The sequence below is a fragment of the Mercenaria mercenaria genome, chromosome 16 (assembly GCF_021730395.1).
Source record: "Mercenaria mercenaria strain notata chromosome 16, MADL_Memer_1, whole genome shotgun sequence".
Classification (NCBI taxonomy): Eukaryota; Metazoa; Mollusca; class Bivalvia; order Venerida; family Veneridae; genus Mercenaria; species Mercenaria mercenaria.
In genome coordinates, this window is record NC_069376.1 from 55,448,030 (window position 1) to 55,510,626 (window position 62,597).

Here is a 62,597-nt window from a genome sequence, read left to right on the forward strand (position 1 = left end):
TGTTATGGCGCTTAGCCGAACATCGTGTCACCAAACGTCGCCCCTCTGGACGTCGTCTTTTCCTACTCCGGAATGACATGAGTACACCAGTTCTATATCCGCAGTCCCTCAATCTGTCAGTCAGTCCGCCAGTCACATAATGTGTAACTTTAAGAGTACAAAAATACGCACGCCCTTTAGGCTATAATACCGAATTAGAGCGATGCACCTACACGAAGACAGACGCTTCTGTCACATACGGATGTCAATGACGGATTGAGTGGTGACAACATCAGTGCAATCAAGATTTGATGATGGCGGAAAGAAGACCTTCGGCGGGGCGTCACAAGATAACCCAGATTTCAAGGTCATGGGGAAGAGATACTGTGATAATGATTGTTCCAGTTTTATGTCAAGGTTCTTAATTTCGCTTCATCCTTTTAGGTCCTTACCTTTGAACACTCGAGGGGATTTTTGGTTTGCCGCTTCCACAGTCAGTGTATATGACTTTTTCCATTAGACTTGGTACATGCAAAGATAGAGATATGGAGAATATACACGCCCGATTGATTTCTCGATGTAGCTAACAGTGTGGTCGTATGTCAACAAATAGTCAAAGAAGAAGACAAAAAGTGGATTTTGCAATAACTTACAAAGTACAAGATATTTATACCCCACATATCTATATCGGAGGCATACAGCGTTGCTGCAGTCCGTACTTCAGTATCGTCCGTTCGTACGTCCCGAAACTCCAACTCCTCCTACACTATTAGCCTGATTTGCTTCAAACCTTCGCAGATGAACAAGCTAGATGTGCAGATTACCATTAAGGAGGGAATATTTTTACTGCAGTTATGGCTTTTTGATAGTTATTTCTATATAGAGGATGGCACAGTATGTGGGGGCATCAGTGTCCTATGGACACATTCTAATGTTTCATGAAATTTGGCAGTGGATGAAAGACAATGAAGAACGTGTGCATTATAATATTTTGACCAAATGATCGCCCGTTCATCCCTAATTATGTCTGCTCTTCAGTCAGTCATATATATCTTGGATATTGTGATGACTTCAAAAGTACAAGAGATTTTTTCATGAAACCTGTGACATAGATAAAGGACAATGTGTATGATATTCAAGTCATTTTATTAGTCCCCTACTAGTTGAAAACCAGTTAGGATTGTTGGGTTTAGCGTCACACCAACACAATTATAAGTCGTATGGCGCCTTTCCGGGCTTTTCCTAGTGGAAGAAGATCCCGAGCTCAAAGGTCAATGTCAAACTCGGAGGTCAAAGTTCAGTTGCGTCTTTTTTCCTGTCCGGTCCAAAACTGTCATCCACCAAGGGATTTTAATATTTACTAGCACACATGTTTACCATAATGAAGGAACATGTCATGCACAACATCCAGACCCCTAGCACAAGTTCAAGGTCATACCCATAATTCAGATAGCAATAGATAGTTTTTTCTGTCCGATCAATATTTCTGTCATCCATCAAAGGACTTTTATATTACTTGGCAAACGTGTTCCCCATAATGAGATGATGTCTTATGTACAACTTCAAAAGTACAAGAGATTTTTTCATGAAACCTGTGACATAGATAAAGGGCAATGTGTATGATATTCAAGTCATTTTATTAGTCCCCTACTAGTTGAAAACCAGTTAGGATTGTTGGGTTTAGCGTCACACCAACACAATTATAAGTCGTATGGCGCCTTTCCAGGCTTTTCCTAGTGGAAGAAGATCCCGAGCTCAAAGGTCAATGCCAAACTTGGAGGTCAAAGTTCAGTTGTGTCTTTTTTCCTGTCCGGTCCAAAACTGTCATCCACCAAGGGATTTTAATATTTACTAGCACACATGTTTACCATAATGAAGGAACATGTCATGCACAACATCCAGACCCCTAGCACAAGTTCAAGGTCATACCCATAATTCAGATAGCAATAGTTTTTTCTGTCCGATCAATATTTCTGTCATCCATCAAAGGACTTTTATATTACTTGGCAAACGTATTCCCCATAATGAGATGATGTCTTATGTACAACATCAAGATCCCTAGCTCAAGGATCAAGGTCACACTTGGAGCTGAATAGTTAATATTTGAGGCACCTTTCCTCTCCTGTCTGTAGCTTTTCTGTCCATGCACGGATATTTAAATTACTTTGCATAAATATTCACTATAACAAGCTAATGTATCAGATGGGCCCAAAATATAATTTCCTAAATTTTTAAGAAAAACTTTCCTTTAATATGGTTAAGTACTTTATTCTTTCTCTTATTTTCTAACCATTTCACGCTTTGGGATGTCGGTCGCATCGGATGGATTTGTAAGCAAAACGACACAGATTCTAGGAAGATTTCTATGAAATTTGCCCTCATTATTTGTCGTTACCAAGGCTCGTCCTGAACTATTTCTTCGTGTGACCAACATCCCTTAGCGTGAACTTTAAAAATGAAATGTTATTGAAAATACTTGTTAATATTTATAGATGCTATAAGCAATCAAAAACTATAGATTTTACATATGCATATTTTCAACCAGACACTGTGCTTTATAACATATTTATATGTCTCTATATATATGTGTGTGTGTATATATAGCACAATACTTCATATACATCAAACCATTATACCCCCGCCAAACATGTTGGGGGCGGGGGTGTGTGGGGGTGGCAAATAGGAGTCAGTTTTGTCGAGTCATGTCACGTCACGTCGCCTCCCGAAATCTATATCTCAATCATTACTAAATGGATTTGATTCAAACTTAAAATATATGTTCCACCTTACCACCCACGTCATGTGACACAAGGTGCATAACTCTGATACCAATTTATCATGAGTTAAGCCCCCTTTTACTTAGAATTTAAGGTTAATTTTGATGCATTTTCACTATATCTCAGTTATTACTAAATGGATTTGATTCAAACTTAAAATAGATGTTCAACCTTATCACCAACATCATGTGACACAAGGTGCATAACTCTGACACCCTTTTTTCTTGAATGAATAGGAATTATGCCCCTTTTACTTAGAATTTAAGGTAAATTTTGATGCTTTTTCACTATATCTCAGTTATTACGAAATGCATTTGTTTCAAACTTGAAGTAGTTGTTCCACATCATCACCCCCATCATATGACACAAGGTGCATGACTCTTGCACCAATATTTCCTGAATTATGCCCCTTTTGGCTTAGAATTATACTTGTATAGTGTTTTGATACACTTTATCTGTACCTCTCTTATTAATTGATATTTTTTAACACAGACTCAAGCTATTGTGCAATATTCATCCTCCATTGGAGTCATTAAACACTCCAGTGACAGTTCTTGACAGATTTAAATGTTTTAGTACACAGGTGTGACATCATAAAATACAGGCAAAGTTGCACTTTGTCTACAAACCACCAATTGTATATGTAGTTATGGCCCCTTTCCAACTTGAAATTTGTCAAACTCATGGTTGCCGGACATTAACTCACGAAAGGCTTGACAGATTTAGATAAATTTTGTTACACAGGTGTAACATCATAAAATACAGGTCAAGTTCGATTTAAATTGCACGTTCATGTGACCATGTCTTTCCTATGTGTGCCATTCTTCTGTGACAAGACCGTATTGTGGGGGTATTCGTCACACCTGTGACAGTTCTAGTTAGGTTATACTGCAGTAGAGATAGTAAGTCACCTTCTAATAGGTAACTTTGTATAACATTGCTATACTTCATTCACTTGTTTTGTTTATCTCTCTCTGCATTCATCAGTCATAAAGATTGATTCTTTCTGAATATCTAATGTACAAGAATTGTTTATATTTTTTATACAACCTAACATAGATGGCGGGTTATTTGGAGAATATGTAGCTTCTTAGCTCAGTTCAGTTTCCATGTAAAGAAATGTGATTCCTGTGGCAGCAAATATGACACATGTCCCTTCTGGTAGGGAAAATTTATTGTTTGACAATAGTTTCATTTACTATTGTCTCTATTGTTGTCAACCCCCCTCCCCTCCCCCACCCCTAAAAACAGGATTTTCTGTCAATGGGTTGACATCTCTACGTCAGGGGACGGGTACCCCAATGATCAAGGTCAGTTGGGTTAGACATTTTAACTTGAGAGTACAAAAAGAAATTCCTTTAATCATTTCTGATGTTTCTTCATGTGCTTTTTTTATCATGTATCATTTCCATTGACCCAGTTAAAGCAAAGTTAGTAATATGTAAAACTAGATATTTTTCACTGTATGTAAGTAATATCTCTAAGTGGATCTTCATGAAACTTGACACAAATGTAGATTGCCATAGGGCGGTGGTGCAAGTGTAAGTCTCGTCAGGACCACTTCAGTAAACAGAATTATTGATGTATATTTGGTATCTTCTTCACCTTCTTAAAGAATGTGTTATGTACCAAATACCCATCAATTAATGTATCCATAAATTCGCACACAACAAAGTACTCCATGGATGGATCTTCATGAAATTTAACACAAATATTGATCATCTTTTATCTGTTATTTTCACATTGATTTTTAGTATCCCTATGCTATAACCATTTCTAATCTTGCTTGTCAACTACCCTCCTCGCTCCTTCCACGAAATTACCTTATGCTTGTTCAAGTTTCAGTTTATGCTGTTTGAAATCCTTGTTTAATTGAGCCTGTTCACGAACGGGAGTATATACTACCGTAAGTGCCGTCTAGGCCCACAAATTAACCATACCAGTTTATGTTTATCATCCCCTGTCAAAGGAGATAAATTAACCATGCCAGTTTGTGTTTATCATCCGCTGTCAAAGGAGATATGAAAATGCTGTCTGTTCCTGACCATCCATAACACATTCTGTAAGAAGGTGAAGAAGATACCAGATTTGATAAAGTGCGGATGCGAATGCCAAATCTTTACATGTATATCAGCGTGAAGTTGGACTTTCCTATATTACCGTTTGTCCGTCTAATTGTGTGAGTGTTCCTCTACAATCTGTGTTTTCTTCAGCGGGGGATGGGGTGGTACATAGTATAGCTGTATCATTCCTGCTAGCAGTAGATATTGAGCATCCATTATAGCTCTGCTTCCAAACACAACCAGTTTATAAAACAGTCCCAAGATGGAGACTGGTGGATTATACAGCTTAAGTGAAGTACATGTCTGTCTGAATTAACAGTTTTATAATGCATGTTAGACTGATTTGCCTGTCTCCGTTAAGCTACAGTCACACATACGGATATGTCCGTGTGTTGAGGTACGGTGTGAATGGAATTGGTCTTTAGGAGCCGAACACGGAGAGGAACGGAGCAGTAGGTCTCAGTACGGGAAAAATGATGAGAAACGGGGAACAAAAAAAAACAGAACGCGAATAAGTACTACGTTGAACTACGTTTTACTGCGCCTGGCAACTTGCCCAGCGCGTGGACGGGTCTGCGGTGAACTACGTTGAACTATGCTTACGTGTGGACAGCCTCGGATAACTACGTTCAGCTACGGATCAATACAGCAAGGTAAGTTGTAATACGGATAACTACGTTTTAGTACGTTTAACTACGGATGAATAAGTTTCAACTAAGTTGGATTAAAGTTACGCTCAAATGGCTACAGATCGCTCAAACTTTTGTGCATGTTCAAAAGTTGGACAAACTTGCAAGTTTGGGATAAGTCTTGAATACGTTTTGACCAAGTGTGGGTACGGATTGATACGGATTACTACTTTGAGGTACGGCTCAGGTACGGATCGATACGGATTACTACGTTTCTATCCGCGGCCAGACGTAGCTATCCGCGCCGTATGTGTGACTGGGGTGCAAAGCGTTGGGTGTACTAAATCCTTACTATAAAATCAAAGAAAGCTAGCAAGTTAACCGACGGTTTACAAAAATAACTTAAAAGATTAAGTGAATATCCTTTCTTTTGTAATTACAGATTTAAATTTGTTAGAGGATTTAAGGAGAAGATATTGCCAAACCTTATTTTTTTGAAGACGAAACCATTTCCAAAACAGTAGAACATAAGATCTCTACAGGCAGACTTGATTTAATTCTTGAATTAAGATACTTGTTAGGCCTTACATTGTTCTCTTTTTGCCAGTTGCGTTAAATAGTCCACAAAAGCTAGCTGTTAAAATTTAAAAAAAAAACCTTGCAAAGGTACCAATAGATGTGTTAAATATGAAAATGAATGTCCTCATTCGTTTTCTGTAATTTCTAAGAGGTGCATACTTATTTCTAATAAACCAGTACACATACTGCTTAAATAGAACTATAACATTAAACTTAAGGACAAACGAACTTTTTTCTACCATTAAGAATGTGTTTCATACTCTGTGAGCTTGAAGAACATTAGTTTTAGCAGGAGGATGGTGCAACAAAAGATTCTCATATTCCAGAAGCTTTTCTGGCTCGAACTCACGACCCCTGGTTTCGAAGTCAAACAATGTAGCCATTGGACCACTCCAACTGCTGCAAGAGGAATTGGTTTACTTTAAAAGAGCTTTTCATGAGCCAGTTTTGTACAACTCACGTTACCATTCTCTTTTATTTTGTGTATGAAACTTTAGCTTAGAAATTGAATTGGATACTTCCGTTTAACATCCTTTTTACTCGGATATATACTGCATACCTGAAATATATTTTGTTCTACAATTTTTTTCAAAGTTGTCTGTATTTCAGGATGCCTATAATTATGAACAAATATAACGGTACATGATAAGTATAGGTACTAAACTTAAGCTTTCAGACTACGATCAGAGATGCAATGTTCTGGTGGTATAAATGTCAATTGAGCAGTTTCATACATGTACCTCAATACATAATAATTATATTATGCGAGTATTTTACAAGCAACTAAATAGCAATAATGTTGATATATTTTATTTACGCTAGTCTAGACTAGGTTTTTAGATACTAAACCTCTCCAGTAATCAATGTACTCTATTCATTCCACCTGACAGAGCTCTCCTGCACTGGTTACATTGTACTTATATCTATCATAGATTTTTGCAGTAATTTTGTTATCATTTGAGACAGAATTCAATACAGAAAAAAAACAGTGCCGCGTCAGGAAACTCCATTGAATCAGTTCCGTTGTGATTTAGTTTCGGTGACATTTTTAAAGTGGTTTTCATTCATTGTTATTACATTATAAATGGTATTGAAAAGCAATTAACGAACGCTTTTTGGAGTTTTCAAAATATAACAATAAATAATAAAACAGTGACATGAAAATGAAGTTTTTTATTTAAATCAACTCCTGTCACTAGTTTCTCGATATGCCAATAAGATGCTTTTATTAACATATTGATTTCTTGACATTTTAAATCGTTTTTATCACAATGCAATAATATCTAGAGTATTTCAGGGGGTATTTTCATTTCCGAAGTTAATGGCAACATTTTATCATGCAGACAGAGTAATCAACAAAACTGATATGTACCAAGATGCCAAGCTATGTGTATACATGCGCTTATTCATATATAGGCACATGATGTCTGCTCTTATATAATGCTGACCAAGATGTTTAATTGCTTAAATTGTAACTGATATGATACATTTATATGTACTATATCCAATAACTTAAATCTTACATTGTTTATTGTTCATCAAATTGCACCATGACCGTATTCTCCATTTTTTCGGCGTAGCCGTATTAAGTTTACATTTGCCCGGAACTCGACAAGTTCTCGACAGCCAAGAAAAACGTTGTTTGAATGACAAGTTATTTTAAGACTAGGAAACTGACTGCACACGGCAGTACTGTATTTGTAGGATTGTTACTTTCTTCGTATATAAATTAAAATAAAATAAAATAAAATAATAATAATAATAATAATAATAATAATAATAACAATAATAATAATAAAATAATAATAATAATGATAATAAATATGTTTTCGGAAAGTAAAGTTTATTGTATATGGACATTTAATTCTGCATTTAAAACTAGTTTCTTTGGAACTACATTACTACGGTATCTATTGTGTCAGTTAAATAATACACATGATTAAAAAGTACCTATTAAATATGCAATTTTACTATAAGGTACTTGGTTTATTATTATAAGCTCCATATAAAGTAACAGTTTAGCTCGAGAAGGACAATCAGAGGTTGATATACACTGAGTTTTGAAAACGTGTTCCTTTATGAACAGCTATTTTTGTTCAGATTTATAGGCAAATGAAGTTGTTTGCTCAATACGATATTTTTTTATAATCATCATCATCATCATCATCATCAGTAATCACCTCACTCTAAAAGAGTATACTTGCGATTTGAATGAAAGAATACACAAAACTTGGTGTTCTAACCAGTTCTAAGAGTTCGCAGTAGGTTCTTAATTTTAGTTCGTTTATTACGTTTGTTCTCAGTTCCTACAGTGTCGATCCCGTCTGTAGTACAATTACACAAGGAAGGGTATAAATACAGGACGTTGCCGTACACGTTCAACATTTGGGCAAACGTGTTTGCTTTTTTCTTCTTAGGTTTCTGACTCTGTCCTCGTCCTCTCGACTTTCCCGTTCAGGGGCTGGTTCAGGAGGCTCTGTACCGGCTTCTGTTGTGCAGGAGCTATGAGACGTTGGGTCTTTTACACCCCGTCTGTGTTTGGTTCCACTTTTCTTTGGATGCATATTGATACTTGCCAACTTGTGGATTTTTTATCTTGAGGGGTTGAGGAGACAAACGAGAATGAGAACTGGGCAGTCAGTCAGTATTTAATTTTAGGAGGGGCCATCCGCCCATTTGTGCACAGTACAGCATCTAGCTATATTGAGTATAGACCCCCAGCATGTCACCAGGCATGCCGCTTAAGATAATTTTTGAAGCCAAAGTGGTGAAGAAAATTTACCTCTACGCAATATCCGAAGGGTATAAGCCAAAAAGTCCACAACAAAATTGAAGCCAAAAGTGGGTCACTGTGACGGCCAATGAGACCATAAGCGACAGAGACCCGAGACGTGGTTGCAGACAATACGGAAGTAAGGTGGCAAGTTCGCCCTTATAAGGGCTGTTGGTCTCCGCGTGGTGCAGGATGGCCCCTCGTCGCTGGGGTCGACGCCCCTCCTCTCTCACCCCTCACGTTGAGCGTAGGATTTGAGAAGCTTGGGGTCTTCTCTGCATGCCGTCAGTGAACCGTACTAGTAGCTCTTCTGTCTGGTCTAAACATTCGTGTCACTTGGAGTGTCCCTCGAAGTTGCTTACCTCAGCGTTCGTCGAGCTTGTGTTGCCGTCTGGCGCCATACAGGAGTCCAACTAGTATCACACGAGTTGTAGAGCCGGGTGGCCGAAGCCTATTTGTGTGATAAAGTATCGAAGAACAGTGATGGCTCCCCCGTATAGAATCGTTGAGAGTCTGTATGGCCCATATTCGTCGTCCAAAGTCTTTTCAGGGCCACTCCCTCCGGTCTTAGTCGGGACATCGACGGCTGCACCCAAATGTAATTATGGTCTACATCCAACGATGCCCCGTGCCTTCTCCGCGATGAACACGCTCCAGAGAGATGGAAAAGATGAGAACTGGACGAAACGTGATGGCTTTTTATAACCGTCGGGCTGGAACGTGAAACAATTTACGTTCTGAACGTACCAGGGACGAGATGAGGACGTAATCAGAACTAGTTAAACTGTCTGTGAACGAGTTGATCGAGTTACAAACTAGTTAAAACTTGGAACAAAGTATGACTAGTTACGAATGCCTTAATCTGACTACAGACGGACTTGGACTTCTTACAAACGGTGTCTACATGAGGGGAACGGGCAATTTTTCCCAAACTGAACTTATTATAAACTGACTTTAGACGGGATAAGGACATGTTGGACATATCGAGAACTTTATTTATGAACTGACTACGATCGCATTACGAGTATTAGCCGGCCAAAGTACAATCGTTCTAGCCAGATCGCAGCTTGTTTCACGACATTTTAGGACGGGTCGGGACGTTTTGAGAACTAGTTTGGTGTGATTGGGGCTAGTCGAAGACTGACAAAATAAGAAACAAACATTTTAGATACAGATACGTTAAAACGATTTATAAATGAAATCTAGACGACAAACAAGTTAAAAGAGGTACCTTGGTAATGGGAAAATGTTTACAGAGAGCGCACGCTACATAATACTGATCAGATTCAGTTAGATCCACTATAATCTCTTTTTATACTTACCAGCACGTAGCTGAATTCCAAGTGTTTTCTGCTTTTTATCCGTTCCTCCTATGTACCCTATGCATGGAGCGGCTTCTGTTTTTGACCCCTATGGGAGAGTATAGACTTTTGTTTATTTTTCAGAAAAGTAAGTTATCACATAAAACATGCAAATTTTCAAACTAACAAAAACAAAATTAAAACAATGAATGAATAAAGAGGTGATGGCAAAAATAAAATGGCACTGACCTACATAATGAATAATTACATGGAACACGGAAATGACATCGGCGCGCTAAACGATGCATTATACAGTTAACAATATAGATTATTAATTGTTGGACCAATACATTATTCATATTACTGACAGATAAAATTAAAATAGGCTGGCAAAGTTGCGACAGAATTATTTCATTTCAAAACTCAGGTGGATACAATCAGTAAAACACCAGCTCTAAAATTTGAAATAAAGAATATAGACGGGTTTTTGTTATTTTTTTTTTTTTTAACAATGAAAATTTCAGAGCGATATATGTACTTGTTTGTACAGTTAGCAGTGCTGCTGATATGTGGGATAAAAGGCAATGGTGAGTCCGAAACTATTTTATTTTATAAATGTATCGACATCGTTAAAAAGGAGAAAGAAAAAAAAACAGCACGATATACATCAAACTGTCTGGTTTCATTTTAGCGTTGCATTAATTTAAAAATGTATTAACTTTTTTAAATATTAAAATAATTATAATAGTAACGTGTTTTTGTTTGTTTGTTTGTTTATTTTTTTTTTTTTTTTTTTTTTTTTTTTGGTAATTATTTGCCAGTTGAGGCAAAAGAAATGTTTCTTGCTGTGGTGACATCATCACTGACATGCATGCCCAGTTATTGCAGTACCTGTTTGATTATTTCCTGAAAATTGTTGTACAGGATAATACACTTTTTCATTTTTGTTGTTGTTTTTGTTTGATTTTTTACCAGTTCTGTCAATCACTGATTCGGTTGTTTTTAGCTTTAGCTTTTCACGGTTGGATATTTCATGTGATAATAGTTCATCACGTCTTACATTTTGTAAGATTTGAAAAATGACCTAATGTTTTGGTCAGTGATACCGGAGATTATTTACAAACTACTGAAAGCCATTGACCCATAACATGTGTAAGACATAGAATGTCTTTGAGTGGATGAAAAATATTTTCCTGGCATATACTCCTTTCTTATCTCGCCTAGAATTTTACATAAAAACATAAAATGGACTTCATCACCTATAACTTCGTCGCACAATTTACAATTATTTGCTAAAATATTCACTTCTACACTTATAATTTACTGTTGAAGTAAAGTATAACAAAATTTGTAAGAGGGTTTACTCAGCCGTCTATTGATAATAAGACGTTTACAACGTTTCAGAGCTATATAACTGATATTTACAAAAACGTGGACTAATATACTTAAAAAATATAAAAAGTTTCATAGTTTTGACAACATGCAAAGGAGAGTCTGTGGACTCGCTTAAAATGCTAAAGTAAGTACTGATCATTGAATAAAATACTAATACATACAGTAGTAACAAACGTTGTGTTTTAGCCTGACGAGAGTTCGGTCAACTGTAAATGATGGTCAACAATATGGATACTTCCAAACTAAACATCTTGATGTACAAATTCATGTCTTATACTGTTTTAGTGTCTCATAAGTCAGTAATGGCTGGATGTAAAACTGTTTTAACAGAACAGAACAGAACGTGACTGTTTTATACATTATGTAAAAATGCTATGAATGTTTTACATGTGACACTTTAATAAAATATAAAGTTGTAAAGTTGTAAGTTGTTGTAACTATAATCATATTTCAAAAATAAACAAATATAAGTGCCTTTTTATTTTCAACAGAAATTTCAAAACATTTGTTGAAAAACAAAAACAATTGTAAGAATGCAAAACGAAGTAAAAGAAAACACAAGGACCCGTTTCACGAGGACAATGTTAGATCTTTGGTACAAGGTGTTTCCCGAAAATCGTTTTAAGAAAATTCGATTTAAAAATTAAATACTAGTGTTCCAAGAACCGAGGTAAAATAAAAATATGATGGCATAATTTTGAATATAGGACAACTTTTGTGAAACAAGTCCGGTGGCATTTATTTAATGTTCACACGTGGAAAAAATATTACTGTACAGTATTACCATACATTATGTTTCTGTATTACAATCACAGGTAGCAAAACATTAAAGCATAACTCGTGACTTGGAGTATTGCTCACTTGAAATAGTTCTGATTCTACACCAGTTTGCCTCCATGCATTTGTCAGGGTTTTTTTTGTTGTTGTTGTTGTTGTTGTTGTTTGTTTTTGTTTGTTTTTTTTTTGTTTTAACGGTGCTTTATTTCCAAACACGTTGTAACACATCAACTTTAAGTACTTTGAAGTAAAGTACTTTGAAGCGAAGTGAACTTTTAGACTACGCTGAATATCAGGTGATAATGCACGAATGACAAATGTTAAATTGTTATTCTGTATCAATTAATCACATAATCGATATTTTTACTAAATGAATCAGAGGAAGATATGAAAGATAAGGGAGGATATCTCCAAGAGGTCAGTAAATGTGACAGCTTTTAATGACTGCACTCTCTGTTCAGACCCTATGTTTTGTGCACAGGATATAACGCCTGGGGCTTTCCTATAATTATGCCCCTTTTCTTTATAGGTAGTAAGGTAGTTACGTATCAGAGCCAAGACTGATGAAGTCAGAATATATAAGAGGAATTATTTCTAAAAAAAATCCTTAATTTTATCTAATTGATAGCCAGACATTAATATGACGCACTGCATATGCATAGAAAAACTCAGTTTTTGCGTGGCAGTCGAATTACAGTTATCATAAAGGCATGAAAACAGGAAAATTAAAAGGATATTATTTTTCTTTGATAACATTTCTTGGGCTCACTTTTCTTGAATTAATAGTTCTATCCGAGAAAATCGGTAGACATTTTGCCCGCAGGAATGTTTTCATATGATACTAAATGTATGAATATTTCTCTAGTAATAAGTGATTAATAGTCAGATGTCCATCAATTCAGAAATATAACGGTTTTCCCGCTACTAAATTTCCACCTTTAATGCTTTCTTAACAAAGATAAAATATCATAAAAGATATAAAATCTTTTAAAGATATAACTAACGTCGCTCTCGGAAAGCAAGCCTACCAGAGCAGTAGTGAGTACAGCGACGAAGGCGAGGCTGACTTGGCGGTAGATGGCAGCACAAACCAATACTGGAGCGGCGGCTCGTGCTCGCACACGTCTAAATCACATGGGTCTTACTGGGAAGTTGATCTGGGCGACATTTATGTCATTGACAGCGTTAAATTATACAATAGGAGGGACAGTTGTTGTGGTAAGTGACTTCAGTAAAGTTTACTTAATTAATAATAGTTCATAAATTTAACTGCAGAGCTTTGCTGCAATTGAGTATGAAAATGAGTTAGATTTTTTTATTCCAATTATAAGCGTAAATTAAAAGATGCGTGAGAAAATATATTATTTTCAGGAAAGAGGTTTTAATGCAAGCTTTAAGCTTACTCCTCAATACTATCACAATAATATATGTTTGTATGGAATGCATATTTGGAAAATAAAATATTGTTTGAACCAAATATAACAAAATAAACAACTCAGAAAGCAACAAAAATCTTATTTTACAAATGTTACAGAAAAAGAAACAGTTTTAATGTTTCACTGGTCATGTTTCTAAACGTTGTTTGGCTATGACCATGCTATTACTTGCAATTGCATTTTTACCCACCTAAAACTACTGAGGTATGTGACAAGATCAATGTGGTGGATGCCGCACAAGAAGAAAATACGGACTAAGGTATCGGGGTAATCGTCAGTTGAAAACGCCGATAATTTTACGTTGTATTTACACAGTTTTCGTGTGAATAAAAATATTAGATTCCGACCTTAACGACTAATATATTCAGTTACACATTTCTTAATAAGCCTACAGCGGGTATAGTGAGTAGATACAAACCAATAACAACGAACATTCTTTAATAATATAAAGTCTGCATTTCTATTAAAATAAAATTCGTACATTGAATGTTTTTGTCCAGACAAATTGAATTAGTACAGCTGATTTCTCTACATGAATATGAATCTTCATCTAGAAGTTTGTACGCTCTCAGAATGTATTAATTCGAATAATTCAAATATTCCACTTTTTTAATTTTTAACAACTTGTAAGCTACATTTATATGAGTCGATCGCCAAAACGAACCAAACATGCTTTCCACGTAAAACATTGTTTTCCCACTGACCGTTACTGACGTGTATTCTTTATTTACAGATGACAGTCTTGTAGGTACCGAATTTTATACCGGAATGACGACGACAACGTACAGGCTAGTTGCGCACAAACCAGAACGTATCCTAACCTACCAATTCCAGATGTCCCAAACCATCTTTGCCAGATGGATCCGAGTAACCAGGAACCCAGACACCAAGGAACCTCTGATGCTGTGTGAGGTAGAAGTGATGGGGTTTAAACCAAGCTTTGGTAATGTTCACTTTCCTACGGTTTTTTACCAAGATGATTATTAATTCTAATCATAGTTATGACCTTAACATAATTTTGGAAATGTTATGATTTTTTTTATATTCAACATTCAATCTGCTAAACCTTTAGCCTGCTGGCGGCGGCAAGTGATTCTGTCTTTGCGACCAGTGTAGACAAAGATCAGCCTACACATCCTTGGTCTGCACTATTCGCTATTCAGTCACTAAATTTTCAGTGAACACCCCTTTGAATAATAAGTGGCACTGCCCAAGTTGAATCGTGGACCAGTCCATTTTAGAAATTTAGCAGGATAAAGGTTGTACATAGTTTTGAATTGGGCATTTGCTCACCAATTTACTTTACGCCACATGGAATTTGTATTATATTCTAATGTAGTTTTTATGTCCCTGTTTATATTTGGCTTTCCATTATACAAAGAGAGAGCATTTGTTTCAGTGTAATATTATTATACACTTATTGAATGGCTTGTCGGTCAGTACTGACCGTTAGGCTATTCAGTAATTGACTATTACATGACATCTGAAAGTTTTTTCCTCAGATTTATTTTTAATTTTTTGACGTATTAGCCGAGTACACACGTGTTGAATATACACCAGTCATATAACACAACCTTTGGACTCGCGATTTACATAAAAGTCATGCATGAACTAAGTTTATTATATGACATATAAATAAGCCCAGAGCCGATCGGCAAAGCAAAAACATTTGATCATGGTCGAAATATAGTCTTGGTGATGAGTGGTACTGCTACCGTTTTGCTAACACAACGCTACTTCTTTGCTAATTGATACGGGAATCACTCTTCGTGATCATTCTTCGTCGTTGGCATTCTTCCTCATTGGAGTTTGTTCCTTTTCGGCATTCTTTGTTATGGCATTCTTCTTCGTCGGTTTTCTTCGTTTTACGCATTATTCGTCAAAATGTCAATGATCAATAAAAATATAATTGTTATCTTTATTGATGAATTCGAATATAAAAAGTTTATATTATCATATAAAATAAAAGACATATTGACTAGTTGGTCAAGGAATATGACCTGATATTCACACCGAGTGAATATCAATACATATTTCTTTGCTCACTAGTCAATAATTGTATGATATTTAACTCTAATGCTTTAATATCGCACAAAAGAAACCTTCAATAGACGATCTTATTTTGTAGGTATATTTTTCTATTGCAGGCATGTTCAAAAGGGTTTCTGATGCGACGGGAACTGGCAATACACTGACAGTAACCCCTGCAAGGACCTGGGAACAGTGCTGTTATGCGTGCTTCACAACCCAAGACTGTGTCGCAGTGGCCATGACCAACTTTCAATGTTCCTTGCTAGACTCGGATGCTTATACGGTTTCATCTGGAGAAACCATGTACATAGTCAACTAAACGTTTGAAAGCTGTAGACACAAACTCGCCGCCTTCCTCTCCGAATTTCGTGCTTAAAAAACAAACAAACAAAAGAACTTTCGAATATTTGTAGTGACAATGGACATTTATCTTTATTTTCCTTTCTGGATCTAGATGTGAATCGGTACTGTAGTTATGTGCGAAACAATGCTCTTGTTTAATTAATTAATACTTTTCTCAAAGCTACAGTGACGTCACTCGTTTTCTATAGTTTATATTTTGTAGACGAAAACTTTTAATACAGAATGAGTATTTCTTTCAAGTGCGTCAAAGCTTAAGTTTATTGAACTAAATTTAATTGGAATTTATAGTTTCATCTATTTTCCGTTGGGTTCATTAAGAAAAAATTCGTTTGTATTGGAGTGTTTCTTGTATTTGGTCATTATGATACAATATGTATAATGTTTAGATTCTTCTTTCATCCTAGTACTTAGGTGCTTACTAGACTGGAACAGATTTGACATGTCAAACAAAAGCTTTTTAATCTTAGCCTTCATATTTACATGATACACAGTCTCTGCTGAATGAATGTGGGCATAGGAACGTATTCAAGATACTGAAGGGCGAAATTTGGGGAGGGGGATGGCTTAGCTGTCACCAACAATTCCGCGCAAACTATTGGATGTATGCATGCATTGAGTGTATAATATACTAACTAAAGGTTAGGGCTAGATTTAACCTAGGTTAAGAGTACTATTCAGTACTCTTATGTACTCTAGTGTATGTTCAGTGTGGGAGAATTTATGCCATCCACACTCCCGCAGGCTTCTGGACACGTTATTACACACGCAAAAATGTGTATTGTCCTTCATTGGTTTATGAGAACAAACAAACGGATTTTGCTTACATCCGATTAACGGGTGTGAAATAATAAAACTTGTATAATTTCTCATATCATTTCCATGATGCCTACCTTATAAGCTATATGCTAGTGTCATTTCAACTATAAAACAAGAACAGTCAAAACGAGAAAATTATAAAAATCTTATTGCAAACGTACAAACTGTGTCATCATTTATTATTTAATCGAGAAATACAAGGAACAAAGAGCATCTATTTACATAAAACTATATATAACCAATGCACGATATAAACAGCAAGAGAGCGCCAAATGTGGTTTTCCGGCATGGGTAAAGTCCCTGTAAACGCCAGTCAGATTTGCAAGAAACGCCAGTCAGATTTGTAAGAAACGCCAGTCCGGTGTGCAAAAATACCAGTCCGGTCGATTTTGAAACTGACACGGAATCCTCAATTCTGAATGATTCTAAAGGTAAAATATGGTTGAGATTGACTCCACTCTGAAAGCCACCCCAACTCCTATGCATATGATAAAGGTTTAATAGAAGGTACTAAAGGTGCAGATAACAATATACAGCATCTTTTAATCAGAAATTCCATCCTTCACTTCTTGTGAGACTGCAATGTCTTGGAGGTCCAAAAACTACCAGAACATATGACGTTGACCGTAATACAATAAAACCATGGTCACGTGACTGAGATGCGTGATATGCATGTAGACATCAGAAAACACCCACTACCGTATTTTCGAGTAATGAATATTTTGAAGCACTGATCACTGATCTGCGGAAGAGCATTAGTGCCAGGTGTATTTTATTTACTAAGTTTATGTCTTAATTTTCGAGTTACTAAGTCGAAATTTCGAGTTACGTATGTCGAAATTTCGAGTAATAAAGTCGAAATTCAGAGTTACGTATCTCGAAATTTCGAGTTACTGACTACAACAGTTTATGCTGATGTATAGGTCTTGGCCAAGATTAGGTACCTGGTGTATCCATCGGGTAGCTCTACAGGGTCATATAATTGAGATCACCGGGCAGTACGTTTGCCCATAAAAAATTATCACTATTTAAACCATGTTTAAGTCCGGAAGGTTTACGACCTAGTTTGAGCCCATATGGCAAGGAAATTTAGACATACCCTACATGAACGTGTAGAAATGAGTCTGACCAAGACTGGTACCTGGATAGAGCTAGATTTTGAGGAGAGGCCATAGACGTTGACCGGGAAGTATTCAAACTTAGAATATTTCACTATTTTGACCAAATCTGGAAGGTTTTCGACCTAGTTCGAGCCCCCACCACATGAACATACTATACATGTAAATGAAGGTATATATCCTGCTCTGGAATAGTTCTAGAGGCTATGGGGGTAGTTTATACATTGATGTATGATAGTATATGTTCAAGTCGCTACATGTTGGGTACAATATATCGATGTGTAGACAGATGATTCCACTTCGAAGAGTCAAAAGTCGTCCATTACATTTTTGGCCTTTGACAGACGGACAGACGTTGCGGAAGGGCAAGATACGAAGTCGAAGTTTCGTATTATTAACTCGAAATTTCGACTTAGTATCTCGAAATTCCGAATTAGGTAACTCGAAATTTCGAGTTAATAAATAAAACGCACCTGGCACTGATGCTCTTCCGTACTGATTTGATAAAATGAGAATGATTTTTTACGCCGTAAGTCGCTAACAAAACAAATACGAAGTAGACCAAATATGGTTATACTTTTATGTTTGAAATTTATTAAAATTACATTGTATCGGTATATTTTGTTATATTTAAAAAGCAAAACAGCGGGTGGTAGCATACAAATTCAGTGTTCAATCACTTCAGCAGTTCATTTAAATGATTGCAAGTTATTTACAGCACGCTTTGAGGTCATAAAGATCGAATTTCTATTCACTGAAATCCGATATTTTAAAATGAACAAATTACAAAAACGGGTGACAAAATATCGGCCAGTCTGACATCAGTGATTTTCAATATAATGTATTAATATCGCATCAAAGGCTCGTCGTCAAAATATTAAATATTGATTTCGCCTCAATAATCTTCCTATACATTGGTATATATATACACCATCATATTTATATATTTACATATCATACATAGTTCGATATGAAATTGAGTATTCGACAGCACCTATGCGAATATGGATTTAGAGCTTAAAGGAAAAGAAGTTGTTTAGGTAAATACAACATATTTGTTTTTACTATTAAGAATTGTGATAACGGAAGACGAACAGACCGTGTTTTAATATCAAAGAAATATCATTTTTAGATATATCAATTTTATTTATACTTGTAAAGCAACATTTTTGTAATTAGCAAATATTCGTTTTGATCATAAAGCGTATTTTTCATTTCAAAACTGAATATATTACAGATATTTTATAAAAACGCTTATTGTATATATAATAAACATATTTTATCTCCTTTGCTAGACGAAAACTCAAAAGGTTTTTCGTTCAGATATTGTTTGATATTGTTGATATACTAATATTAAAGAGATTAGTTTTGAAAAAAAGAGGGAAGAGAAGTTTAAAAAGCTTCTACTGTGTGATTTACAGTATGGTGAGAATACAGAGCCCCCATGCAGATCCGTTGAGGTACAGAGAGTATCAAAGATTGGACAAGTATTCAAAGCCGTTTGATCCATCATCAAAATCGAGAATATTAAAATCAAAACCTACGTTTGATTGTTACAGCAATCAGACAGGCCCGGATATAAAACTTAACAATTTGGGTCCGGAGTATAAAGGAACAAAATACCAGTATAGAGAATATAAGCCTAAAACAATGACTTCCTATAAGTCACGCCCAATTTCACCGAAAGACCCTTTGAAGTCGAAGCCAGTGTATATTGATAAGCCAGTGGGCATGTATAAAAGAGACGTTAACTATAAACTAAACAAAGATAATTTTGCCGGTTTGAGGCATTGGAATTATGGATTTGTAGAAGACACAGTTGCTGCTAAGGGGTATGTAGGCCTACTAATATTTTCCATAATTCATTGTTATTGAATTCATGTTTTCATGTTGACATGCTAATTACTTACTTGGCAGGGGAGTTAAAGTTTTATGTTTAACAATATCAAATAAACAGATATTTTCTCACTTTCCAGGGACAAAAATAAGGCATCAACATTAATTTATAATCTATACGTTAGGAACTTTCCGAAGTCATTTTTAAAAAGTAAAATTACTAATAGAAAATATATTCGTCCATGTATTTGTCTTATTTTCGATGCATTATGTAGATTGATAAGCAGACGGTTGTTTGCATTGTGAAACTTAAATAATCAATATGAGTCAAACTTCTACATTATGTAAACTAAAATCAACTTGATTTTAAAAGGTAATTAAACAGCGGATTGTCCAATAATTGCATTAGACTTTGAAACATTTAGATCACAATTTTTATGCTATATCTGCAGCTCCACTACAAGATCCAAAAATAAATACTCTGTACAAGAAAAACCTAAACCCGTGAAAACGCGACCAGAGCAGAGACCGGTGGTTCCTGCCGTTGTCCCGGTTAAGAGAACACCGCCTCCGCCGTCGCCACCGTTAAAAAAGTCTTACAAAACCTCGTCCACGCAACACATCGGTCCGGGGTTGAAAACCACTACAACGCAAACACAGGTACGAATATGTATTTTTCATATACTGACATCTATTCATATAAAAGTTTACATTATTACAAAACCACTATCATGTTAAATCTACTCGCTCACTATTTTCAGACTGTTCATGTCTGCAAAGTTCGGCATAGAATGTATATATAACACTTAAGAAAATGATGAAGTGAGTGGAAATAAGTGTTAGATATTTGTATCTGTCTGTCTGTCTGTCTGTCTGTAAAGAAGAATGTTGATTTTCTCCGCTGTTTCAAAAGCGCCGCAAAGGCTTACACCATTCTGCACAATAGTTTTGGTTATTTATTATGAAAACATTATACCATGAGGTTTGTACCACTGGTTTCTTTCACAGTACCGACTTTTAATGGAATTTTTAGAGAAGAAAAATCCCCTAAAATGTGTGAACGAGTCGCTTCAATAGACATCAAGAGAAGAGAGACAAGTAATGCTCTTTATGTGATCTCCCAACTATTCATTTTGTTAGTCATAGAGTACAGGCAGTCTATCAAAAGAAAAGCGTCAATTTGGGTGTATCATATGTCCTAAATTTTAATATATTTTATTTTTTCTTTAACTAGGCTTCCATGGCCGAGCTGTAAAAATCTCTGATATCAAATCAGTTGCCCTTCTCCAGTGTTTGTTCAAACCCATCATTTAAATGCAGAAACGTGAGAAAAGTATCCAGCTGACTTATGGAAAGTCCGTGTTTCTACCGAGACACTTGAGCACATCTTTCATTTCTACTGGGCGTCATTAACGCTGGAAAGTTGTCATGTGACTTAAACCCAAACGAAAGAAACCAAAACAAACAAGTTTTCTTTAAGAAATATATGGGAATACAGTATATATTTTCTTTAACATGACACATCATATTTTACTGGTAAAAAACGAAAACTCCTTTTACCTGACATCATTCAAATTCATTATTACAATTACAGTGGCGAGTTTCTATGGACCGGGAGATTGGAAATAGCCAAAAAAAAAACATCCATGCATGTGTACAACTGATTACTTAAGTCGTGTTAAAAATGTTTAGTAGTGCCTAATATGGACTTTTCTTCGGAAATAAAAGAACAATGTTAGATAAAAAAAAGTCTATGAATTCATGTTTTTCAGGTTTCGAAAACAAAATCAGTGGGAACACAGTACGAACCAGCGAAAATGAAAACGGTATCTGTGCAGGCAGAATCATCAACTTCACCTTTACCAGGTACAAACTTAAGTACTTTGTGATTAAATTGCACTGGCAAAAGGCAATCACAGCTTCTGAACTCCAATATTGAACGTATAAGAACTACCGAGGGCAACAATTGCACAGTAATTATTCAATCTGTCAGAATAGGCAAGCCTTAATTTAAACGCACCACAAGACGTACCCAAAGCTTTTTCTTTAAACTATATACGCGGTGTCCATATGTTTATACGTAAAGTTAAAAGGGACGTTTTGTTTATTGTTTCACTACTTTACTTGTAACATTTCTTTTCCTGGTCTTATAGCATTACCTTCTCCGGTCAATAAAGTATTCTTTGTTTTAATTTAAAACGTTTCTCTTTGTAAGAAAAAAAAACAAGTATACTCAGAACGTATACTATTAATTTAGGTCCGAAAATTTGTCATAAAGCGTATTTGTCTGAATTAAAAAACTCAATTTTATAAAATTATTAGGCATTCGTTCAGTTTATAAACATAATATCAAATTAATCGTACGCTTTCAGTCGTGGCCCCGCTTCCCATTACACAGTCAGTTAAAAAGGTCCCGACGAAATCAAAGGGTGTGCAATGCTCAGAGTCGCCGAAGAAGACGGAAGTGTACAGACGACATTCGCCATCCCCGGAAGTAGTTCCTATCATTGCAACAGTTCCTGTAAGACGATCACCTACAAAACAAAGAATACCAACACCAAAACGAGTGACGCCTGAGAAAACTTATCAGCCACCAATAGAAACCAGATGGACACCCTCACCAGAAGTTGTTGAAAGAGCGCCAGTGTACGCTTCTACCAAAACATCAAAAGTGTTTATTTCTCCAAATGAGCCTAAACCGGAAGTGGCGTCATACCCAGATTATTCTGCAGCGTCACAAAATTCTTATAAATCTGGACGCGACATGTTCCCTTACCAAACTGCACAATCTCGTCTGCCTCCGGAGATCACTGCGTGCATCGAAGCTTACGATATAGCACATGGGCCAGTGTAGAGCTCGAATGAGATCTTATTCATTCTGTGTAAAGCGTTTATTCTAAAGAAGATTTGACTTTCACGGCGCATCAACACAGTTCAAGTTACAGAGCGACAAACAAGACTGAATATTTTGGTTTCTCATCAAAATTGCATCGGAATAAAATATCTCGAGGCATGGAATTCAGTAGTTTCAAATCGTATGCCTACTGGAATCACAGATATACTGTAAACCAAGTGTCCAGGCTCTGGTAGTGGTGGTTCAAACACTCGTAATCCCAGAAACTCACTGAACTGAAACAGAACTGGTTACAGGCTTCTTTGCAAAGCAGACCCACTTCCATTACTTCCATCATATATGCTGAAGACCAAGTCTAGTTAAAACATACAGGCAATGATTAAATGGATCCGCGCATTTCAAAGTACGGAATAGTCTCCTGAAACGTACATCGCGCTGTTTGTCAACTGAAAGGAAAGTGCAACAAAATGGAATGTGAAAAAAAGAACTACAACAATTATATTAAGAAAACCATTCAAAACACAATCTTTGCAATTATTTTAGAATTCAACTGGATCATATATGTCACAAAAACATATGTAATTTTCATTAGACAATTTAGAGAAAATATTGTTCTGTCAAAAATCCATAAAAATGTAATTTCTGTTCTACAAACTTATCGGTATATGAATTGTGCAATGTATCCTGATAAATAACCAAATATATTTAATTTACAGAAACGAGTAATCCATTGCAACGCTTCTGAAAGAATGGAGATAATAAACTAAAAATATTCTGCCTTTTTAGTTTTTACCAGTATCTAACACTTTTTTTCAATCAATTTATCATTTTTCAATCATATTGAACTTTCAATTTTTCCAAAAATCGGTATTATCGATTTTTTGACGCATTAAATAAAGAAGGATAATTTCGATTTATTCGCTATATCTTTTAAATGGTTTAAAATAACGAATTTGCTTCGGTGACATTCGTTGATTTAATCTTTCATCTAAATGATGATATAATTTTAAATGTTTTAAGTTTACGCTTTCGCTTACCCTTTGGACTTTTAAACGTACTAACCTTGTTTTTCCATTGACGTCAATTGTAAATGTCTATTTTTTTGCTAGAATTTAGGGTAAGTTTTGTTTATATATTATACAAAGTACGAAAAACAGAGAAAATAATCATTTTTGCTTCGGTGAAGTTCTACAGAATAATTATTGCTCGACTCAACTGTAAAAATAATTTAAAAAAATATATTATTTAACTTACCCTTTGGCTGTTTTATAACATCACTTTTACTTTTAAAATGAAGACTCGGGCTGACTCGGAATTTTCCGGATTTTTCCGAATGGAGCAGACGACTCGGTATACAGGTAGTCCTGTTACAACGGTTAATTTTATGTCAAAGTAAATTTAAGTTTTTAAATACCTGAATGTAATCATCATAATTTATCAGTTATATTCTCTATGCCAGACGTGCTGGAAATGGACTTACTGAAAAATTTCAGCCTGACTGTGGGCGAGTACGTAGGCCGACACGTTTGTTTTGAAATCACACAATCCATATCATGCTTAAGGGGACGCATACTTTGAAATTAGAAAAAAGTGGGTGGGGTATTATAAAATTTACCTGCAAAAAAGTACAAGGTTTTGGTAAATGAAATGAATACTGTTTCAACTGTTATAAGTACACAAAGGATTGCTCACTAAAATAAAAATGAGAAAAACTGAAACAAGAAAGTTATTGTTGAATTACATAAGACTTCTTGTGTACATTCAAAGTCAACAATTAAGACTTTTTGGTGCGAAAATAATAGTGCTTCACTTTGTCCAAACATTTATCAATGTCCTACAGATTCTAATTTAAAGAAAGAATGTGAAATAAGTTCACTGGCTTGCTTTTCATTTGGCATATGTGAGCTAAAACACATTATTTAGTTTGTTTACAAAGTAGTGCATAAGAAAAGATACGGTGGTCAAGGAATGCCACATTCCAAAACTAAAAGAGTATATTCCCCTTAATACATTAAACATTTATCGTTACAGAAGTCTAGTGGCTTACAATAAAGGCCTAGAAATGTTGCCATTATTAATTTTTAACTTGGTATTCATGAACTACAATGCACTTAAATATCAAAACACATTCAACAAACTTTTGAAAATGTACTGTCTTAAAAATCCCTAAAATAAGGTATGAAATTTGGTTGAGAGGTCCGATCAATGTGTATATGTGCAAAAGCAACATTCTAATCTTGTTCACAGAAGTAACTAATACACAGCAGGAATGTCAATGATCAAAACTGGACGAATATACAGTTATCCTCACTTAAATGTCATTTATAATTTGTCCTTGAATTCTCCACCATACTTTTCATAACTCTGTTTGCACGAGTTGCACGAGAATGCTGTCATTCACGTAAAAAAATGGGGTCAAATAAGTTGTAAATGCAATATCATGTAAACGTTATTAATAGATTATGCAGTTCAAGATAAACTTTACCTCATAACGTAACGAACATGTATAATGTTGTAACAACAACTTTACTTACACTGATTTAAGTAGCAGTCGGTTTATAAGTGACTTTATTGATTCATTTTGTGTTTTGTTATGTTGTCAAAAGTATAACGGAAGTGCCTCACAACTGAAGCGGAAACCAGTTTGATGCGCAAAGTAGTCCACTGTAAGTAATATTTTTTGACAAATGCCCACACAAATTAATAATTTTCTAATATTAAAGACGAATATCTGAATAGGATTCATTATTTGATAAGAAATTATAATCATCGACATGTTTTTTTAAAAATCGTACACGTGCTGACACCTAAGTTGTCTCCCGTTGTTTATTAGAGTTACCTTTCGTCCGGCGCAGTAATACATTTGCAGTGAATCGCCGAGAAGTCGTGGGAAAATTAAAAACCATGTAAACAAACTAAAATTAACCACCTTTTCAAGATGAATTTCAAGTGATCGACATTATGCATTTAACCCGCCTGACCTGTGTAGCATCTTAGATATCTGTTCTAAGGTATTCATTGTGTAGAATGTCATGTTATGCCCTTGCAATGCTAATCCCACTCTGATTTTTTTGTTTACATTTTTTATCAATGAGAAATATGGCGTCCATCCAGAGATGAACTGACGTGGCGTTAAATTTTGACATGTTTAAGCAAACCTGGTGTGTTAGAAAGAAAATCTCATCCCTTCAACATTATTTGGAACACTGTTATTGTAAAAAACCTGTTTTTTCCTTATACAAAAGCTTAATATTTTGTGTTGAATGTACTTTCACAAACACCTCTGTTTTCCTATTACATTCATAGTACCACATCCTTATCCACAAAATACTGAATATTACAGGTGTCCATCAGTATTATATCAGTTTAGGAATATGTTTTTTATTTTCCCACCATCAATTTCTTGAATATGCACCCCTTCCGCATTGCTGTATGAACTGTGAATGTAGCAATATGCGTCCCCTTAAATAGCTTAAAGTAGGAGGAAATTCAAAGTGCACAAATCAATGTTTTTCACGAAAAATGTACATCTAGCTCCCACCGCTTAAAATGCAGAAAATGCAAAATGCCAAAAATTAAGGGCCATTACGCCAGGGAAAATCACTGAACCAGGGCATTCCGACGATATACACACCTAGTTCTGGCAGTGGTAACTCCTGTGAAGTTTGGTGGAATTCCAACCAGTGGACGTAACACAGGTCAAAGAATATGAAAAATCAAGGATATTACTCCGCTGGAAATCATTTAAGCAGGCCATGATGATAACATGCACAACGTTCTATGCTTCACACTAATCCCTGAACCAGAACATGCCGATGACATGTATAACTATTTATTCATTTCGTTGTGTTTAACGTCGCACTGACACAATTATAGGTCTTATGGCGCCTTTCCATCTTTGGTGGAGGAAGACTCCAGGTGCCTCTCCGTGCATTATTTCATCACGAGCGGGTACCTGGGTAGAACTACCGACCTTCCGTAAGCCAGCTGGATGGCTTCCTCACATGAAGAATTCAATGCCCCGAATGAGGCTCGAACCCACATCGATGAGGGGCAAGTGATTCTAAGTCAGCGAACTTAACCACTCGGCCATGGAGGGCTCGACATGTATAACTAAGCTTAGGAGTGATAATTCCTGTAAGGTTTGGCAGAAATCTGCCCAAATATGTAAAAGAAGTAGCCAAAATATCACAAGAGTTGACAAACAAGAGGCCAAAATGGGCAAAAGTAGCTCATCTGACTAACCTTGGCCATGTGCCCCTATTTGAACAAAATTTGGGAAATTACAATAATGCTACAGGCCAAGTCTGATGAAGATCCAGCCAGTGGTTCATCAGAGGAAGTCATACAAAGGCTTTTTTTCTACTTTTAACTCTAGCGGTCCCTGAAAAGGGCCACGCAACACCACTCAACAGATTTCTCAGAGGGCCTTACAATGATGCTACAAACCAAGTTTGATGCAGATCCATCAAGCTGTACATGAGAAAAAGTCGACATCTAAAGACATTTCTATTTTAAGCTCTAGCGGCCCTCTTAAAAGGGTCCAAGTGCCCCCAATTCAACAGTTCTGGTAAGGACATTATAACGATGCTCCAGACAATGTTTCATGCAGTCACATCAAGCAATTCATGAGAAAATGCTATTTAAAGGCATTTCCATTTTTAACTCTAGCAGCCCTTAATTTTCTATATTAAGCTCTACCTAAAAGGGGCCAAGTGCCACCCATCCCATTTGAACAAATTTGGGTGAGGACATTATAATGATGCTACTGATCAAGTTTGATGAAGATCTTTCATAAGATTCATGAAAAGAATTCGTTTAAATGTACTTCTAATTTTGGCTCTAGCCGCCCCTTAAAGGGACCAAGTGCCCCAATTTGGGTAAACTTGGGAAAGGACCTTATAATAACGAAGTAGAACAAGTTTGCTAGGAATCTATCAAGCAGTTCATGAGAAGTCATTTAAAGACCATTCTTTTTTAGCTCTAGTAGCCCTTAAAAGGGGCCACATGCCCCCATTTGAACAAATTTTGGAGAGTACCTCATAATTATCCTACAGACCAACTTAAGTTTGATGAAGACCCATCATGTGCTTCACAAGAAGAAATCTTTTAAAGGTATTTATAATTTTAACACTAGCGGCCCCTAAAAGGGGCTAAGTGCCATCATTTGAACAAACTGGGAGAGGACCTTATAATGATGCTACATACCAAGTTTGAAGAAGATCCATCCAGCGATCCTTGAGAAGAAGTCTTTTAAAGGTATTTCTAGTTTTAGCTCTAGCGGCCCATGAAAGGGGCTAAGTGCCCCCATTTTAACAAACTTAGGAGAGGGCTTTACAATGATGCTACAGACCAAGTTTGATGAAGATCCATCAAGTGGTTCACGAGACGTAGTTCTTTAAATGTTTTTTCTATTTTTAGCTCTGGCAGCCCCTTAAAGTTGTCAAGATGAACCATTTGAACAAACTTCATAGAAGTCCAATCAGAGATGCTACTGACTATGTTTGGTGTAATTCTGATTAGTAGTTTCAAAGGAAATGATGTTTAAGTAAAAATATTGACGCCGGACTGTACACATATACTAACAGCTCACCCTGAACAAAGTTTAAGTGAGCTAAAATGTTGACGAAGGGCGATGGACGTCGGAGTATCCACCGATACTAATGGCTCACCCTGAACACAGTTCAGGTGAGCTAATAAAGGGTCATAACTCTCCCAAAAATCACTGAATCAGAAAATGCCAATAATATACATAAGGCCATTCTCACTCCTGTAGGGTTTGATGGAAATTCCCAGTATTATATAAGAAAAGTGGCTAAAACATCAAAAGTTTGACGAATTAATGACTAACTCTACTGAAAATACTGAACCAGAACATGCCCATGATGGGCACAACTAGGCTTGGCAATGATCACTTTTATGGAGTTTGGTGCAATCCTGTCTGGTTGTATCGGAGCAGTTATCCAGACAAATCAAGGGCCATATTTCAATTGAAAATGCCAATGATATCTGTAACTAGGCTTGGGACTGATAAATTAAAATTAAACTCCTGTAACAATAATTTTGATGGAAATCCGCCCAATAATATAAATAGTGGACAAAATATAATAAAATTTCTTGGATCAAGGGCCATACCTCCACTGAAAATAGATCGGAAAATATAAATAATAATTTATGCAAAATGAGGCTTGGCAATGATCACAGTTGTGAGGTTTGGTGGAAATCTGCCCAATGATATATGAAAATTAGCTGAAACATAGAATTTCATGAATCAAGGGCCACAAGTCCACTAAATAGGAGCGAACCAGGAAATGCTGACGACATGCACAACTAGGCTTTGTCATTCACTAGAAGTTTGGTGTAAATCAATCCAGCAGTGTCGGAGGAGTTGCATGGACAAACTTTATGACAGACAGACAGACAGACAGATGAACAGCACTAAATCAGTATGTCTCTTCATGTGGGAGACATAATGATTTTGTTTTGGAGAAGCTACTACTAAGTTACAACTTAGGTCTTGAAAGTAACCCAATGCTTGGTTTTGGCCAAGCATAATATTGTTTTCTGCTGAACTTAGTCCTGTATTTCCAACAAAATGAAGTATATTAACTTTACAGTAAACATTTCAATTTCACACAAGTATCAGTTCTGTAACAACAGATAGAGAGACAAAGTCAAATCCAAACTAGACTTCCTATCCATCATTCATATGAAACCAAAATAACTCCATTTCAATAGCAGTAGATTTTATTAACAATTCATCAAAACAAAAGCAATGAAAATGGTAAAATATCATCACATTATCAAGTATAAATGAAACAACTGAAACAGGTATAACTTTATCTCCAAGTATAAAACACTTAAATGATTCCATTTTCTATGTAAATATTCCAACAAAAACATTTACTGAAATATATACAATTTCTATAAATTCACAGTTTTTATCAACCTGGTGTATAAAGCACATAACTATAATTGTTACATACATCTTTTCAGTACCTGCGTACTTATAAAAGAACCCGAAACGTCATTGGTTGTCTACATCAGCATGCAAATTTGCTTGACATCATTTTTATGTGTGTTCTTGCCTTAAAAACATTAACAGCAACATTTTCAATTTTACTCAGACTTAAAGAAATATTAATAACATTTATGTAGAATCAACAAGATCTGCTTGTAACAAAACACTTATTTCCACTGCATCGTGAAATATGCACTCGGACGACCCAGAATTGAACGTGGCCTAGTTCTCATAAAGATTAACATTCTGACTATGTTCATATAGATCAGGTAGAAAATATGACCTCAAGAAAATATACAAGGTTTTTTCTATTATCTGACCTAGAGACCTAGTTTTTGACCCCATATGATCCAAAGACAACACTGGATCCTAACAGCTCACTAAGAGCCTGGAGTACTGAGGCCAGTGGTTTCTGGGAGGTTGATTTTCAAAGTTTTTTTATTTCACTTGCCATGTGAATTCTGCACTGATGACCTAGATTTGAAGGAATCTGAAAGAGGACCACCTAAGCAACAATCTTGTGCAGTTCACCTGAAAGGCTGAAGTGATGTACTTTAAAGAAACTGCAGACAGGGTGGACACCAAATGATGTGCACATGTGAGCTTAAAGTCGGGTTTGGTCAGGATATGGAGCCATACTCTTGTTTGCCTCAAGACTTTTCTTTAACAATGTCTGATACAGCCGTAAATATATCCTGGTTTAAGAATATCTGTCTCCACTTCTCTACTTTGCGTTCCAGCATTTTCTTGGACACACTGTATGTCTCTTCATCTTCAGCTGCAATAAACACGTAAAATTAAATCCTTTTGTTCTATATACACAAAATCCGACATACACACACCTAAACTTGACAATTTGGCACTGAATGTATGTCTGTATGACAAATTTTATCATTACAAAATGTACGTTTGTTTTTTTGGTTTTGTTGAGTTTAAATTTTTCTCCCACACATTTAGAGGTCATACAGTGGCTTTCCAGCTTTTGATAAAGGATGACTCCAAGTGCTACTCCCAGCACTATTCTAGGTATGAACACTTCTGAGGTAACTGTTTCAAGAAAGGAACACTTTTAGCGATAAAGCAACTAAGTTTGGTTGAAATCAAGAGTGCTACGGTACTGACAACATATTGTTTAAAGTCTTTAAAGGGAAAATTAAAAGTTCTTATAGTAACAAGGCAGTCTGAAAGATGGCTATATCTCCCGCAGCTGTTCTGAATAGTGAAAGGGTTGATGGTATTGAGTGGAAGCATTGACATTGTTAAGTATATTTAATACTCCATGTATGATGACATCAATGAATTTGAAAATCCTTCAAGGGGTTGAGGGGGATACAGAGCGGACACAAAATGGCAGGCTCAAAACTTTGACCCCGATATGTCACCTTGACCTTGAGCTGACATGGCTGACTCATGAGTTCTGCACAAGTCATTTGACCCAAGTTTCATGAAAATCCTTCAAGGGGTTTTAGGAGATACAGAGCGGACACAAAATGTTACGGTCAGAAGAATGGATACCATTCCTATAACTCCCACCAATTGTTGCTGGGGATTAAAAATGTAATAACTGACAGCCAAAATGGAATATAGTTTGTACAAGAAAAAAAGCATTACTCTTACAGTTACTGTTTAAGTATGGATAATGAAAGTACTACTGTGTCCATAACAAAAATATAGAGGGCTTTAATGAATAGTAGGCCTGTGGAAATTACAACCATTGTCTACTTAAGAAGTCTGACAGGTAAATGTTACTATTATGGACTTTTATGGTGTCCACAAGGATAGATGCTGTAAAATGCAGAATGGGCATAAGTCCATTACATATTGCATGATCAGTGGATAAGGTGAGAGTAATAATGATGGGTGTGGGGTGCAGGGGGATAAATGGATACTAAATGATAATATCCAGAAACAAAATAAACTGAAAGTAATACAAGAGCTGTATGTAAGACAGCCAATGCTTGAGTATTCGAGATTTTGTCACAGAAGCAGGAATATTACCATAATGTTAATATAGAGTTCCAATCTAGTATCTGCGTTAGTTTTGAAGATAGTGACTTGCATGCAAAACAAAAGGGGACATAATTTTGCAAAATAAATGTCAGAGTTATGGGACATGATGCTATGACCTAGTTTCATAAACCCCAAATAAACGTGTGAAGTTTCAATTCAATATTTGCATTAGTTTTTGAGATATTAATTTGCATACATAACTTTAACAAGGATTTTCAAAGTCCAAAAAGGGGCATTATTCTGCCAAAATAAATGTCCGAGTTTTGGGACTGGACGCTATTACCTAGTTTTATAACCCCGAAGACACATGTGAAGTTTCAAATCAATATCTGCATTAGTTTTGGAGATGCATTTGCACGCATAACTTTAACCAGGATTTTTTAAGTCCAAAAGGGGGCATAATTCGCCCAAAATACATGTCAATTATGGGACTTGATTCTATAAGGTTGGATATTGACCTAGAAAAAGAAAAAGCAAGTTTCAATGCTTTATGCCTTTAAATGATAGCTATATGTACTTGCATGCAAAACTTGAAACACTTGTACTGGATTACACAAGATTTAATGCAGGTGAAATTCTTAAGTTATTTGAAAAGGACTAAAGCTTTGATATAAACTGAACTGAACGCTTTTTAAGTTTATCCAACATTTTGACTTGAACCAAATTGTGACACCGATGTAGACGCTGGGGTGAGTAGAATAGCTTGGACTATTTTTCAAATAGTCAAGCTAAAAATACCTTTTTATTTCCTTTTGGGTGGGTGGATGGGAGGGAAGGGGTGGTGGTGTTAGGGTAGACAGACAGATGGACACACAATTCATTATTGTATAGACAGCATTTTCTATATTCCTCCTTTGACTTTACAGCAGAAAATAACAAACTATATTCCAGAAAGACAAAAGAAACAGAAGGCTGCAATTTAATTTGTATCAAAAATGAGTAAAAAGGAAGATAAAGTATGGCTACAGCTGGACTCAAAACATAGTTTGATTAAACTTTATAATGTAGAAAAAGAATAGATATAAATGTGCAGTGCTGCCATAAAATTAAACCTATCATCCACTGAGAAAAACAAAAATATGGTCTCTAACCTGTGCCAAAAGGGCAGTTAAGTTCATACATACCAGGCTTGATATTTACAGTATCTGGTAAACACTTTTCCAGACTGTACTGGAGAGTCACTTCAAGCTCTGGAAATCTGTCTGAAGTACACAACTGAAGTTTTACATAGGATACGGCTAAGTTGACATCTAGATCTCCTTTTATATTGTCCCCAAATGTTTCCTGTAAGTAGAACAAGAAAATGCTAAGTGGTACACAGTGCAAGGGAACTAAACATTAGAGTTGGAAATAATGCTTTTAAATTTCACACATGTGTTTGGTATCATGAGATGACCTCATAGGGAGGTATTCATAACTCTAGCTTACATTTAATGCTTCTTTTGAACACAGCAATTTTGTGGAAGTATTCCATTTAATTAAGCATGTTTCTCAGTAACTACTCGGCTGAATATTTTCTTACTCTACACACATCTTTGGCATTAGGTACTAATCTCACAAGTGGAGTTGTAGTCTAGTGGTTAATGTATTGGCCAGTCGGCCACTCAACACTGGTGTTACCCCCCCTAGGGTACACCTTCTCACATGACACAAGTACTGGTTTTTCTCAGAGGCAGACTTGAGAGTGGTTCAAAGAAGCTTGAAGCTTTCATTAAAATCCAGCTGAAACAAATTATTTTATGGCAGGTTTTATTAATCTGTTTTACATTTTGGAAATATTAAGCCCCTTTTTTACATGGAATTTTCGGTGGAAGTTTTGCAGGAATTATTTTACAGAATGCTTTCCGATATTTAGGAAGTCTTCAGCATAATAAAGTGACTATTCAAGCCATACCTTCAGCTTACAGTTTACGAATTTATGCCCCATTTCAACTCACAAAATTTTGGTAAAGCTTTTGTCTGTTAGAAAGTATTATAATGTGTGTGTTCGGGTTTAACGTCTTTTTCAACAATTTTTCAGTCATATAAAGGACAGAGAAAGTATTATAAGAAATGGTTTCAAACAGTTGAGCACACAATCATTATACAGTTGTTCTTACAGTTAAGGGTGTTCTTCACTCCCAGTAAAGATTATTTTCCCCAAAAAATGAAATTTAAGTTGATAAAAAGTTATGGTGCAACCCCTGTATAGCAACACTGCATGTAAGACTGAAAGTTTGTTTGCTGTACACAGGCTACAGCTCCAGAGAGGTTAATTTATCAAGAAACTTCTCCAGGTGGAAAAATAACTGTTTGTAGGAAAGTTTCTACTGTTAAATGTAAAGAAGTGCCACACTGTTAAGGGTAAACCTATGATGATGAAAGCACTGTCATGTGAATTTGAATTTGACCTGGTTAGTTTTGAGAAACCAGCGTACATGCAAAACTTTAACTAAAAATTTCTAAAGTTAAAAAGTGGTATAACTTTGACAAAATGAAATCTAGAGTTAGGAAACAGTTTGAAAGCATTCTCAGAAACCTGACAAACATAGATGTTTGGGTGACAACAAAAGCTCAATGTTTCAGATATTTCAAATACAAATAAATTCTGTTTTTGTTTTGGGTTTAACGCCATTTTCACCAGTATTTCAGTTATAACTGTAACAGCGGGCAGTTAACCTAACCAGTGTTCCTGGATTCTGTACCTGTTCTCCGCAAGTAACTGCCAAGTTCCCCACATGAATCAGAGGTGGAGGACGAATGATTTCAGACACAACGTCTTAAATTTATCAAATCGTCACGGAGAACATACGCCCCGCCCAAGGATAGAACTCACGACCCAGCAATCCCTAGATTGACTGTTGACACCGTACACTGGACCATCTGCCTGTAATAACTGCTCACCTTGAACCTCTGGGTTCAATTGAGCTAATTAGCTGACATTCATACTTCACCTGTGTATATTTAAGGCCTTCTCTCCGCTGTACATAGGCATACAATAAATTCCTTGTCTCCTCAACAAACTCTGCAATACCATTTGCTATAAATATACAAAAATTCTTTAAATATCACTGCAAGGTAATTGACATAAAACATTTAAAGGCACTGACAACCATATTGTATGACAACAACGAAAAAAGAAATTTTTTCGATATCAGAACATTATTGCTATATTTCTAAAGAAGGCTTTGAAACTCAGTAACTAACAGATTATAACTATGTTATGGAAACAAATAAGAATAACCTAGCTGTCTCTACTAATTTACTGGGGTATTGGAGGTAAACTGCCTTAATTGTGAAGCTGTATATTTCACAACTGTTAAGTATGTATTTCTCCAAGGCGTACTGATCAAGAACGCATGAAAATTTTTATTGTGGCCCAGGTTCGATTCCCGACTCGGGCATGTGTTTCCTCCTTTCTTTTGAATTTTAAAGATAGTTTCGGAACAAAACCTGTTCTAATGTTCATAATATACAATGTAACAAAACTTTTAAAAAAAAATTTTACAGTAAGATAATTTTTAGACAAAATCTGGCAACTAGTGCCTTTAAAACATGATATACACTAAAGGGCATATTAAGGCAACTAACATCTGTAAACAAAACACTGAGTATTAGGTGTCCTCAATTAAAGCTAGATACTTTAAGAGCATGGCAGAAACATGCACAAGAGCTGTCGGATGACAGCGCGCTCGACTATTCGAAGAATTGATTGAAGAATGGAGTCAAAATATGACCACAGATATTCAGACAAAAGAAAAAAATTGATTAGACAAACAATGTTCCTGTATTTGTGGATTTCAATAAGTCTTGCACTAAATGGCAATGTGTGAACCAATTTCAAAGTCCAAAAAGGGCCATAATTCAGCCAAAATAGTTGTCAGAGTTATGTACTCTTGCCTACAGATGGCAATCATGATAAACAAGTTTAAAAGCAATATGTCAAAAAGTTTGACAAAACGTGGACGTGTTGAAAGTTTCAAAGCTTTATCTCAAAAGACCTTGTCAAAATATGAACTGGTACGAAAAACTTAACCAAGATTTCTAAGTCGAAAAGGGCCATAATTCAGCCAAAATCCTTGATGGAGTTACATACTCTTGCTTATAACTGGACATGGTGATGGTAAACAAGTGTTGAAAGTTTCAAAGCTTTATCTCAAAAGACTTTGTCAAAATATAAACTGGTACGAAAAACTTAACCATGATTTCTAAATCAAAGGGGGCCATAATTCAGCCAAAATCCTTGATGGAGTTATGTGCTCTTGCCTATAACTGGCCATGGTGATGGTAAACAAGTGTTGAAAGTTTCAAAGCTTTATCTCAAAAGACTTTGTCAAAATGTGGACTGGTACGAAAAACTTAACCAAGGTGTGACGCTGACGCCGACACCGACGCCGTGGTGAGTAGGATAGCTCTACTTATTCTTCGAATAGTCGAGCTAAAAATGCATATCTAACAATATGCTAAATGGAATAAAATTGTATTAAATAATTGGACCTTGGCTTTCTTCCACTATATCTAGTGTGTTAATTCTCTGCTTTCCATACTTACATATAAGCTAATGGGGTAAGCTACACTTGAAAATTGAAATCATATCAAACACAATGACATCATTTTATATCAAATATTTTACTTTAAGATTTATTTTAATACCTTCATAATTTAACATAGAAAGTATTATTAACATTTTACTGAAACTATGCAACAGTAAATTTTGTAATTCAAGACATACTCAAAAGTTCATCAATAACTAGGAAGCCTTAATACTTTACCTAAATATTTTTCCAGAAGTTGATTGGCAGGAATAAAGGGAGGTAAGTTGTGTTTTCCAAGTTCAAAGTTTCCTCCCTTCCTCAGCAGTTGCACACTGTAATGTTCAGTTGTTGGGTACTGATTTTTGTACAAAGGATCAAACCGAAGAACTAAATCTGGACCCATAGACTTTATACATACACCTAAATAAAAGAAATTTATTTTTTTAATACCTTCAAAATTAATGAACATAAATCAGTGTAATGTAACTTAATATTTCATGTGTAAGGATTAACCTTTACCCTGCTAAATTTCTAAAATGGACTGGTCCATCATTCAACTTGGGCAGCAACACTTATTATTCAAATGGAAGTTCACTGAAAATTTACTGACTGAACAGCAAATAGTGCAGACCATGATCAGCCTGCATGTCAGGCAATTTCACTTCCCACCAGCAGGCTAAAAGTTAAAATACAGTTAAATTTATTTAATCATTACACAACATTTTAAATGTGTGACTCGTGGTGGACCAGTGAAGACAGCTTAAATTCTATATATTACTACACAAATCTTTTTTTTGTATTTCACTAATGGACTGGTCTACCATTCAATTTGGGCATTACCATATTTGAAGGGGTGTTCACTGAAAATTTACTAACTGAACAGCGAACAGCGCAGGCTCATCTTGATCAGCACTGGTCGCAAAGGCAGAATTAATTTCCCCCAGCAGGCTGAAGGTTAACCTGTTTTCAACAGGTAACTGACATCAACGATGAATGAAACAAGCTTGGTACCCTGTGACTCACTAGAGTCTTGCCTGACACTCAAACCTGCAACATACTGACCAGAGGTTTTTTGTTCTACCCATGTGCTAACTGGGCAAGTAGATCAATTTTGCTTGCTGGTCAGTTGGTAAAACTGTTGCCTTCAGCCGAAGTACTGGCCAAAATGTTGCTGGCTTATTATATTACATCAGAAATTAATTTCTACAGTTTTATCATTCTCTGACTTATTAGCCCAGTAAACAGATTATTTTAGTGCAAACTATGGACCGGCCATTTATATCAGAAGTCTTGTCATAAAATATAAATTACCAAGTAGCCGGTAGCTGTCCAGAATCTCCAGGCAGTCCAAAACTTCTTGTTGCACACTGGAATCTACCACCTTGTACTCTTCGACATCAAACTAGCAGAATGTAGTAAAAATACAATTAGTAATGTCTCCCAATACCTTAATTAATTTAAACAGAAATATAAACTGATATGCAATATTTTGGTTTTGATAAAATTGAGTTAGTTCAGAATGTCAAACATGTCGGTATTTACCTGAGAGATAATGTTAACAATGCAGAGCTCCAGATAAGGACCGTATTTTCGTAATTATGAATTTGTTAGGCATAATTTAAGCTCCCCCTACTTCAAGTACTTGCAAGATTTTCCCGAGAAGTGTTAAAGCGAATCAAAATATCCGATCCACCAGAGTTGATTGTGTTCAGCCAATTAATGCCGCGTTACGTATTTGACACTTTGTTTAATTGTCAGCATGTTTGAGAGCAAAAAAACAATGTTTTATAAAAAAATTGCTGTAACCGTGCGATTAATTCGAATACTGTACACACTGCTTTTGTCATCTGGTAAAAAGAACGACATGTAATGTATTATTATGTTAAATCAAACTGACTTCCATCGATGAATTGATTTGAATATATGTAGATTCTAATTTTAGTTTACACAGTTTACTTTCAGTTTTATTCAAGTGAGATACTATTCACCGAATCGGATGATATGACTCGGTGTAAATAAAAACATTTTCATCCTGAATTCATACAAAATAGTTACAGCATCGGCTTGAATTTTTAGAAACGACTTTTTACAGAATTCTGTTATGAAACAATAACCACTGTATGGGAAATGATATAACTAAGAAAATAAATGGTCACATCAATGCTTTTTATCTAGAAACAAGAAAATTATAGCCACCTTTCGAATCACTCAGTGTTCAGGTAGAAAAAATATTTCCCACTACTTCCTAAAGTTGATGAGTTCATGCTTGCTGCTTATTTTTGTCTGTTATCTAAGAACTACCATTACTAATTTCACTAAATATCAGGCAGTACTGCTACTAATTAGAAAAAATATCAGGTAGTACCGTTATTAATTTCACAGAAAATCAGGTAGTACCATTACTTATTGCACAAAACCTTATCTGGAGCTCTGCAATGCTTGTCAAAAAGCCAAATCATCAATGTTCTCTTTACTGTCACTTAAAATTGATCTGTCGTATTTAAATCCAGTCATATCGGCTGAGCTTATCCTAAAGATCTGTATACCTCACTTATTGATTGGTTGTGAGTTGTGGAACAGCCTTAAAAACTGTGGTTATGAACTCTTAGATAAATTTCTGAAATTGTCTGCAAAAAGGATTCAGGGTTTTAACATGAGACCACATACTGATATCTGCTTAAGTATGCTAAGTACATTACTGCCAAACTTATATAATATTTCTTGGTGATTTTTATAACAAGTTATTACATATAGCAATCGACTGTGATAAAATGAAACTTAAACAAGATGAATTCTTTTGTAATATAGGCTTGATTTTTGGCAATTACCGGTATGCATTGCATGAATTACTGAACGACAAAAATGACGAAAAATTTCGGGAATCATTGTAGACACTTGATTATCAATTGCATAAGCACTTTTTTGAATTACCATTCAGTATCTCGATAAATGTATGCACTAAAATTGCTAGCATACCGGTAGTTGATTAATTTTAAAATTTATGCAATTAATTAATTACCCATGCAGAAATATTTTCCTGTTCTCAGGAAATCCCAGGATTATCCTGGGATTCTTTTAGCAAGGCTGCAAGAAAGTCCTGAAGAAGGGACTTTAACACTAAAAGACAGGACTTTTGATAGAAAAATTGTCCTGTTCACAGGAAAAAGACAAGACTTTTTCTAAAAGATACAGATTGAAAGATGGTAATTAATTTGAAACATGATCTTGTAATGGTGTAATAAGTTAATTACATCCTGGTGTTGAAGACCCATGTTTTGGGAGAAACAGTATCATTAAGTACTTCTGACTGTGGTGTTGTCAGTGTAACAGGAATGTATTCTATAAATTTGTGGTAAGTTAGCAAATTATTTCTGTATAAACTTTTAGAAATAATACTAAATGTACTCCTTCATTTAATGATTTTACAAAACAATAAGTTATTTAGAAAAGTAGTTTTCTTTAAAATCAGTCAGAGCATTAAAAAGTGAAATGCGTTACTACAGTTTAGGTTATCTGTACGTGCATGTTTGATCAAAGACAGTTTCACTCTAGTGAACAGATCATAGAATGATAAGAGCTTTTTGCTCAGTATGAAGCTCATAATTTGATGACTCTAGACTAAATAGTAGTACTTTCACCTAGTTTTTTTAGGAATTCCTGGGATTTCCTGAGGACAGGACAATTCTCCTGTAATTTCCTGACATCAGGAATTCCTGGGATTTCCTGAAGACAGGACAATTCTCCTGTAATTTCCTGACATCAGGAATTCCTGGGATTTCCTGAGAATAGGACAATATTATACTTTTATGTACTGTCTTCAGGAAATCTCAGGACATTCCTGGGATTTTCAGGATAGCAGGATTGGAATTCTCAGATGTCCTGTTTTTTTCCTGTTCATAGGAAAATCCTGGGATTGTCCCATTCCCATTTAATGGCGTGAAAAGTCCCAGGACTATCCCAGGAATTCCTGAGACATTTTCAGGACATTATCCCACAGGCCTCCTAGCAGGCCTGAACAAAAATAAAGGTTTTTATAAAGGCTCCAATCTATGGAAATAAAGGCCTTTTAGTGTAAAATATTAAAAAATAAAGAGTAAATAAAGGCTATTTTTGTCGGAATTCTCGTTGAAAACACATAATATATATAGGTATTTACTACATGTATGTGGTCTGGTGTCCAACACAACAGCATTCTGAAAAACTCAAGATGAAAGATACACAAGCAGTACCCTTATAACAACACTTAAAAGGGGAGAAGAAATACAGTAGTATAACCATTACTTGCTTTGAACTGGCACGGCAAGCAGTCTGAACAAAAATATAGGTTTGGAATGAAAATTACAGGCTATTTGGCCATTTTAAAGGTTTTTTCAGAAGATTTAAAGGTTTTAAAGGTTTGCTCTGAAATTAAAGGTTTTTAAAGGTTTAAAAGGTTTCACTAGGAGGCCTGTATCCCAGGATAGTCCTGGGACTTCCTGGGATAATCCCAGGATTTCCTGTTCCATTTTCGCACGGGTAAGGAGTGGATACTATGCAATCAGTGATTTATTTGCTATTTTTTACAGCTGAATACAGGCAGTTTGCCCTACATATATAGTGAAAAGGTGTAACAGTTCTTTCAAACATAGACAAGATTCATCACAGACGAAAACTTAACAAAAAATGTCCAGGTCAAAAAGGGGGCATGACTTTGAAAAATGCAAAGAAGATCAAACCATCAAAGTGTTCAAGTGCATGAACAGACAAGGTAAGTAACACTTCAAACCTTTTTATTGTGCAATATTTCAAGTCTCTCCAGAAGAAACTGCTTTCTCTTCCTCAGTCTGTTCATACATTCAGCTCTCTGTTCTCTGTCTTCTTGTTCATCTAGATAATCCATTCTCATTTACCTAACATAAAAATGAGACATAAAATGTGTGTAAACAAAAGGGCCAAGATGGTCATTGGTCCCTCACCTGAGAAACAAACCATAATAGTGTAAACATGTTTGACCTAGTGATTTCATGGAAACAAATATTCTGGCCAATTTTCATTAAGATTGGACCAAAAATGTGGTCTCTTTAATTTAAACAAGTATTTTCTTAGATATGAGCTAGTGTCCTAGTTTTTGAACCCAGATGACCAATATTCAAACTTGACCTAGATTGTATCAAGGCAATCATTCCGAGCAAACTTCAAGAAGATCAATTGAAAAATACAGCTTCTATCACATGCACAAGGTTTTTCTTTGATTTGACCTAGTGACCTAGATTTTGACCCAGATGACCCATACCGGTATTCAAACTTGACCTAGATTTCACCAAGGCAATTATTCTGACCAAATTTCATGAAGATCAATTGAAATATACAGCCTCTATCATATACACAAGGTGTTTCTTTGATTTGACCCAGTGACCTAGTTTTTGACCCCAGATGACCCGTATTCAAATTCAACCTAGATTTCATCAAGGCAATCATTCTGGCCAAATTTCATGAAAATCAATTAAAAAATACAGTCTCTATCGCATACACAAGATTTTTCTGTAACTTGATCTAGAGACCTAGTTTTTGACCCCAGATGACCCATTTCCAAACTTGGCCTACATTTCATCAAGGTTATCATTCTGACAAAATTTTATGAAGATCAATTGAAAAATAACACTTCTATCGCATATACAAGGTTTTTCTTTTATTTGACCTAGTGACCTAGTTTTTGACCATAGATAATCCTTTTAGAATTTGGCCTAGAAAATCTATCATCAAGGTAATCATTCTGACAAAATTTCATGAAGATCAATTGAAAAATAAAGCCTCTATTGCATACACAAGGTTATTCTTTGATTTGCAGTGCTAGCCCTGGCCATTATAAATTAATAGCCACTTTTATTCAGGTAAAAAATTAATAGACAAACTTGGCGCGCACGTAATTCGCACGCGCTTTCGCAAATTTCAATGAAAAACATAAAACAGGGTATTTATAACTTTTTTTTTCATGAAACACTTAAACACATTTTATTTTTCAGTTATCATTTTTTCATGTTTATCATAGGCTTTGAATAATCATACATTTATGCGTATCTTCAGTTGTTTGTATTCAGATGTCACTGAAAATACCATTTTTAGTATGTGACATGACCCATTGTGAATTCTTGTCAAGAATGATCATTACTTTTTGTGACGAAAGTCAGGGCTTAAGCTAGGCTAAGATTTTAGGGAGAAGTCACTTCTCCCTCAGCTAAGATTAGGGAGAAGGGGAGAGATTTTAGGGGAAATGTGGAAATATTTTAATGTCATGACATGCAAGTTGAAAAAGGAACTAAATATGCTGAATATAATGTTACTATTTTTATTATTTCCTGTCTTTGTTTAAGTCTATTGATTTAAATTAAATAACAAATTCACTCAAAATGTCAGTGATTCTGTTTTCGTATCCTTGTAAACCTTCTGAATCTAATGTGATTACACTGCAAATTAAAGTGTGTTTTTTTTCACTATTGCAATGATTGCCCAAACCAATGAACCCTTTGAATATAAATCACACTATTTTAGAAATCAAATCAAGATTTTTCACTGCACATGCTCCAGATGATGCTACAAACAACAAAACTTTAAAGTTCCATTGAAATATTATATCGATTTAATACCTTTATTTTAGTTAAAAGTTTGAGATTTTACACAGGGAGTCTATGATAAAGTCCGAGTAGAAAGTAATCAATACCCAAGTGAAATAAGTATCATTCCACAATTGGACATGTTAAAGATATGAATCGTCAACAAAAATAATCGACATGCTATCGTACTGAAAACATCATATTTTAAAGCTCCCCTCTCAATTTTGGTATGTACGACAGTGTCACTATTTATTACGGAAGCCAATCAGCCCTACAGGAAAATAAATGGCAACGTCTACATTCAATTTTTTCTTTTTATAGCGAGCTCGAAGAGCAGGCCCAAAGGTCCTGCTCGAGAATCGAGCTTTACGGTAAGGCAAGTATACTTGCACACTTGGTGATGGATTTGAAAAGTTTCGTCGGAAGTTTTCAAAAAGCGCACCCTAGCGGATAGGTACTCACAGGAAGTTCTTCTTTCCGGAGTGAATACAGAACTTCATTCAATTGCTAAAAAATATTCATCACTCAACAATTATGAAAGAATGATTTCCAGTTGTTTGAAAACAATATTGTTTTCATTTAAAAGATCAAGCATTGGCCAGAAAATGGAAAAAATGTCATTAATAAGCAGAAAGAAACGGGAACGCTGTAATGATGTCACCGTGACACCGGCTTCCCATAAATTTTGCAACGTATGATATTCACTGTTACAGGTCTACCTGTGATCTACCTGTGTCCAGGGCCGTAGTATTAGCCTAAGCTTTAATGGCCCCTCTTGTCAAGTTCCTCATCATACAATCCTCTTCTCTAAATAAGTATTTTTAAATCAATGTTCTCATACTGCGCTTAGTAACAACTACTCTTGAATGTCTTAGTATTCCAGTTCTTATCATTTAGTAGGCATTTAAACTGATTTAGATTAGTTGCAGAAATTGTTCCTTCTGATAAATTATTCCAAAAAGAAATTGATCTCTGACTGAAGGAATTTAATCTCATATTGTGTTTACACTTTTTGCTTTTAAACTTCAGATAATGTCCACGCAAATTGTCCTGAGCCAATGAAAACAAACTGTCCCACTTCAAATCATCAAGATTATGAACTGATTTATAAATCTGGATCATATCGGCACGATCCCTTCGATATTCCAGAGTCACAAGACCAAGTTTTCTTAACCTCTGTTCATATGGTAAATTTTGCAATGATCTAACGAGTTTAGTCGCCCTTCTCTGAATGTCTTCTAATTTCTTTATATGCTTCTTTAAGTATGGAGACCAAACACATGATCCATATTCAAGAATTGGCCATATCAAAGATTTATACAGAGGCAATAACATTTCTTCATCCAAGTATTCAAATGACCTGTAGATTAATCCTAATATTTTCTGAGCTTTATTTGTAATATTTGTAATGTGTTCATCAAAAGTTAAACGTTCATCAAAAGTAACCCCTAGATCTTTCTCGGAAGGCACTTGCTCTACTCTTACGTAATTTCCATCTGATTCTCTCATGGTATAGGTGAACTTATCATTGTTTGATCCTAAATGTAAAACCTTACACTTTTTTGCATTAAAAGTTAATTTCCATTCTTCACTCCAATCATACAGTCCATCTAAGTCTGATTGCAATTGTTCACAGGCCTTAACAGTTGCCACTTTTGAGAAAAGCTTTGTATCATCCGCAAAAATTTTAACTATACCAGATACAACATCAGGTAAGTCATTTATAAAACAGAGAAACAAAACCGGGCCAATAACACTGCCCTGAGGCACGCCACTTGCTACTTTAGACCACAGTGATTTTTTTCAGTTTTGGGGGAAGGGGGTCGGTGCCCTTTGGAGGGGGAAAAATACGACGTAAAACTAAGAAAAGGGGAATTTTCATTTGTAAGTAAATAAACTATAGTTTCAAGTTTATTGATAAATTCAGGGCCCATAAGAACATTGTGACATGACATATCATGCATATAACACAATGTAGCATATCAATACCAAATATCTGAGTAAATTTTTCAAATGTAGAGGATAAGACATCCATTAGACTACCAAAATTTACAGCAGACATCTGGTCCCTTCCTAAACAAGTCGGTGAGTGGCCGTTTTTTTTTTTATTTCTGTCAAATTCTGACATTTGCAGTCACTGTTACATTTGACCTGTCACAATAAAAAACAAACTGTAAAAAAAATTGCGTTGGACTAGTCCCTTCCCAAAGCATAAAATCAAATCCTGACTGACTAGAAGATGGAAAACTCAACACTACCCGGCCAAACAAATAGCATGCAAATCATTTACAGACTATCATTCAACAGCGTTGTTGTGCAGAATAATAAAGCGCTTCGATGATACTGATTTATCAAGGGAAGTTACTCCAAACGGTGTCGATGTAAACAAAACGCGAGATACCGCGGTGAACTGTTTTCTATATGAAAATAAATAAAATAAACTAGTGAATTATGATTTAATTAATTGGCATTTTATTTTTTATTTTCGGAGGGGAATTTTAGGCATAGGAAAGGGGAAAAAAACATACTATTTCGAGGGGGGAATGGGGCCGAATTTCGCCGAATATTTTGGTGAAAAAAAACGCTGGACCATGATGATAATGATGACCCAATCCGTACGCATTGTGATCTGTCAGAAAGAAATCCTTTAATCCACCTAGGTATGGTGACACTAAATGTAGACATTTTCAAGTGAATAGGTTCTCCTGAATTCTTGTGACTATCCAGTTTCTTTGTGACAAATAAATGATGCATAATATTTTTAGCTAAATCCGATTTCTTTGAGCTCGCTTTGAGGCTTTGCCTTATTTCATATTAATAGCGAGCTCGAAGAGCAGGCCCAAAGGGCCTGCTCGAGAATCGAGCTTTACGGTAACGCAAGTATACTTTCACACTTGCGTTACCGTAAAGCTTAGTATACTTTCACACTTGGTGATGGATTTGAAAAGTTTCGTCGGAAGTTTTAAAAAAGCGCACCCTAGCGGACTGGTGCTCACAGGAAGTACTTCTTTCCGGAGTGAATACAGAACTTCTCTCAATTGCTAGAAATTATTCATCACTCAACAATAATGAAAGAATGATTTCCAGTTGTTTGAAAAAAATATTATTTGCATTAAAAAGATCAAGCATCGGCCAGAAAATGGAAAAAATGTCATTAATAAGCAGAAAGAAACGGGAACCCGGTAATGACGTCACCGTGACACCGGCTTCCCATAAATTTTGAAACGTATGATATTCACTGTTATAGGCATGATGACACTAAATGTAGACATTTTTTCAAGCGAATAGGTTCTCCTGAATTCTTGTGACTAGTGAATAGTTTCTTTGTGACAAATATAAATGATGCATAATATTTTTAGATAAATCCGATTTCTTTGAGCTCGCTTTGAGGCTTTGCCTTAGAGTGATTTTACCTATGCTCGACCAGCCAAGTGCTCGACCACTATTTACAAATGTACATGTTCATTGAAATAAACCTTTGAACTGACGGTTTTTGTTCATTTATTTCCTTCCCAGCATCCTTGTATGACATCATACATATTTGATCTAGATCTTTAAGGGGCTTGTTTGTTTACAGACGACAGATTCTTTGCATCTGTGAAAATACTTACCGTGAATCTCCTCTTGAAAATGATGCGTCTTTCCCGAATTCTTTAAGAAGAGTACTGGAACAACGTATTTTATAGTCTTCTAACCTTTATTGATAATTTGACATAAGCTTATATCTGTAAACTATCGACTTGAAAGTAAAATTTAAGATGTAAACAAACACGCCCACCCCTCGAAAGGTCAAAACAAAAATGGCGCCTTCGTTAGTTACATCATGTAGACGCTTGAGATAAAAAGATTCACAGCGCCATAAGACAAGTTGGATAAAATGATTATGGACTTTTGACTTTTTGAAGTTTTTAGGTTTGTTTGATTGTTAAAACAGTTCGATTTCTTGTTAAATTACTTAATGGATACTGCAGACACACCATTTACCAATGTTCCTTTTGCCCGCTTTTCAGGTAGGTGTTTCTATCTCTTGTTTGAAGTCTGAAACTAATTGATTTTAAAATCTGAAAACAGAACTAGAAAATATGAAGTTTTGACTATATAAATATTTGTTTGTTTGATTTTATAATTACCGCTGAAAAAAGAAATCGGTCTGGTCGAGCATAGGAAAATGTCACTTTAAAATTTAGTGTTTTACACCCTATAGTATGAACCGCGCATTATTTTATCCTGATCAATGTCAGCCAAACGCTTGGGTGGAAATTTACCAATAAAAGTAGGTCAATTCAGAAACTAAACGTTTTCCACAACCTTGTCAGTTTTTAATTTGTTCCGAGAAAAATACTTGTAAATCTGGTCGAGCATAGGTAAAACGAGTCTAGTTCATATTATAAGTCGCGTAAACTAATGAAAATTAATTAAAACATTAATCTAACAGTTACATTTTGTACGAAGATCACAGAATAGTAATTGTATTTAATTCAACATATGAAATTTGTATTAGATAAAGACACGAATAACCAGTAATCAACTTAATCTATAATTAAATCTTATTTTACTTTTTAATTTTTCCGCACCGGAAGTTTTCGTTGCTTACTTGATTAAAATAATCAACCTGATTATTCCAAATCTGAATCGAACTGAATTTGAAATACGCCGCCGACGTTTTGTTTTGGTGACCTGGTCAGTTATATACTTGTTACCAAATCAAACGTCTCGAACATAGGGATAGGGTCTATATTAATTGGCCCCGATTAAGTTCATTGCATCGCAATACCTTTTAAAAGCATTCCAAGTTTCAAGTTTTATTTGAAATTACAAGGTTGCCTATATGGGCATCAGCATTATACAATACATGCATAATAATAACATTTACTTAGCAAAGTATCATAGCAATTCACATGAACTAAACACATGAGCATGAATGCATAACATCCGTAATTAGACACACATATCCAAATATTGCATGCATCACAATTTAATGACCTCTAGAGCAGGAGGCTACGCCTGTACGCAAGCCAGCACTCAAAAATCTTGTAATAGATTCCAGTACAGGCACCAACGGTCCCAACAAATATAAAGCCACTAACCCCTACCAAACACATATATAGTAACCTTAGGTAGTCCTATACCGGCTACCTTCAACATATAACTGGCACCATAATGGTTTTGACTAGATTTCGAATATTCATATAAACACTAGTTAGTATGATACCAGTATAAATATAAATAGGATGACAAGAAATTGCATCATGTGTTTATAATCGTTATATTACAGTAACATAAATTGTGTTATATTGTTACTATACACTCCATTAAAACAACGGGGGCCGCGCCCCCACGACAGTCCCACAGGACGCCACAAAAGGACAACAGTCAGGGTGCAGACGTCGAGACGCAACACCCGCTGTAACACTCCAGAGAGCCGCCGCCGAGACGCAACCCCGCCGTAACAGAGCCCCAACTTGGTGGTAGAATACATTAGATAAAATAATGATGTTGACCAGGCAGGTTGTAAATATCACTTGACAACTGATATAATTTTCTGTACTAAAACAGCTAGACCTAGCTAGCTTAATTAATATTGTTCTATCATTACTTGCAAATAATTGTTCAAAGTTGAATATATTAGCTCTTCTTATGTAAATAGGTATATATTTTCTGCGATCAACAAATAAGTGAGAGCATTAAAAATGTAGTGAAATCCATCACCTAATGTGTTATTTGGACATAAATGGCACGTTCTCAAATTACGAGCTAAACTTTCAATAGGGAGTTTGTGGTTTTATAAGTATTTTATAAGTACAACATTTGCTGGAGTTATACAAGTGTTCATTCCATGTTTTTATATATTGGTCTTTCATTCTGCTCTTTATAACATTTTTAAAATGCAAGGAGGACAAAACAGATTTGTTAATCCGATAATCAGCAAAACCCAATTGCTGTAAAGAAATTTTAACATACGATATCCATGTAGAGTGATAAACATTTTGTCGATCATGTTCATTCATAAGTCTATAGATAATATTACATATCTTATCATTTTTGGTTGCGGGTTTATCCCGCTACCAAAGTTAAGTGTATTCTGACAATCATGTAGCATCTTTATTTGATTCCAAATCACATCCAAATGATGTTCATGTGATACACAAAATAGTTCCATTCATGAACAATGCGGATGAATTATCAATGATCAAACAGTTCTTATTCATCCTTTATCCATTCACACTGGCCATTTAGATTATATAAGATCTGTCCAACCCATGGTTACATCACTGACTTCCAGCTGTTCATGTAAGGTCAGGCAGAGTTTATCTTAGATATGAGGCACGTTAGTATTTGTTTCTTATACATGTATAATTATAGATTCGCATTTAAAATGAAAATAACTCTAGCAAAACCCGCAACCACCAGACATCTCAAGGCTTTGATTTTCTGTTAATAGGGAATCGACCCTACCGATTTTCGTCGCAAAGCGACGAAAATCGGGATCGAATCCCACTACGGTAACATACGAGGGTATCCAAACAACACATACTATCCAAATAAAAAAATATGGAGTTCCGGTTTAGACCATGGGCGTGCGACGACCCCGATGAAATTCGGGATATCACGGTCTTCGTTAATGTTAATAAGCGTCCGTCAGATCAGTAGGCGATACGCAATATCCGCACAATAAGATGTCTGCGACCCGAAAGAATATTCAAAGTAAGCTGTTAATTTTGTTGCGTCAGAAGCTAATCAGCCGGTAACGTGACTACACTGATATAATTTGTGATACAAACATGCTTTATTCAATACTGAGTAGCATTTTTAAACGGCGACATTTTGAATATTTTTATATTTAGAGTGAGAGTGGATACAGTACTGTTACACTGGCGCCGACATTTTGAAATTTGAGAAAACAAACACATTCTCCAACGAGTTCTTCAGCTCGGGGAATGAGAGAATAGATTCACCTTTGTGTCGCTTTTCATATCGAATTTTAATTCCTTTCAGGTACTTTAGTTTCTTTGAACTTCTCTGTTACTCACTAAGCATACAGTATTGAATTTTTAAAATTAAGAAATCCGTGATTTTACTTGCAGGCATGACTGATAAATGGAATTATTTTACTTTTATATAGAATATGGACGGCACTCCAGTACAGCATGTGCATGGTTGGACCTGTTGACATTTTTAGAAACGTGAGTAGTTAACTTTCCAATGTATAATAATAATGTAAACAAACACCCCACCCATAAAAAGCATAGAAATTCCTTATTGCTCAGCCTTAGAAATATAGGGAATCGGTCGGCTTATAGAAAACAAGAGGGCCATGAAGGCCCTGTATCGCTCACCTGACCTATTGACCTAAAGATCATCAAGATCAACATTCTGACCAAGTTTCATTAAGATATGGTCATAAATGTAGCCTCTAAAGTGTTAACTAGCTTTTCCTTTGATTTGACCCGGTGACCTAGTTTTTGCCCCCACATGACCCAGATTCGAACTTGACCTAAAGATCATCAAGATTAACATTCTGATTAAGTTTCATGAAGATACAGTCATAAATCTGGCCTCTAGAGTCTTAACAAGCTTTTTCCTTTGATTTGACCTAGTGACCTAGTTTTCTAACACACCTGACCCAGATCTAAACTTGACCTATAGATCATCAAGATTAACATTCTGACCAAGTTTCATTAAGATATGGTCATAAATGTGGCCTCTAAAGTGTTAACTAACTATTCCTTTTATTTGACCCCCGTGACCTAGTTTTTGACCCGACATGACCCAGATTCGAACTTGACCTAAAGACCATCAAGTTTAACATTCTGACTAAGTTTCATGAAGATATAGTCATAAATGTGGCCTCTAGAGTGTTACAAGCTTTTCCTTTGATATGACCTAGTGACCTAGTTTTGGACTCCATCTGACCCAGATTTAAACTTGACCTAAAGATCATCAAGATTAACATTCTGACCAAGTTTCATTAAGATATGGTCATAAACGTGGCCTCTACAGTGTTAATTAGCTTTTCCTTTGATTTGACCCGGTGACCTAGTTTTTGACCCGACATGACCCAGATTCAAAATTGCCCTAAAGATCATCAAGTTTAACATTCTGACTAAGTTTCATGAAGATATAGTCATAAATGTGGCCTCTAGAGTGTTAACAAGCTTTTCCTTTGATATGACCTAGTGACCTAGTTTTTGACCCCACCTAACCCAGATTTGAACTTGAGCTACAGATCATCAAGATTTGACCAAGTTTCATTAAGGTATGGTCATAAATGTGGCCTCTAGTGTAAACTAGCTTTTCATTTGATTTGGCTTGGTGACCTAGTTTTTTATCCTACATGACCCAGATTCAAACTGGACCTTAAGATCATCAATATTAACAATCTGAACCAAGTTTCATGAAGATACAGTCATAAATGCGGCTTCTACAGTGTTAACAAGCTTTTCCTTTGATTTGACCTGGTGACCTAGTTTTATGAACCCAGATAACCAAATATCGAACTCGTCCAAGATTTTATTAAGGGTAACATTCTGACCAAGTTTCATTAAGATTGGGCCAAAAATGTGACCTCTAGAGTGTCAACAAGCTTTTTCTTGATTTGACCTGATGACCTAGTTTTTGACCCCACATGACCCAATATCGAACTCGTCCAAGATTTTATTGAGGGTAACATCCTGACCAAGTTTCATTAAGATTGGGCCAAAATTGTGACCTCTAGAGTGTTAACAAGCTTTTCCTTTGATTTGACCTGATGACCTAGTTTTTGACCCCAGATGACCCAATATCGAACTCGTCCAAGATTTTATTGAGGGTAACATTCTGACCAAGTTTCATTAAGATTGGGCCAAAAATGTGACCTCTAGAGTGTTAACAAGCTTTTCCTTTGATTTGACCTGATGACCTAGTTTTTGATCCCAGATGACCCAATATCGAACTCGTCCAAGATTTTATTGAGGGTAACATTCTGACCAAGTTTCATTAAGATTGGGTCAAAAATGTGACCTCTAGAGTGTTAACAGTCAAATTGTTGACGACGGACGGACGGACGGACGGACGACGACGGACGCCGGACACAGGGTGATCACTAAAGCTCACCTTTGAGCACTTCGTGCTCAGGTGAGCTAAAAATATAGATTTTAAACAGGCTGGTAACATTGCCCTATCGGGCTTTCGACATAAAAACTACATTTTTTGAAAAATAGTAAAGATATTTCTTTCAAACTTGGTTCATATGACACAAATTAAAATAAAAATAACTTGGTTGCCTTCAGTTTTGGTAGAATTATTTCCCCTTTTCAGATTTTTATGACGCATAATTTTTGAAGTACAAAAAAAATATATCTGTTAATGCATTACATTATGCTATTTGCGTTGGTTTCGTATATTCCACACTCATTTGACACCGTGCAAGTTGAGCTTATGATTCTCATAAGCTGTGCTCAGCCTAAATAAAGGGAAACGGATCGGCTTATAGAAAACAAGAGCTGTCTCCATAGGATGACACATGCCCCCAATGGCACTTTAAATGAAAAGTTATGGCCGATGTTCGAGTTTAGGACCTTTGACCTACGGAGCTGGGTCTTGCGCGCGACACGTCGTCTTACTGTGTCACACATTTATGCGTAGTTATTTTAAAATCCATGCATGAATGACAAAGATATGGACCGGACACGCCCATCAATGCACTATCATGAAAAAAGACCTTTTAACATCTAAGTGTGACCTTGACCTTTGAGCTACGGACCTGGGTCTTGCGCATGACACGTCGTCTTACTGTGGACACATTCATGCCAAGTTATTTGAAAATCCATCCATTGATGACAAAGATATGGACCGGACACGCCCATCAATGCACTATCCCTTAATGTCTAAGTGTGACCTTGACCTTTGAGATACGGACCTGGGTCTTGCGCGCGACACGTCGTCTTACTGTGGTACACATTCATGCCAAGTTATTTGAAAATCCATCCATCGATGACAAAGATATGGACCGGACACGCCCATCAATGCACTATCCCTTAATGTCTAAGTGTGACCTTGACCTCTGAGGTACGGACCTGGGTCTTGCGCGCGACACGTCGTCTTACTGTGGTACACATTCATGCCAAGTTATTTGAAAATCCATCCATCGATGACAAAGATATGGACCGACACGCCCATCAATGCAATAACCTTTAATGTCTAAGTGTGACCTTGACCTTTGAGCTACGGACCTGGGTCTTGCGCGCGACACGTCGTCTTACTGTGGTACACATTCATGCCAAGTTATTTGAAAATCCATCCATCGATGACAAAGATATGGACTGGACACGAAAAATGCGGACAGACCGACAGACTGACAGACCGACAGACAGACGGTTCAAAAACTATATGCCTCCCTTCGGGGGCATAAAAATACAGATTTTAAACAGGCTGGTAACATTGCCGGATCGGGCTTTTGACATAAAAACTAACATTTTTTGAAAAATAGTAAAGATATTTCTTTCAAACTTGGTTCATATGACACAGATTAAAATAAAAATAACTTGGTTGCCTTCAGTTTTGGTAGAATTATTTCCCCTTTTCAGATTTTTATGACGCATAATTTTTGAAGTCCAAAAAAATTATGTGTTAATGCATTACATTAATCATTTCATTATGCTATTGGCGTTTGTTTCGTATATACCACACTCATTTGACACCGTGCAAATTGTCAACAGTCGGGATAGCGTTGATAAGCGCAACTTGGCGCAGACATGCAATTCAGCTCAATCTTTCTTTGGAATATGTAATACTGTTTACATGTCGTACTGATACAACCACATTTTAAAATAAATCTGTATTGATATGGCCACATTTTAAGATTAAGTCATATCTGATCCCTAACAAATTCGTAATTACAAAAATACAGCCCTTATCTGGAGCTCTGAAGCATGCTCGAATAGTTGGTCAGAATTATGAAGGAATTGAATTCAAACTGTTCCATAAATGCAAGAGTTTAAGAGTTAGTCAGAACCATAATCATGCAGAAGATGTAATTACTTTCACAAATCACAGGGCTCAAATTTTGGGCTCGCTAAATGCAAGTCAGTTTCATGGAATGCGAGTTAAGATAAAAATTTCACACAGTTTATTTTGCAAATACAAATAATAGTCAAAACTGTTGCGGTTTTGGTTAATGTTTGTAGATTCACTTTCATTTGAGGATAACAGGAAACACAACATCTTTTTTGGTTAGCCATTTTTTGTTGAATGGATTACTGATTATATTAAAAGAAATGTAGAGGTCTATCTTATAATTAAATCTAGAATGCAGGCTATCTTACTAATTCTTACATGTATACAGTTGAATCGGTATTTATAATATTAAGTATGAAAATTTGCCTTGCCGTAGTTTCAGCCAGTAGTTAAGTTACGCCATCAATGATGCGTTCCGAATTACGTTGAGGGTCATTTTGAGTTATAACGCACAAAATTGTATGCCAAGGAAAACCGTGCAAACAATATTGATGTTCTAGCATGATTTTTTAGGATATTCTAACATTTTTAATTGAAAGTCTAAATTTGCAAGTAGATTTGAGATTTAGCAACAAGAAAAAAAAGCTACGTGCTAAAATTTGCAGTACGTTGGTCAAAAAAGTTAAATTTGAGCTCTGCAAATGCAAACTGAAGCCGCTCACATTACTTGTTGTTCCGATGCATTCAATTCCTGTTCTTCTAGGAATCCCCAGTCGATCATGTCCCAAACAATATGATGAAGTATTTTGAGGGTATGAGCTAGACCAGTTGTTTTATGGTTCAAAATTCAGCTTTAAGTTCAGGCATGTGAAATAATAATTTGGTGTCAGGCTTGGAAAATTTTCTATCTGGTTGCCAGAATGGGTTAGTTGAAATCTGAATTTTGTACACTGCACACATACTCAAATATGTTTAAAGTTATATTTATACATTTATGAATCATGACCGTCACATTCCAATAAACAATTGTAGCATTTTGTCGGCTCCTGTGTTCACACTAAACTGAGGAAGGCAGAACAGATTCTTCTAGCTGCTTTACAAGTCTGTTTTTGCCTTTTAATGATATCGAGCAAAGTGAAGGTCATAGACCACCAAGTCAAAAAGGTACCTGGAATTCACTGGGTTAAAGTAATGTTTTGCTGTTCTGGCTGGTCAGTCGTGTAAACAAACCTATACTCATACAGTGACTTTTCTTTTTCAAAACTGAAATTTTTAACCGCATTTACTTTGTTTCATTGTACATTTTGACAAAATTTGCTACTGTTTTATTTTCATTAAAAAAGTTTTATTTGACAAATTTCTCCCGCCATGCCAATAATATAATTGGGGTCATTTTATTGGCATGAAAATTGAAAAACTGCAAAAAAGATGTTAGCCCTTAGACTTCTGAAATTTCAAAACTGCTGGTTGTCCATGTTTTCTTAATTTGCTCACTTTTTCACTATTTTCAGGCATCTTGGTCTATTATACAGAGTATTGTTGTACTGCTCCAAAGTGCTTGTTGACAGACTGAAACCACTTGCTTGCAGCTCATAAGGTATTTCTATCTTTCTGTTTCTTTATTATATAGTTGCAGCTGTGGGCAGCAGTTTCAATCATTCAAAAAGCATGATAATTACTGTATACAAATAGTATTTGTGTGGACAGATTTTTGCGATTGAGTCAGTGCACAGAATCAAATACCAAGGAACATTAGGCATAAAAAAAATTGTTTGTTTCCTGTATCTTGACCTACCATAAATTTTTGGCCAGACCCTAAATGTTTTTACGGCCTTTGAGAACATTTTTTTTTCAACTTTTTGACAAAAAGTTGCAAAACTGCACTTTTTGTGCTTTAAACATGGACAGTGATGTTATAAATCAACTTACTAATGCTCTAGAGGCATAACACCCCTATTTGTATTTATTTTTTGACACAAAAATAATTTCCAAAAAGTCTCCCTAAAAATAATTTTAAAAAATCTAAAGAAAAAGTTTTTCCGACCTACCTACCCTAATTTTTTTTAAGCATGTTACCGGAAACAAAGAATTTTTTTTAGGCCTTAGTAAAGACTCCCATTTCATTTTCTTGATGAAAAAACATTTCTAGACAAAACCATAAAAATTAATACATGTATGCAAATTTAAACAATTATTAGCTCGATCACATGTCACAGGGTGACAACATGAGTTGATGTACGTCATGTGTCAACAATTTGTAAAAAACCTTCTTCAGAACCCTTGGGCAGATTTACACCAAACTTCACAGAATGATCATGGGGTGGTCCTCTTTCAAAATTACCCAAAGAATTTAATTCCATATAGAACTCACCGAAAAGAAAAACTTTGAAAATGATTTCTTGTCAGAAATTGTTAGCCGGCAGGGCTTTTCATCCTTATATGACAGAGGCCTATATTCGGCCACTTCCCAATCCAAAAATATTGCATTTTTTTCCCAGCATCCCAAAATGCAAGGTAACATTTCCCAAAAAGCACATCAACAAATGGTTTAATTTTGTTTACAGCCTTAGTATTACCGGAGGAAGCGGCCCCCTTACGGAAGAAAATGGTCTCCCGCGTACTATTGCAGTGAACCTTCGGCATACTATATGTTTATTGCCAGTATACAAAGTAAGATGTTCGCGGCTCATACACTTGATATACACGAAACATACGCCAACAGTAAACTTTTCAGAAAATTGATGGTTTGCCGCATACATTTCTTCCTGTGGACATTTTAGTTTGCAAAAGGTACACCACAGAAAATATACACTGCATGTACACCGCAGACGTACACGGAGTGTACACCGCAGAAATGTATGCGGCATGTATGCTGACAATAAACTTTTCAGAATGTACGCGGCAGGCATTATATGCAGAATGTTCACGGCAGGTTTTGTACGCGTACTATAAACAGCAAGATTCCATTTGCAGAATGTAAACAGCAGGCAATGTACGCAGAATGTTCACGGCAGGATTTGTACACTTAATCTACACGGCAGGTTTTGTACACTAATGTACACTGCAGGTTTTGTAAACATAATGTACGCGGCAACATAATGCATGGTGATAGATATATATATATGTATACATGACAAATGGTTATATCAAATAAATTATTACACCCTTATTAAATCTATACAAAAAACTGTATAGACTATACTCACAAAAATGTCAGCAGACAGAAATTTTATGGTTCTGCAATACTATTATTGCAGTCAAATAAACTCATGTAAAATAAAGGATGTATGCACAAACACAACTAGTAAGTTTACTTTAAGACCATTTTTATTTTACTTATTGCCAAAAGCCAATATTTTAAGGTATTATTTATTCAGTTATACCATGAAATAATAAAATCTAAATAAATCAGTTTTCACTTCCGCACTTAAGTTGACATTATAACATATATCTTTTTTTTTAATCCAGATACTTGTTTGAATATAGGAAGATAATTATATTCTTACAAAGTTCCATGAAAAAATAAATTGATACATGCACAAAGTATTTTTTCATTTTTCCATGATTTAAATAGCTCACATTGAGCTACATATGAACAATATATATGTTTTAGAGCTACTATAGTTACAGGTAATCTAGATAACTGTTGGAAAATGAATAAATAATATATTGACTCACTATTTAATTTGTATTCTTTTCATTACTCTTAAATTCCATGCTAAAATAAACTGCACATTGTAAACAAAGAGCCATATAAATAAACTTCTTTGTAGCCTAAGTAAAATAACTCCATCCTGCTCTCAAAGAACTTCCTGTTTATAGATTTGAAATTTTGATATTCTTGGGCAAATTTGTCATTTACAGTCAGCTGATGAAGGATATATCTAGGATGATAAAACTATTTCTGTACTAGAGTAAGATTTTATTCCATTTAGATACACATAAATTTTAAAGATTACTCTGATAAAAAACCCCAAAAAAGTTAAGGATTACTTTTTGTGGTACATGCACAACCCCCAGAAGTAGTTCACTGACTTTATTTTCATTGGCTGACCTCTTGGCCGGTAGAGTTTCTAAATATAAAGCAGGCAAGATCTTATCAGTCTGTGGTAATCTCCTGTTGTGAGACAAGCAGCATAATACACTGCAGTAGATTAATTTATCACCCCTTAATAGCCAGGTGGAAAAAAATGCAATATTATTTATGCAACTACTGTTAATGATGTTCTTCTTGGTGTTAGATCTACTCTAGGAGAAAAAGTATTGATGTTTATTTCAACAAATCTATATAATTAACCATAAATTTTAATGTATGTTTCGTATTATAACATATGGTTTCAGATAAAAGTTTTAAGTTTTTGCTGCAAACAGTCTGCAAACCAAAAATTATGAAATACCAATCTTAAGTCCCTGCGGTGTATGTGTCGTGTACTTTAACTACGGAAAAAAAACTTCAAGTTGCTGCTGTGAACATTCAGCAAATAAAAAATTGTTCAATATAAATTTTAAGTCCCTGTTGTGTATGTTTTGTATACTATCAATTTTTGCAGCGTACTGTTAGCGTACTTTGGTCCTCCCGTTTACTATTCGCGAACATCAAATAAATGTATGCGAACTATACACCCGTTGCCGTGAACATCTGGTGTACTCCTGCCGCAACTTCATTGTATGCGAATAGTACACATATAGTAAACTTAATGTACACCAGAGAAGCCTTGTTCTGTAAGGGGGTTCTCAGATATTGATTTTTTAGTGAGCTTTTGTGATCGCGCTGCATCCGTCGTCCTTGCGTGCGTCCGTAAACTTTTGCTTGTGACCACTCTAGCGGTCACATGTGACCACTCTAGCGGTCACATTTTTCATGGGATCTTTATGAAAGTTGGTTGGGGTCTCTTTTTATCAATTTACAATGTTTGATTTGTGTTTTACAGGTTTACTTCTTGAGAGCAGGCAGCTACAAAATGGAAAGTCAACAAATCCAGTATACTTGAAAAGCAAGAAAGAAACACCAGAAAATATGAAAAGACAGAAATACAAGGGAACTTGAATAAAAAAAAACTTTTAAGGATAGGAATTCAGGATTTACTTGGAAACTAAATTTATTTTGAGAGCAGCAGTGATTGACTAAACTCTGTTACTTTAAGAGATAATGTATTATCACATTGGTTTTGTTATTGTCGAGCCCACTTGCGGAAGCGAAGACATAGTTGTCCAAATGTCTGTTCGGTGTAATGTGCGTGCGTGCGTCCGTCCGGATTTGTTTGTCCAGACCATAACTTGGACATGCATGGAGCAATCTTGTTTATATTTGGTATGAATGTCGGAGTGTCATGCACAAACCCCAGGTTCCTATCTCAAAGGCCAAGGTCACACTTACAGGTCAAAGGTCAAATTCAAAAATGACTGTCTGGAGCATTTCTTCTTCATGCACGGAGGGATTTTGATGTAACTTGGCACAATTGTTCACATCACCATCATGAGATGGAGTGTGATGCGCAAGAACCAGGTCCCTAGGTCTAAGGTCAAGGTCACACTTAGAGGTCAAAGGATACAAGAATGACAACATTGTCCGGAGTATTTCTTCTTCATGCATGGAGGGATTTTGATGTAACTTGGCACAAATGTTCACCACCATGAGACGGAGTGTCATGCGGAAGAACCAGTTCCCTAGGTCTAAGATCAAGGCCACACTTAGAGGTCAAAAGTCAGATACAAGAATGACTTTGTCTGGAGCATTTCTTTTTGATGCGTATAGGGATTTTGATGTAACTTGGCACAATTGTTCATCATTATGCGACGGAGGGTCATGCATAAGATCCTAGAATTACTTCCCTTTGTTGTTACTATAAATAGCTTACATTTGTAACTTTTTTATTACTGGTCATAGGGAAAAATCAAGACCACTTTTCTGTAGTACAACATGCATGTTACATCCAATTTTCAGGTGTATTTTGACCTATCTCTGGTGGTGCTGATTTTTGTGTGGACTTAGAATTTTTTTATTTTTTTAAATTTTTTTTTATTTTTTTTTTTAAATTTACGTTCCTTTGTTGTTACTGTAAATAATTTATATTGTAACTTTTATTTGGTATAAATGTTTGCCTCAATGAGACAAGGAGTGTCATGTACAACTCCCAGTCCTTTTGACAGCTGGCGGGCTCGACATATTGCCCATGGGCATCTAATTCTCATAAAACATACTAAAGTTTCATTAATCTTATTTTAGATAATTGTTTTCTGGTTTATTTTGTAAAGAATGTCTACTACATTGTAATTAACATAGTTACAGTAAAGTAATATTTTTCATGAGATTTTAAAGAGAATGTTCTGTTATACCCCCATGTAGTAAGCTTGTCTGTCTTTCAGTCAGTAGGTTTTCATGGCTTCCAGATGATAACTCATGAAAAGCTTGACCGATTTAAATATTTTTTGGTACATAGGTACAGGTCAAGACGACTTTGGGGTCAGTAGGTCAAAGGTCAAGATAACTTGCAAACGCTTTGGCCTGGGATCATAGCTTTTGTAACAAAGGTGTAACATGATAAAATACAGGTTGTTTGAATTTGAGGTCAATAGATCAAAGGTCAAGGTCACAGTGACCTTGAACAGTTGAACTGTTTCCGAATGATAACTTGAGACCTTGAGCCTAGGATGATAAAGTTTGGTACACAGGTATCACATCATGAAATACAGGTCAAGTTTTACTTTGAGGTCAGTAGGTTAAGGTCACAATAAGGCACAACAGTGAAATGTTTTTCAGATTATAACTTGAGAATGCTTGAGCCTAAGATCATGAAAATTGTTAGGGAGGTTGATTATGACCAGCAGGTGACCCCTAATGATGTTGAGGTCAGTAGGTCACAGGTCAAGGTCACACTGACCCAGTTCTGTAAAATAATGCACGGAGGGGCACCTGGGGTCTTCCTCCACCATAAAAACTGGAAAGTCGCCATATGACCTATCTTGTGTCGGTGTGATGTTAAATTCAACAAAATAACGGTTCTTTAAAACAGTTTTTGGACAATAACTTCAGGATGCTTGGGATGAGAAACACAAAATTTAGTACAAGGTTGGTCTTGACCAGCAGATTACCTGTATTGATTTAGAGTTCCAAAGGTCAGGATGACGGGGAACATTTAAACCTTTTCCATACAACAAGGTGAGCTTTTTTGATCGCCCTGTGTCCGATGTCCGTTCAGTCCGTCGTCAACAATTTGACTGTTAACACTCTAGAGGTCACAATTTTGACCTAATCTTTATGAAACTTGGTCAGAATGTTAACCTTAATAAAATATTGGACACATTTGATATTGGGTCATCTGGGATCAAAAACTAGGTCACAAAGTCAAATCAAAGGAAAAGCTGGTTAACACTGTAGAGGTCACAATTAAGACTATATCTTCATGAAACTTGGTCAGAATGTTTATCTTGATCTCAAGGTCCAATCTGAATCTGGGTTATGTAGGGTCAAAAACTAGGTCAAATCAAAGAAAAAACTAGTTTACATTCTAGAAGCCACATTTATGACCATATCTTAATGAAACTTGGTCAAAATGTTAATCTTAATGATCCATAGATCAGATTAAAATCTGGCTTAAGTGGGGTCAAAAACTAGGTCACCAGGTTAAATCAAGGGAAAAGCTTGCTAACACTCTAGAGGTCACAATTTTGGCCCAATCTTAATGAAACTTGGCCAGAATGTTACTCTCAATAAATTATTGGACGAGTTTGAAATTGGGTCATCTAGGGTCAAAAACTAGGTCACCAGGCCAAATCAAAGGAAAAGCTTGTTAACACTGTAGTGGCCACATTTATGACCATATCTTAATGAAACTTGGTCAGAATTTTAATCTTGATGATCTATAGGCCAAGTTAAATCTGGGTCAGGTGGGATTAAAAACTAGGTCACTAGGTCAAATCAAAGGAAAAGCTTGTTAACACTCTAGAGGCCACATTTATGACTGCATCTTCATGAAACTTAAACAGAATGTTAATCTTGATGATCTTTAAGTCAAGTTTGAATCTAGGTCATGTGGGGTCAAAAACTAGGTCATCAAGTCAAATCAAAGGAAAAGCTAGTTAACTCTTTAGCGGCTACATTTATGATCATATCTTAATGTAACTTGGTCAGAATGTTATCTTGATGATCTTTAGGTCAATATGTCAGGTGAGCGATACAGGGCCATCATGGCCCTCTTGTTTATTTGTTCTTGTTGTAAGAGAAATTGTACATTTTAGAATACAGATTACAGCAAGTCACATTTTCTTTATTTTGACAATACTTATTTCAAAGCCTGACAAAAGTATCCAGTACTGTTATTAAAAGTTGTTATTCACAGTTCAGCTCTATTTCTTGTATGGATAAAACAAATTATGTGATCTGTGATCATTATAAATGTGTATACAGATAAACCTTAAACATGTGAACATTTTATTCAATAAATAAAGTGTAATGCAAGTCTTTGTAATGTGTATATAAAAGCAAAATTAGGATTTGTTTTACGAGTAATTTCAGAATTACACTTAACACAAATAGAAAAAAATCAAGCCTGCACAAGAAGGCTAATATGTCTCCCTAGACTGAGCTCTTAACCTGCGGTGGTGCAAATAGATTGTTGATGTGTGTCTGTCTGTTAAGTCTTGTTAACAGTGAGTTGCAATCTAGTAAGTTTTCAGTTGTATGATTTTTAGCTCACCTGAGCACAGTGTGAGCTGATGTGATCACCTTAAGTCTGTCATTGTGCTTCTCAACAATTTGCCTGTTAACACCCTAGTAGACAGGTTTTTTTTTAATGTTAAA

General features: G+C 35.7%; 3 protein-coding genes and 1 long non-coding RNA gene across 4 annotated transcripts; 3 read left to right on the forward strand and 1 right to left on the reverse strand.

Moving 5' to 3' along the window:
- The first annotated feature begins 10,633 nt into the window (after positions 1-10,633).
- LOC128549345 (fucolectin-like) lies at positions 10,634-16,485 on the forward strand. The gene is made up of 4 exons (XM_053525952.1): positions 10,634-10,688; positions 13,267-13,491; positions 14,443-14,652; positions 15,857-16,485. Exons 1-4 carry the CDS (start codon positions 10,634-10,636, stop codon positions 16,057-16,059), a joined length of 693 nt encoding a protein of 230 aa, XP_053381927.1. The 3' UTR covers positions 16,060-16,485.
- Positions 16,486-18,953: 2,468 nt separating this feature from the next.
- On the forward strand, positions 18,954-23,880 carry LOC128549228 (proteoglycan 4-like). Its single transcript, XM_053525745.1, has 5 exons — positions 18,954-19,077; positions 19,459-19,869; positions 20,326-20,533; positions 21,646-21,739; positions 22,246-23,880. The coding sequence occupies exons 2-5, from the start codon at positions 19,460-19,462 to the stop codon at positions 22,725-22,727; spliced, it is 1,194 nt and encodes a 397-aa protein (XP_053381720.1). The 5' UTR covers positions 18,954-19,077; position 19,459; the 3' UTR covers positions 22,728-23,880.
- A 5,576-nt stretch (positions 23,881-29,456) lies between these two features.
- On the reverse strand, positions 29,457-47,469 carry LOC128549730 (centromere protein O-like). Its single transcript, XM_053527141.1, has 7 exons — positions 47,419-47,469; positions 41,038-41,161; positions 37,584-37,674; positions 36,510-36,692; positions 34,692-34,777; positions 32,883-33,042; positions 29,457-30,526 (listed from the first exon to the last, which is right to left on the reverse strand). The coding sequence occupies exons 2-7, from the start codon at positions 41,155-41,157 to the stop codon at positions 30,399-30,401; spliced, it is 768 nt and encodes a 255-aa protein (XP_053383116.1). The 5' UTR covers positions 41,158-41,161; positions 47,419-47,469; the 3' UTR covers positions 29,457-30,398.
- A 2,402-nt stretch (positions 47,470-49,871) lies between these two features.
- On the forward strand, positions 49,872-58,973 carry LOC128549731 (uncharacterized). Its single transcript, XR_008367898.1, has 3 exons — positions 49,872-50,046; positions 55,309-55,394; positions 58,729-58,973. It is a non-coding gene; the product is annotated as an uncharacterized LOC128549731 (long non-coding RNA).
- The last annotated feature ends 3,624 nt before the right edge of the window (positions 58,974-62,597 follow it).

Bases quoted from the DNA above. Each gene is read 5' to 3' on its own strand.
- LOC128549345 (XM_053525952.1), top strand. From the start codon at position 10,634: ATGTACTTGTTTGTACAGTTAGCAGTGCTGCTGATATGTGGGATAAAA. The intron at 10,689-13,266 runs GTGAGTCCGAAA...AATCTTTTAAAG, and splicing joins ATGTGGGATAAAAGGCAATG to ATATAACTAACGTCGCTCTC. The intron at 14,653-15,856 runs GTAATGTTCACT...TTTCTATTGCAG, and splicing joins GGGGTTTAAACCAAGCTTTG to GCATGTTCAAAAGGGTTTCT.
- LOC128549228 (XM_053525745.1), top strand. From the start codon at position 19,460: ATGGTGAGAATACAGAGCCCCCATGCAGATCCGTTGAGGTACAGAGAG. The intron at 20,534-21,645 runs GTACGAATATGT...CATGTTTTTCAG, and splicing joins CCACTACAACGCAAACACAG to GTTTCGAAAACAAAATCAGT. The intron at 21,740-22,245 runs GTACAAACTTAA...GTACGCTTTCAG, and splicing joins ATCAACTTCACCTTTACCAG to TCGTGGCCCCGCTTCCCATT.
- LOC128549730 (XM_053527141.1), bottom strand. From the start codon at position 41,157: ATGAGAATGGATTATCTAGATGAACAAGAAGACAGAGAACAGAGAGCT. The intron at 37,675-41,037 runs GTTTGAAGTGTT...ACATTCTGCTAG, and splicing joins AAATATTGCACAATAAAAAG to TTTGATGTCGAAGAGTACAA. The intron at 36,693-37,583 runs GTAATTTATATT...TCTTTTATTTAG, and splicing joins GGACAGCTACCGGCTACTTG to GTGTATGTATAAAGTCTATG.